Source organism: Ylistrum balloti, unplaced genomic scaffold, assembly GCF_031769215.1.
Source record: "Ylistrum balloti isolate Yb309-2 unplaced genomic scaffold, AGI_CSIRO_Ybal_v1 Utg369814, whole genome shotgun sequence".
Lineage (NCBI taxonomy): Eukaryota > Metazoa > Mollusca > Bivalvia > Pectinida > Pectinidae > Ylistrum > Ylistrum balloti.
The window spans coordinates 98,580-170,668 of NW_026781985.1; the positions used below are offsets into that span (position 1 = coordinate 98,580).

General features: G+C 35.8%; 2 protein-coding genes across 5 annotated transcripts; one reads left to right on the plus strand and one right to left on the minus strand.

The window, feature by feature from the left end:
• Positions 1-11,039: 11,039 nt before the first annotated feature.
• On the plus strand, positions 11,040-45,792 carry LOC132544898 (rhotekin-like). Of its 2 annotated transcripts, none has more exons than XM_060208551.1 (13): positions 11,040-11,355; positions 28,032-28,225; positions 30,495-30,544; positions 31,592-31,645; positions 32,129-32,249; positions 35,879-36,038; positions 36,675-36,706; positions 37,062-37,168; positions 37,418-37,521; positions 38,004-38,129; positions 38,864-39,029; positions 40,068-40,178; positions 41,171-45,792. In XM_060208551.1, exons 1-13 carry the CDS (start codon positions 11,329-11,331, stop codon positions 41,317-41,319), a joined length of 1,401 nt encoding a protein of 466 aa, XP_060064534.1. In that variant the 5' UTR covers positions 11,040-11,328; the 3' UTR covers positions 41,320-45,792. The 2 variants fall into 2 exon arrangements, with proteins under 2 accessions (XP_060064534.1, XP_060064533.1); XM_060208550.1 differs by lacking the exon at positions 11,040-11,355 and adding an exon at positions 22,055-22,274.
• Positions 45,793-57,847: 12,055 nt separating this feature from the next.
• Positions 57,848-65,953, minus strand: LOC132544904 (uncharacterized). 3 transcript variants are annotated; one of them, XM_060208558.1, is made up of 2 exons: positions 65,908-65,953; positions 57,848-61,643 (listed from the first exon to the last, which is right to left on the minus strand). In XM_060208558.1, the coding sequence occupies exon 2, from the start codon at positions 59,973-59,975 to the stop codon at positions 59,010-59,012; it is 966 nt and encodes a 321-aa protein (XP_060064541.1). In that variant the 5' UTR covers positions 59,976-61,643; positions 65,908-65,953; the 3' UTR covers positions 57,848-59,009. The 3 variants fall into 3 exon arrangements, with proteins under 3 accessions (XP_060064541.1, XP_060064542.1, XP_060064543.1); XM_060208559.1 differs by having other exon boundaries at positions 65,933-65,942; XM_060208560.1 differs by lacking the exon at positions 65,908-65,953 and having other exon boundaries at positions 57,848-60,852; positions 60,907-61,776.
• Positions 65,954-72,089: the final 6,136 nt, after the last annotated feature.

A 72,089-nucleotide genomic window follows, 5' to 3' on the forward strand; every position in this document is an offset into this window, starting at 1 on the left:
AAGAGTTAGATAAGTCTATAGTAGATTTAAGAAACTCATCCAGAATTACTTAATCCTTATTATTACTTGAACAAGAAATGGATTGGGTGCTTTCACTTTCCATAATTTTTCCATTCAAAAGGTCATCAAGTCTTCCATCTTCATGTGCAATTTCCGTGTCATAAATTTCGTTAGAGTTACCTCCCTTGTTTAGCATCTCATTCTGTCCCTTTTTATTACCGTCTATTTTCATTAGGAACATGCCACAATGTTTTTGGCTCTGACCTTGAGACATTCCTTAATTCTGTTTCTATTTTCTTTTGATGGATTTTATAAGATTTATTTACAGTTTCCGTGTACACTATAATAACCTAATTTTAAAAGTAATTTTGTTATTGTGATTTTTTTATTGACATCATAACTACGTTCAGATTTCTGAAAATCTAGTTGCTTTATATGACATTCTCTTGCAAACCAACGGTTGCTAGTATTACATCGTCTGTTGATTTAATTAATGAAAATATGTTAGTTTATAGCCAAAATTATTTGATCTTTCCCGATACAATTTTCAAATTAGATAGATATATAGATCGACAGAGATAACATGGAAAATTCCTATATATATAAGTTTGTATAAAAACAAGTAATTAAAAAGCTGGTCAATTGAAAACAATCACTCGAGCTTACCGTTGTACATGTTTAAATAGTCTGACATTCATTCAACATTCATACAATTCATCAACAACCACGAAAAATTTATACCTATGGTAAAAAAGTATCCCTTTTTATATTGAACATGTACTTGATGATAAAAGCAAACAACTTGTGAGTAAAATAATAATATAGTTTTGATTGCACCTGTATACGGTGAGAGAGAAAAAAATAGGAGAGTTACCTACTCTTACACTGGTAAGCACTGCGACCTTTTAAAAGCGAGGAACCGTGACGTGTTTCGAAAGACAAACTGTTATCGATGCAATCATTAGCCTGATGCAATAATAACAGTAACGTAACGAAGGGAAATGGGCGATAGAGATTTCGAGCGAAATTATTTTTGTGGCGATAAAGATGGGGAGTTAGTGGGGGAAAGAGTCATGTTGTACGTTCGACACCGATGGGGCGCCACGGTTTCGAGGCGGAACGCCCGTCACCATATCAAAAAGTTCCTGGGTGTTGTAACGTTATAAGTACAGGCTTGGACTATTTTATGAGACAATAAATTCCTTTTATGATATGTAAATGTATTGCAACCATCACGGTGTTGCCAATATATCGACAACGGGTATAAACACGAACCGTGCCTTTACAGCATGAGGGCAGGTCCGGAAAGATTCATGTTGGGACGTTTTCCATCCTTTGGGATCGCAATGTGGTCGGCCGAATCACAGGACGATACAATAACCGTTGTTCTGTGTTTTCTAACCCAAACACAAAGCGCAGTCCCTTAATGACTGCACCTACAAGGCTGCACCTTGCTATTTGACCTACTCATTTGGCCAAATAACTCCCTCGTACCAAAGCCTTAAACAAAATTTTACTACTAATATGAATGTACCTTATATCACAAATAGCTCTGTTCGCACTGAAAAGAACGATGGAGTTAAATGATACTGAAACGAATATAAAATGACACTTCAAATGATAAATTGAATGAAAGAATAGTTTTTGTACATGTTTTCAATTGATTTCCATGTCTAACTGTCACAGTAAATTTTGGAATAAGCTCTTATAACTTACGGAGAAATTCTGATGACGGGCCAATTTGTCAAAAGGTAACCGAACACTGGTAGTAATATGACAACAGGACAGTAGTCTTGGGTTTTTTCTGTTTGTTTTTTTTTTCAATCTTTTATTTTTCAAGATTTTTCAGTTCAGGGCAGTAACCCACACACGCTCGCACATACACATCACATAAGTCATGTGGATGGGGAGGAGTGTAGAGGAGAAGGACTTAGGAAGACTTGAGAACACGTTACAGATGTATTTTGATCTATCCTAACCACAGGGACCTGAGAACTCGTTATAGATGTATTTGATCCTATCCCAACCATAGAGACCTGAGAACGCGTTACATGTGTATTTTTACCTATTTCAACCACAGGGACCTGAGAACTCGTTATAGATGTATTTGAAGCTATCCCAACCATAGGGACCTGAGAACTCGTTATTGATGTACTTGAACCTATCCCAACCATAGGGACCCGAGAACGCGTTACAGGTGTATTTTTACCTATTTCAACCACAGGGACCTGAGAACTCGTTATAGATTTATTTGGACCTGTCCCAACCACAGGGACCTGAGAACACGTTACAGAAGTAGTTGGACCTGTCCCAACCACAGGGACCTGAGAACACGTTACAGAAGTAGTTGGACCTGTCCCAACCACAGGGACCTGAGAACACGTTACAGGTATATTTTTACCTATTTCAACCACAGGGACCTGAGAACTCGTTATAGATTTATTTGGACCTGTCCCAACCATATGGACCCGAGGACGCGTTACCGTGCTTTAGACCTATCTATATTTCTCACAGGCCGTTTGGTAATACATTTTATAGTGGTGCGGATACTAGTGATATCGATATTATCTGTTGCCTTAATTTTCCAGGTGATTTGTTATCATCCCTTGCTTATAGTCGACAATTTAGGATTCAGTTTCTGCAGACATCGCCAGACATGAATTGAGCAATGAATTAGAGATGTGGTCTGTACAGGCAACAAAAACTGACAACATCACCCAGTCCATTACATAGATGTGAGAAATAGACATCACAAGGAAAAAAATGGTTAGGGAATCTTTCTAACGCTATCAATTTATTACTGAATACATAAGTTTCTAATAATCAACGGAATATTTGGAAAATGTTGGGTTTTTTTTCTTTAACTGATAATATCTGCAGAAAATTAGGCTGGTAACCCCCATCCGCATCCCAGTCCACATTCCCATCCTCAACTCCATCCAACACTCTTCCTCCCATTGAAAAGTCCTGTCTTTATCTGTGGCTACCATTTAGACACAACGATGTATACTATTTTTTCCTTACCTGCTGAAAGGCCGAAAAGCCCTAGTAGTGGATATAAAACCTAGTAAATAAATAGGTATTACACTAGAAATCACCTCGTGACTACATAAAGAGCATATCAACAAACAAGCTAGTCTTTCACGATAATGGCTAACACCTGTCCTCTAACAGTATTAAGTCGTTTTTCTAAAGGTTGGTTTTCCCTGACTCTTTGGTGTTGACTGTGTGTATATTTATATATATGTTGTCATGGAGAATGCACCATGATAGTTTTGTAAACTTTTGCCAGATCCCGGGTTGTTCTTTGAGTAACAACAGATGGACTCTTATGGTCAACGAAAACGTTCTACTAACATCTTGTTCTTTCTTCGAAAAATAGCAATAATTATCATTATTTAGTTTTCGAGATATTAGTATGCAAAGTAGATGTCATTGATTATACTAGCAGGACGATTAAAAAAAAAAGAAGGATTTATGAAACACTATGTCTCCGGTTGCAACAAAATTCTGAAATGGGACATTTAAACTGTACTGTGTTAGCATGTGCTAATATCACGTACACTTATGTCTTCATTGTGGTAATGATTTGAAAGTTTTAGTTCAAGAGTTATGGCCAATGATAATATTTTTCAAATATGATTCAAAGGTCACGGTCAAGGTTACATGTTTTTTTGTTTTTTTTTTTTTTTTTAAAGTGGTACCATTAGAAAGGTCTTGTCACAAGAAACGCAGGTGCCATATATGAAAACCCTACCTCTTACGGGGCAGTAGTTGTGGGCAGTGTTAAAGTTGATAGCCGACAAACAAACTAACAGACGGCACAAAGACCATATGCCCCCGATCTTTCGTCGGCATACAAATATTTATATGTAATGTAAATCAGTCATATTAGACCAGCTAATATCCTTCACTTATAAGATTTGTTTTACAGTGAGTTTTTTAACTGTAAGCTAAAATATAGACTAGTATTTCGTGAAGTGTAAAATCAGAATTTAGCGATGAGTTGTTCATATTTTTACAAAAAAACCCGTTGTTTTGTATCCGGTACCGGTAGTCATGAGCTACATCAAATCTGGATCAACCGCAGATTTGTAAACTAAATTATTCATTGATATCAGCATATACCCTGTCAAGATAAGTTTTATCGCGAACAGCTCAGTTAAACTAGACTAAGCTAAACTAAACTAAACTAAACCTAAAGTAAACTAAGGATGCTCTTCACGTAAGAAATAAAGTATTCTCTATGTGCTCCATTTTAACTATTCATAAATTAACGGATAAACTTATTCAATTTACAGACAATTACATACTATTCAATTATATCGTTGAAAAAGTAATAAAGTAATTATAAATCATTCGAATAATTAAGATCATTGGAATGTATACAATATCATTCGTCCTTAATATCAACTTTCACCCAAGTTTTTTTTTTTTAAATCGCGTTGTCCTCAGAGTCGGATATCGTGGTATCATTAATTCAGGGACCTATATGTGTGTAAAAAAAAAAAAACACCCAAGAATGACCAGCCCAATGGCGACTTGTCATAAAATATACACATTTTCGCAGTTAATTGTAGTGAAACCGGTTATTGGTAAACAAATCGGTGCTACCTATGTGTCAACGTGTCTTTGTGTACGTGTCATTGTAATGAATAGTGTAGTGCGCCCTCGAGGTTTACTGTGTTCGCTAGAGGGCGCTTTTGTTGAGAAATGAGGTCACAAACCAAAACAAGCTCGACCAACGAGAAAAATGGCTACACCGTTACGGAAAAGAAAGCGGGAGATTCAAGATGTTGAAGTGATGGAAACGCGGTTTTGTATGGAAACTCCTTTTAAAACGAAACTATCCAAAAGACGTAGAAAAACCATGCACCCGCCACTCCAAACGGTAAGTAGCATATGTTCAAAATCACTTCGAAGCTTTCATTCATCAACAACAGGTGCTTGTTCTAAACGTGAGCTACAAACTGACATACGTAGGCTATCAACATTTGTAAAAAAAGAATCGTTCTTATTTAAATTTGCACAGATGACCGTGATGACGATACACAATCTTATATGTGGTGCATTCAGATTCAGGAACACACGACAATGTGACAGGCGCCTACAGCTTGTCAGGGTCAAAATGCTCATGTTTATTTTTCATTTAATTGACATGTTCAACACTGAGGCTGTTCTGTTGTGATTCGAATGAGGGTTGGGGTCCAGAACACTGAAGCTCGTTGGTATTGACCATTAAACAGTAATATTTCAGTCCAGCATCATGGATCAATCGAACAAATCATCGTTAGTTAGTACTTTTTATAGGATTTTTTTCTGGTAAGTCCAGAGCACAACTTGCCAAAAGTTTGATTAGTCCACTACTGCACAAGAGATATAGTAGCTAGGTTAACAAAATCTGAAGGAGTCCCACAGGAAAAGAATGAGTCCCAGACTCAAATATTTATTTGAGTCCAAAATGCACACACATATATATATAAATGATCTTCTCTCTCTATACTGTATATATAGTTTTAGTCTAGTGAAATCATTAGTCCTCTTACCATCTTTCCTTTACTGCTGAAGAGATGAAAGTATGGACAACAGGGAAATATACTGTACTGTTGAGTGCCTGGACCAGGAATCGAACCAGGGCCTCTGGCATGGTGATCAATACTGATAGATCTTTCAGCATCTTTATCACTCATTCTGTGTTTCTCAATTTGTAGTCATATAGAAATAGGATAGGATAGAAATCATGACTTTCTTGACTGGACTCTCTCAATCTTATTGAAAGAATGGATCCCAAATAATGTCACTACTCACTTTACAATCATACAATCTCCATTAACTAATATTATTAGTACTATCCCAATTGATAGGACAAAATGGTGACACTTTACCTATAAATTGTTATAAGCTAGGTATAACTTAAGAGTTGTTTGGTGTTCCTTGGAGAAAGGTTTTATCTAGCTAGAAAATCATGACTTTGACTTCATACACAGTGCATTATGCTGTCATTAAATTTCATAACCCAGTGTTTGATTGATGCGAAATATACTGTGTTCTCCACTTCCTCCTGTAACTGAGTTATCTGAAATCCCAGGATATTGGTAAAATTTTGCTCATACCCCCAATTTTCAAGCACTCTATCAGAGTTTTCAACAAGAGTCGGATTTGACCTTCTGTAATTTGATTTGAAAGGTCATTTTTGCTTAAGTTAGTAAATTTTTTCTTTCTGACAAGAAAACTTTCTCTGCTTGGCCATCATCTTGGGAGATTTAACACATTCATATCAATCATACTATTAACCCAGTAAACGGGTGTAACAAGACATCAAAATGGCAACAAATCATAGACATATATGCATGTGATTGACATTGCCTGCCTGCATATGAAGTGTGCTGGTACCTCTCCTGGAATTACATGTTTCTTAATTTTCAAAGAGACGAAAAGCTGAAAAATGTTTCAACCAAACTGCTTGGACAGTGATAAAACAAAATGGCACAGGTTTACGCTTACAGAAGTTAGTAGTTAGTTAAAATTCACAATTAATTTATTTTTTAAACTGAACAAGTTTAAAACTTCATTAAATATGAAATGATTAATCAATTAAATGTTTATTTTTTATGTTTTGCCTTCCAAATGACTAATTAAAATCACTGATCCAACAAGAGCATGACCTTTGACCCCAGTCAGAATCTGAAGGTTTTATTTTAAATTAAGTAACTTTTTAAATTTACATGTCTGACTTTTGTGAGTAGTGTACCTTCTACCCATTATCTTAATTTTTATATTTAGCCCATGCCAAATTTAACTTCAGACATTAGGGTGTTGCCTTTGTATGATCCAGTTTTTTTCGGGGGGACTCATATATTTGACTCCTAACTGGACTCATTCTTTTCCAGTGTGTGGGACTCGTTCAAATTTTGTTATCCAACTATATCTCTTTGTATCAGAACTCATCAATATTTTGGGATCAGTGTTCTGGACTCGACTTAGAAATCTTACAAAAAATACTGTGAGTATAGGACTTAGGTATAGATATATAAGTCTGTGATTATAACTATGATGTTGATATATGTTAATATTTCAGTTTGATTCTTTCTAACCCTGAAAGTTATCTGCTAAATACTATCTTTTTTAAATTCAAATTAAGCATAGAATATGAGAAGTTAAGCTACAATTCGAATGTAATACAGACTTGAACTTTGAGTGAATGTAATTTCATTTGAAAGTTTGTATTTAAACTTTACTAAAAATCACCAGAAATTTTTCTTTGATGATTTGCATTAAAACCTTGAATTTTATTTCATCACTGACAGCAAAAATGAATATTTGTAGTCTGAATAGTAACAAGGATGTCTCTCTGTTATAATGTGGAAAGACTTTTATTGAAAGGGAGGAAACTCTGTCAGTCATAGCCTATTTCTTGTACCCCCTCCCCCCACCCTCCCAATACCCTATATACACAGTATATGTGAAAATAATATCATTGCAGCATTTGTTTTGTTTATTTACTGTAAGCAAGTCTCATGATCATGATTACTCATCTATATGATGTGTATGTAGTGGTAATTTTACAAAAAACTTGGCCCAATTAAGCTACATGTCACTTTTTAATTGAAATCTCATGAAACAAATTATGTAAATTTCTCTTCTTTTTACTTCCATAGCTATATCCTCATTATTCAAACTCATATCATTTTAATAATGATTCCCTTCCTTTTTTGTGTCATTTACAATCATGGTAAAATAAATCGCCATGCATGCCACTGAAGTTGAATTTCAGAATACAAAAACTGTAAATTGATTTGTTTAGGAACTGCTTGATAAAGAGAATCTTCGACTTGGTGCAGAGTCCCAGGGTCATGATTTCACTCCTTGGAAGCCACCGTCGGGTTTGAACAAGCCAGACTTTACCCCTCAGCCACTCAAGCGTAATGCCACACTCCGCGGTACACTTCGTCGACGAGTGTCAATGAGTGTAATGAAAAAGAAGATGAGAAAGTTCCAGGATTATTCTTTGATGGACTCTAACTTCCAGTATCTGGACAGTTTAGGCAGGGGAGATAACCAAATCTGTCGGACTACTTCAACAACAGACTTCAAGGTAAGATATATATTTATGTTTAATGTTTGGTTAACTTCACTGAAAAAATAACACACTAATATTAGTTTTTCTAGACAGTAATTTTGAGAGGTACAGATTATATCACTTTTTAATCATATTTTGTTAGGTTTGACAGAAATTATTTAATTATATATATATCAGAAGTAGGATGTTAACACAAAGTATACCAGCTTAAAAATTTAGATGGTCAATAAATTTTATTATTGTCGATCACAACGGTTTTGCCCATATTGGGCTCATCAGAGCAGTGCAACATGCAATTCACTGCTCTAAAGTACATAAAGAGTGGTTCAAAGTATGATGTGAACTTAATTCCAAACTTCAGAGTCTGTTTTTGGAGTGGACACCTTGCATACCCTTGTGGTATTCATACACCAGTGAAAAAAGCACTAATTTGATACTCAATATCAGTACCATCGTTGGCGTAATCTTTGATTTTTTTAATTATATATTTGTGTGTGCATGATCTACAATGTGGTATTTTTATATAAATTATGTATCAATCTAACACACATTATAAACAAGTTATAAGTAATTATACAGTATACATATTTTATGTGGTATTTTGGTGGTTTGTTTAAGCAAAAATCTCATCTTCTTTGAGTCCTAGGGGCTAAGATTTTGAAAGATGGCGGACGTTTGTTGCAGAAAGTTAATTTAGATATATATTCACCATTTCTCAATTTTCTAAATTTCAGGAATATAAGAAATGAGCCGTTTTTTTAATGTTTGTTTTAACATACTAGTTTTGGTAAAGTTTAGGATTTGCACAGAAAGTGATAATGCTGGAATTTTGGGTAAATGCTGGAAAAGTGCTGGAATTTGCTCACAAATGTATGTAAAGTGCTGTAACTCATACATTCTTGCTGTAAACATAAAGTTCCTCTTCAGCGAGAAGACAATGAACAGAGAACTTGTCTCCATAGCAAAACACTTTAAAAAAAGTGAAGCTCTATACCAGTATTAACTCCTTATTTCATGTTTTTTCTATTATTTGATTCACATAGAGTAAAAAAGAATATATTACATTCCCATTCCCTGCAAGTTAGGATAACAAAATGCATCTGGAAAATCAGAAAAAGTGCTGGAAATGTGCTTGAATCTTGGTAAGAAAATTCAATACATGAAAGTTTATTTAAGACAATTTTGTTGTATTGACAGTATATATAACAAGACGGGTTTATAAATCACTATGCCCCATGATTGCAACAAAATTCTAAGGTGTAACATTTAAACTGTCTGTGTAAGGCATATGCTAATTGCATGTACACTTTGTGAAATACTAATGTCTTCATTGTGATAAGAATGGTCAAGATCACATTGTCAAACATTTTGGTACCACAAGAAAGGTCTTGTCACAAGGAACACAAGTGCTAAATACCAAAACCATACTTCTTATGATGCAATCATTATGGCCAATGTGATTTTTTTTTCAGATGTAGGTCAAAGGTCATAATCAAGGTCACATGGTCAAACATTTTTGTACCACCAGAAAGGTTTTGCACATGCAAAATTTGAAAGCCATACCTCTTATGATGCAATAGGTATGGCCAATGTTAACATTTTTCAAATGTTCGTCAAAGGTCAAGGTCACATGGTCAACAATTTCGGTACCACTCAAAAGGTTTTGTCAGAAGGAACACACTTGCCAAATATGAAAGCACTAATTCTTCCGTTGTAGTAGTTATGGGCCAGATTAAAGTTGACAACAGACAGCAAAAAAACCAACATGGCCATGATCTTATGATGCGGGGACATAAAAAGGCCACCCAAGGAGACAGGGGAAAAAGGTTGTTATAGACAGGTGGCCTTTTTATAGGGGTTCAATCACTATGAATTTTAGTTGTATTCCACTAGGAGCAGATTTAAAACAGTGACTTTAATTCTGGATTGGTGCTAGCATAGGTTTGACTGTATTCTTTACTCTTAGATATAGAAAACGAGAACAATAAGTTTAATGCACTAAATGTACCTAAGTTAATGGTAATTTTATCACAAAAGGGTTAAGTATTAGGTTAAGTACCTGTTCTCTGATATCATAAAGAGGAGGCCACAAGATACCAAGAACTTATGTACTTCATATATTTTGGGTCAAGGAATTTGAACTTCAGCAACCTAAAGCTTTGCCACATCAAGCTTCTTGATAAATTTCAAACACAATTTTTTTTCTTTCTATTATTTTCTTCTTAAAAGGTACACATTTTATGAAATAGAAATGTTAATAATTAAAGAAAATCTTCCAATTTTTTCTAAATGTGAACAATAATATTTGGTCTGAGTAAAACATAGTTAACAGATTTTAGAAAATTGTATGAAGAATTTTTATCTTATAATATCAAAAAGATAAGTTAAGCTGAACAGGCAAGTGAAAATCCAATGATGCAGTTCCTTATTACTGTAATAAGTTATAAGGCTCATATTGCCTCCCCTTAATATAGACGGGGACATGTGCATCGCCAGTACCAATTACACAATGGGTAAACCATTAATGTATAAAGAGTATCTTTTCACATGGCTCAGTACTGTCCAGGTCACTTCCTTTTGAAATTTTTTTTTCTTCTCCATCAAAGAAATAAAATTGGCACAAACTTTAGAATTAAAAGGGAAAAAAATGAATATGATGAATTACCCTGTTGGGTGCCTCTTAAATGTATGGTTGGCTGCTGCAACAGGAAACTATAGTAAATTCGGGGCTAACTCAAAAACGTTTCTCAGTTGTTGAAAATCTCTTCAACTTTTTCAGACCAGCCCTTTCCTATAGCTGCCACTGATTGTGTGAAGAGGAATTATTTTTGTGAAGTTTGTTTATTTACCGAGTTTCAATTATTCTAGAAAATCTAAATTGTTATCAAGTTTTGTACAAAAAAAAAAAAAAAACTTTTGATATCATCCCTTTTCTGTTAGAAAATAGTGTGGGAAAACGGAAAAGTTCAGGAAGGCCTATTTTGTTTGTATTTACGAGGGAGGATGACATCTCATTTTTATGACTGATTTTGTCGGGGAAACATCTTGTGTCAAGTTTCTAAAGTTTTTCATGTCAGGACTATAATACAGCTAGCTGTTGGTCAGTGTTAAAGTTTAAAAGCTACTGCCTGCAAGTTACAGGCTACAGCACCATGTGATCAGCTAAACATAATTACACCATGTGGAGCTAGCTGGGGAGTGTAATTTCCAAGTACTCTACAATATATAAATATATCATTTTCATTAGGATGGAAGACTCTTCTGTTTTCATCACTGTAAGTATAGACAAGATTTTCTTTCAAAATATATCTTAAAGCTTATTGTTATCTTAAAACAAATGACAGTTCAGTGTGAATTGTGAATATACATATACTGCTGTTGTTTTGGTTTGTATATAGATGTAATGTGGGTCTGAAAAACCTTTTTTTTTGGGACATTTTATAGACTTGCTGTGATGTTGCACATTACTTGTGTTGATTACATACTGTACTTGTAGTTACACTATGATATGATATTCTGGTAGCTGTAGAGCTACAATACTCCAATAGACTTAAAAGTATATACGCATCATTTCCATGATACATGATAATGAGGATTTATCAACTAATTGATTGTTAGAATGTGTTGGTACTATATATATCCTGATATACAGTACCATCTATTAAGCTTAAGTTTTAAAACCTGTGACATTCATATATATATATATATATGGCATGACTTAATTTTCTGCTATAAGATATTAACTTCCAAATGTCTCTCCATTTTGCTGCATGTGATATACAGCTAAGTACTGCATGCTGTCGAATTAAAAAATTCCAAATTTACTGACACAGTTGATGAAAGGTACTTTTAATAAACAAAATTAAAACTTAAATTAACATTTCCATTGTATTTCTGTACTGTGTGATACAATTTGTATGAAGATTTGACACAGTGATGAAAGTTTGTATTCTGGACGATTTTGAAAAAAAAAATTTCAATTTTTTCTTAAGAAATATGTATATATTGTGACCTAATTGTTGAGTAAATGTCAGCAACGAAAACAGCTGTTGCTTGTTGATGACAATATGTGGAGCTGAAGGGTATCAGTCATGCACAGGATTGTTCCCCAACGTAACTAGAGGGGGCAATTAACGTGTGCAGTATATACTCACTAAAACATGCCATACATCATTAAGTGTAAAAATATAGGAGTTTTGACTGCTGGAAAAACAGAAATATGCATCGTTAGCAATATTCTATGGAATGATATTGTTGGATGTGATTAGCAACACTGCCTTTGAAAGAACAAGTAAATGACATAATTTGTGTTTCTTGTTTCAAAATGAATTAGAAATTTAGGATTGGTTCAACAGATACATATATGACAACATCTCAGTATTTAGAATGTAGAAGTTTTCTTGTGATCTCCATTTTAGGGCTACCATAAATGAAAAGCTTCTATTTGTAAATAGAATTAACAGTACTTTGTGTTGATTGGCTGAGATGCTTAATATTTGTGCATGCATTTTGAAAATTGACTCTATTCTTTACCAAACCAATTGGCTTTGATACTATATATACTGGTATTTGTTTGACTTTTAAAATATTGATTTTTGTGTTTTTGGATTCACCACAGCCAAGGCCATAATGTTAACTAATACTGCTTCTGGTAAAGGACATTATAGTGCTGTCTCATTGAACTGTCATTACCTGGGCACTGTAAGATGATAACTGAGTGGATATAATTTAAAAAGATAATGGGCTAATCAGTAACAGTATCACACATTGAAAACTGACCTAGAAGTTCCTTGCTTAGATTATGTACATACTTTCCAAACTTAAAATCATTTCTAAAATGTGGCTGTTAGAACAAAGAAAGAGAAAAAAAGCACCTGGTCCAAATTCATTTTGACATAGCTGAATGTTTTGGTTACAGATGTCATTGTCATTAAATATTGGGAACAAAGGTATATCTAAGTTTCAGGTGGGGGGGGGGGAACAATTTTTCATCATTTTGCTCAGACTTTTACTACCCAATGCAGGTATATGTGTAGCCTGTGTGGTATTTTCTTGATCCTCGAACTGAAGGGAAGAGGAAAAAAGGAGTTTGAATGAAATGGACAATAGATGTATATTTTAACAAACTAGTAGAAGTACCATTATGTAATGTTGTCACAACATTGAATAGCAAGGCATCTGTGGATTCATTGTGAACAAAAGTTCTTGTAGTGTTGATTATCCAGACCCTTTTTTCTTTGAGGAAAAAGTTATTGTAACGTATGAGAGAAATACAATTCTTTTTTTTAATTTCTTCTTCTTTGTCTTTTGAGAAGTTTATAAATAATATTATGGAAATTTCATTGCCATTTAAAAAATTTGTATGTAGTAAATGCTGATGTAAACAGCTTTGAATACTGTCTTCTTTTTTTCGGAAAATAGGAAAACAAAAAAAAAAGACAAAAAACATTAAATATCAAATGAGTTGAAAGGGCTTTTGTATGCTGAGGAGATTAATTGATGGAAGGGGGGTAACTCCTGCTGTCTTTCTTTGTTCCCTTTGTCAGATTTGAAAGGGTATTGATTTTTGAGCTCAACCGTCTCTGTATCTGACTCTATCTGTTCAGCAGCCATTGTCAAAGACTGCCAGCCCCAGCAATTAACATGACGATCAGGCTAACCAGACACGAGGCTGCAAACAGACAGCAACAAATCTGTATTCTCATGGCAAAATGTGCCATCTGCAACACTGGCTAAAAAGGAACATGATGAAATGTACAACAGTCAACAGTTAATGTTTACTTGGCAGTGATAATTGACTACACAGATTGTTAAAAATTCTTCATTATTGCTGTGGAAATATGTTGAAATTGTGCTTACTGGGATAAAATGTTAATGTGATCAAATTTTATGTAAACAACCAAGATTGACTGGTAAAAATTGACAACACAGGTGTTTAAGCGGAATCTGTGATAATATAATTAGTGCTGCTGATACTGGGGATATTTTAAGGCATGGCCTTACTGTACTTTTGACCAGTGGTCAACAATGACAGATATTGAGGGAATACCTAGCCCAATTCCTGACCTGCTCCTTGGAGGAGCTGCCAGAACAAAGGTATAGTGGTTTTTTTTCATTGTTATACAGGAAGATATGTGTGTGATGGGCAGTAAGGAAAATAGTTGTCCATTGTTGTAAAATATAACTTATCATTTAGCTTATCACAAAAATTAGTTGAACCTGAAGACTTTAAACATGCTGAATACTTATGTATGATTATAAATGCTAAATATATATATTACTTATATATAAGTATCATTTAAGACAGCAAGTTTACACATTTTTTCACCATTTTTCTTCATTAACAGGAAATCTTCCTGACCTGAATACAGTTGATAGAATATCATGTACATCTGTATTTTTCTTGATCTGTGTATCTGGTACAATGTATATATTATATTACATTGTTTTGTAAAATTAACAGTCTCTGTAACCATTGATCTATAAAGAAGATTTTCTGTGCCATCTTTAAAAGTCCCAGTGTAACAGTCGTATAATTAAAGTAGAATTTTTTTCTATCCCCTTTGCTGATTCATCGACATAATGAATTAGAATTCTGCCCACCATTGATTTACGACATGTACATGTACTGGGCCAGTCCCAATTGTAATTTGAGAATTACAGAGAAACATTTTAATAACAAACAAATTCAGGATGATATTGGAAAGGTTTATTTGAAAAATTTCCTGAGTATTGGACAAGCAGAACATAAATGTTTATCCCGGAATCAGAAGAAAATGAAATTACATGACCTTCACCTTTGATTGCCAAACAACAAATTAATTTCTTCCAGCTGTAGTGCACCTGAGGGAACTGTGAAACAGCAAAGACTGATAGCATGGGGAGGAAAAAAACATGAAGTAAATGAAAAACAGGTTGTAAGATACAGGTTATCTTACTGATAAAAGATAACTTAAAAGTTTGGTTGGGGGTGGAGGAAATCTAATGCGAGACAACATCATAGGATGAGCTATTTTGTTGATATATGGAGACCAAGGTTACATTTTTCATCTGACTTCAGACTTAGTGTAAACTTATGTGGTCCAGGTGCATGTGGCACTTGTGTGTCTGTATGTCTTGGGTATGTGCAAGTGGCTTTTTATGTTTGTGAGGTTAGGGCGTATCAGAGATACTGGTTTATATTTGCTCGAATTACCATCACAAATCTCTTTTTTATTATAGTGTTATTGATTTTACGGCTGGAATGACTGTGGCAGAGAGATGCAAATTTTATCAATAGAGCGTAAAATCTGCTGTCCAGGTTAACACTGACTCTTCAGTGCCTGTTCCTTCTGAAATGATTATACACTGTTTGTATTTACTTGCCCAGTAATTATTAAATGATTGAACTTAATTTCCTATGTATTATCACTGCTTATTAAGGACTACTTCTATACATTTTGGTAGGAAGAAGATGTTAACACCCCCAATTGAGTTAGGTTTCAGAAGTTGCAGCTGTGTAATAAATGACTGTCAAACTTAACTGGGAAATTTTGACCTGGCATAATTGACACTCATATGTACAAGGTTACCCTGTTCAAGTTAGGGGTCAAGATAGCTCCGTTGATAAGTAGCCTTACCGACTGGTCTCTGCTGATACGGTTTACTGTCTTTGAGCAAGAAACTTTACCCTAATTGATGTAGATATGTGACAGACCTCCCATATGTTGTTCAGTGAGGTTAAGCTATAGCTACCTGAGCTACTATAAAGAATTTTTCTCTCTTCAAAATAACCTTGACTTTTCATGGGGCAATAAACATAACAAATAACAAAATTGTTCAAGTCTGTGTGTGGCAGCTTTTATTTACCAAAATTACATGGTTGGATGGCCGTAGTTGATAAATGGTGATTATCCCACCGTTTATCTCTCCATTTAATTTTCTGAAAGTTCATGTTTTTAAAAACCTTCCTGAACTTTTAACCCTAAAGTTTACTGAGCCATCTCAGGTATAAAAAAATGTAATCTATTTAATAAATAATTAGTTTTTATTGAAATCAATTAAACACAATGTTACAATACAAATATTTTGAATAGTTACAAACCTTTGGTTTGTATGTACAGTAGAACCTTGTTAGTCTGGACACTTTGGTTTGTGTATACAGTAGAAACTTGTTAGTCTGGACACCTAGGTTGGTGTGTGGAAACTATATCATGGCTAATTAATGAAAAGAAATACCTGCAGTTGCTCTTTTACATGTATCTATAAAGTTTGACATCTGGAAAGCTTTCTTTTTTCCGTACTGTCATTTTCAGCTGTTGATTTGGTATCCCGGGAAGTACATGAGAGTTCCACTATGACAGCCAGCTTTATGGTGTGCTTCCACTTTCCCCGACATAATATCATTTTGAAATTAATTTTTCAGGACAGTTTTGATATATACCATAATTGTATTGATCTGATATCTATACATCATAAACTCATAAATTTTCGAGAGGATTTTAATTTTTTGAATTAATGGTTTAACACTTAATCCGCAAATCCATATTTGTCATCAAATTATTACAGATAAAACAATTGACCTGAATCTTAGAACATGTGTGTGATAAATATCTATTAAATTTAGTGCCAAAGAAAATAATATTATAGTGAAACCACAAAATTTGAGCCCCACAAAAATATAGGAATTTTCGGTATACGGCAATACAATTAATCATGTCATTATGATACAAAAGTAAAGGATATTTGAGTAATCAGACTTATTATACCTCTATTTAATTATACTTATCAATGGAAAAAAGTCAACACCCTTACATTAGTGCATGTTTGGTGTGTACATGATACTCTTGGCTTGGATACCAACCGATTTGAAGGGCGATTGAGGAGTAGGGACAAACTTAGAAGGATATCAATCGCAACAAGTTCAGAGTAAGTTGGTTCTATAGAAGCTAGGTCATGGAAGGTCACAGACGTAATTTCCATTACAACTTCGCAAATAAACTTGCCCATATTTTTTGTACTTGAGGGGAAAATTTTCTTGTGATGTCTTGATGAAGTCCACAAAGTCCTGGGCGAAACCGGTCGACAATACGATTTAAATAAGAACCGACTTACTCTGAACTTACTTCGATCGATATCCTGCATAGTCAGCCTTATATAATAATATACCTTTATGGGGTCGCTGACTGATCATGATTAGCCCCCCCCTCAGGCCTTCAGGCTGTCACAATACAGTGTCTGTAATCATGTTTTATTGATGGACACACATAATTAAGAGATACACCTATCCCCTTTGTTTTAATTTAATTCCATATTCATGTTGAATAATTATTGTTAAATCTTTCTGGATTTGCGTACAACAGACAGACTACCTATCTAGATCACATTATGAATTATCTGTCTGTTTCTTGTTATGAGATTAAAATATTTCCAACAGATTTGAAAAAATTAAAATGATACATGTTTGCTGATACACACTGCAGTACCAGGAACCATACATAGTAAAACAGTTTTTGGTTGTGTGCAAATTTAGCAATTTGGCATCAAATCTGGAAAATATTTCAAACAGACTCTTAAAAAGATAGATAATACTTTTCCTGTAAAATGTATTATAGTCCACCATTTCCTGCAATCTTAGGCTATAAAGCTGAAATTAGATGTAAAGAAAATTAAAATGCTATCATGCTTCTGAGCTGTATCAAGATTTTCTGCAAAGTAAGGATTTGAAACATCGAAACAGCTTCAGAGCTTGTCAGTTAATTGGGTAGTAAGGATAAGATGAAATAAAAAGGTAATTAATTGCATGTGGTCTATGTGCAGGTGTGTTGTAACTCGGATCTTATAACTTGATAATACTGAAATAGAAATTGATTTTTATAAATAAAAGTTTTTCTTCATTATATTGATAATCATTGGGTCACCTGTAATTAAAGCAAATTTCTATGAGGAGTTATTTTTGTTAACAGATCTTTTGATACTGGTTAGACACAGGAAGGATAGTATACCTGTTAATTGTCAGAAAATTAACGTCACTTAATACATTTCAACTATATATTTGACATGATAATGGGCCCTGTTCATTGAGTCATTCACTCGAAAACTTCATTTGACAGCTCTTTTGAACCCACAGGTAAAATCTGACATTGCTTAAGGGCTTGTTACAAATTTGGATTGAGCTGGAAAGAAAAGGTGAGAAAATTTAGAAACAGTGACCAAGTGTGAAGTCGTTATACAGCTAATATTGTTTGCCTGGAAGCAACAAATGGAAAAATTAAAATATGACACTTTAACACGTTTAATTTCAAAATTGAAATTCTTTTGCTTGCATATCTGAATTGGTAATGCAAACCGATCATTGTGGGCAAGGAATATATCGGAAAGATATATTGTATGAAAGTTTGTCCTTTGGGTGTGTAGTGAAAGTTATATCTGTGGTGTATACCTGATGTAAATTTCATCCAGGTGTAATAATATTATAGAGATATCTTACAGACACAAGGGCGCTGTGTTTAGCTAGCTAGCTACTACTGCACACACATACCTGAATGGGTTTATAGGCTTATTCAGAGAGCACCACACCGTTCATTCAAAAGCTGGACAGCTTATCTTTTGTGGACTTTTTATGGGTCACAGGCTCAGGTAAACATTTGGTACAAGGTGGTGTGGGTGTGGAAAGTCCAGAAGAGGTTAAAAGGAGTCAGGACATCTGTAAAGTTATAAAATGTGTACAGGGTCGTCCAACAACCTTAATATTATCTCACATCCTGTCTACCTGGCTAATGATAAGTGGATAAACCATGGTGATGTCAGAATTTCATCCCAAAGAAAGTCATTGAAATTGAATACATACTAATATCAGTCCTGTCGCCAGCTCTGGACTATCACTGTTTGTATGAGGGGTCCATTCAGACAGATGTTACCTACTGTTGGCGTGGATCAAAGGCGGACAAGTTAGATGTTACAACTGGTGTTGATGTGAATGTATGTAGGAAATCTTAGTCTCGTACTGATGACAAGAGGTTGTGGAAACTATCTTGTCATTTCAAGTTGGAGGAATGTGTTAAACTGTGTCCAAACCTTTGCCAACTTACATGTGGAAGATATTTTCTTATCTCAGACAGATGTTAACAGGTTTTATAGAGAAGATGAAAGACTGAGAGAAGCAGATTGTGTGATGACACACACACACGGAGTTAAGTGTACGTTAATGAAAGTTTTCTCTGGCCTTGAGCTTAACTGAATATTACAGTACTTTATTGAACATAGACTCAAAGCTATATCACAGATCTGGAGGCTGATGGGCAGGAATCAGAAGAAGGAATGAAGTAAAGAACAAGTAGGAGCTTTGGAGACCCATATACTCTGTTCAGAAGGGACTGCTATAAAATATCAGGCCTGCTTTGATTCAGTGGCTGTGTTATTGGCTATTATACAACAGGCTGGACCTCTGCAGCCAGTTAGTTATATATGCACAGAAGGTCTACAATGTTTCCAAAATATTTCCACCTGAGTACTGGTTTAGCAAGTGTAATTAGACAATTGCCTGGGTGGTAGAGTTAAAGAGCTATACAATTGACCCTAAGTGGAAACAGTGTTATCTCGGAACAATTAACACACAGTGGGATATCAGGGGCACAGAGTACATGTGTGAGAGATTAAAGCTGGAGCCCATGAGACCTGTGTTGTACCTTTATACCTAGGTTAACACACATTCTAGTGATAACATACCCGTTTTACCTACGTGTGCCAGATCCTTGTCAACTGTTTTTGCTTGCAACAAAGATGGACAATTGTCAGGGACTTTAAAGCTGTTATTACCTACGTATGTATATAATACATCTGATTCACAGATAAGCGGTAAATCTATCAAAAAATGTTTTTACTTAGAATCTATTTAGTAAGTATTTATTTACTTATATCAAATCTGAAGGAGATTTCAGTAGAGTTATTTATAGAAACAAGTGTTTGGTGAACATGTGGTTAATCAATTCCTTATCTTGACGTTTTTGAGAAATAGAAAATTTCTGAATTTATAAAAGATGGAATTGAAGATTATAGTTTAAAATAATTTAGTTTCTCTGATGAAAAGGTGATCAATAGTTTGATTTCCACCAGATAAAAATGTTCTATTTGTGATATTTACACAAGGTTTTATCGACTGCAGCCATTGTGTAAAGGTTTTCGATGTAAATAGGAGATTTATTATTGCTATAATGCTGATCCGGCTATTGAATGGATCGTTTATTGATGTTAGGAGTGTCACTGAGGTCAAAGGTCAAAATCTTGTGTACACATTATTACAACTGGTCAACAGTGTCCTTTCTGTGTAAGTTTTAATGAGGTTTATCTGAGGGTCCCATGTAGTTAATTAGGTTGTAAAACTATGGATTGTTGTTATGGGGAGTGATATCTGTCATTAGAAATATTTATTAATTAGCTTAATTAAGTCCAGAGATCCGGAATATCATTTAAATATATATTACAGTTATAGGGGATCGGTTGTTGATGTCCTTTACTGTTGTGAAAGATGATTTTATAATATTTTAATTTTATCATGTGGTCTTAAGCAATATATCTTGGACAAGAGATGAACAAACACAATAATTCACTGATGCCTGAGTAACATTTCTCTGTGGTTTCATATTTAACCTAACAGGATATATGTCTTGTTGACTGTGTGTTAGTCAGACTTCCGATGGTTCATGCTGATGTCAATAGTTGATAGGGGGAGGAAGAGAAAACTTCATATCTTCATTGAATCATCTGAATTATAGCTATTATACGCCTTGTCACCGAATCCAATAAATCTCACAATTGTCAAGTATATCTATATCTAACGACACTATCTACTACCTGCACCATTATAAAATAATGTCAGTTGGGATTTTGCCCATACAAAGTCTGATCACGATCACAACGTTTATTTTAAAAACTGTCTGGGATATGTAGGTATGTTGAGTTTTCCGACATCAGGGCACTATTAGTGCTGCAGGTTCTTTTTCCTTTTTTTTTTGGTAACTTGCCCAATGAGAAAAAAATTTTTGGTATATTATCTAATACATTAATTGTCATAATTATTCTAGATATAGAACTAGAAGACTTCTTTTTTTAGATAAAGTTAGAACTGATAAATTGTTTTATAATTGATGTCTTGACCCTGTTTAGCAGGATCATATATGATAGACAGATTAAAACCAGAAATATGATTGTGTAACGATTTCATTAGGGAACATTTTTTGCTGTAGGGCAGCTGTGATAACATATTGCTGAAGGGTGTTTATACTGTTTGTCTTTTGTTGCTGGCAGTTGGAGGTTATTGCCTAGTATATATCTCAAATGGTGATCAGAGATTTGAAAATGGGTGCGTAGAGAGATAGGTGATGCAGGAAACCTATTTCAGTTTTTATCTTTTGACTTATTTTGAGAAATTTTTGCTGAAGTTTTAGGTAGTGGCATTTATCTAGGTGAGAGGGAAGGTAGAATCTGTTAAGTTGGAAGAAGTCTAGTTTGGCACAGACTTTTGTGAAGTAATTGATCTGGACTTTAGGGGTTCTTGCCTATACTACTCTAGATATGTTGATCGTTTGGGCTGCCTCCAATGTTGTAGAAATTCCAGACGGTTCCGTATTGGTGAACAGAACATAGTGTTTCACAAAGAATGTGTACTGTTTGTGTGTTTACAATATAGAAAGTGGTTAGGTATGATGGGACAGGAGATTGATGAAAACTTTCTGTTTTAGCAATCAATACGAAGGTAGTGTGACCAGGATAATTCTACCTGACGTGCATCTGCTACAAGATTTGGAGGTTACAAACTATTCTCTTTTTTTTTCACTGAAGATTTCCTCATGATAAGACGGAAGCATTGTGTGTTCTGTCAACATTGAAATGGTTACATAACAATCCACCACCAGAAGCTGCGTTTTCAGACATGTAGTGTTTGCTGCCTCGATATCAACACTATATTTTCGGGGTTTCAGATAATAGGTTTAACTTTGGATATTTACACTGAGTCATGGAAGTCACTAGATGATATCAACTTTTCGGTGAATCTGTTTGTAAAACTTCTGTAATTATGGATAAATGCCTGCCTATTGGAGCCTTGGCACATTCGTCCCATTCCTCAAAATCTAGCGCCGAGGAGGAAGTTACCTCCCCTATCATCCTAGAGGACCTCAGCCTTTTCTACCTCCGCCAATTAGTGGCAAGTCTAAAGGTAAGATAATTCCACAAGTCCAAAGGTCACAGATTTTAAGACCAAGTAAATCACATACATGTAGAATGGTTGTTTATAATACTTAACAGTACTATGACCTGCACAAAGTGGATAGACGTATTATGTTCTTCAGATAACGACTGTCTTGAATTGTACTTATATTAACTTGTGCAATTCTAGTATAGATAAATCAGATGGATGAAGAAACATTAAAGTATTCACATTCATTTTGGAATGTTGGAGATGTGGTGCATAAATGATAACATTTTGCAATATTAAGCCAAGATAATTTTATGATAATATATAGATGGGCTTACTCCCAGACATGGGCTTATTGCCAGAAAAAAAAATTTAACAAAATTTTAATTTAGAAAAGCTCTAGATAAAGAAAGAATCTAAAAGAAAACTACATGAAAAATGTTTATGAATACTTTTACCCCAGTTCTAACCCTTATTTCATTCTCTAAACAGCTTACAAAACTAGAAGAAAAAAGGGGGTCCCACGTCCAACCATGTGGGTTTTCCCCAAGGTATTGCTGTTTCATCCAACTTTAAGGTCTTTCCCCTGCTTTCATTTGGGCCAACAAGAGGAATTAGTATAAGTTGGAATTACTTGTTTTTTAATTGTTGTCAGATAGATAAAGTTTTTAAGAAATGTATTGATGGGCTTAATCATCTAATTAGCAATGATAGAGAATCTCTTTCACTTAATGTAAGTGAATCTGGTGTGTGTTAGGATGCAAGGTGATAGCAATGGAGTATACATTAGATGGTTGCCTTCGGCCAGGTGTACATGTAGACATGTCTGAACTGAAGAACACTAACGAGGAGGCAGTCTGTTTAGCCCAGTGTGAAACTTTTGTCTAGTTTACCTGGAGCTTTTTCTTGTAAAACCAATTTTCATGATGTGATACTTACCATAACTTCAGTATGCATATCTTCCACTAATTCCCATTCAATTGTATATAATATAATCAATCAGAGTGCCCAATAAACCCCCTGTAGGGAGCCCCTCTTACCTGCCCGTCTTACCTCCACACGACCTGAAATACATCCTTCTTTTTGGTGCTGAGCTGGCTGGTTATATTAATTATTATAAAAACTTCCAATGTAACACAAGACTAAATGAGTCTGTTACGTAACAGTTCCTCTACTACAGGCTAGAGGGTTTTGATAGCTCAGTTGGAATCACATTGAGGCTATTCAATAATCATTGATGGCAGGTGATGATTGGAGGTGTGGGAGTTAGATCTCTACTTGAGATTGTTCATTTTCACCAGGAAGTTAAGACCACAACTGTGCTTTATTATATGCATGTTGTGGATGTGTTTCATAGCAAGACACAAACTCATTCACTCTTGAGAACGTGATGGGCCTCTTGCATGTTGTTCTCTGAGATGGTCAACATCTTCTAGAAGGTGTCTTCCACACTTAAACTGATTCTGATTGTTGCAAAGTGCATTTGTACGGTTGGTTGGTGAAATTCTATTTATTTACGACACAAACTGCGTTTTTTTAATGTATTTTGTGTACAATTACTGTCATATGTATGATACTGGTGCACTGAGAATATGTACACCAGTCTAAAATATCTTATGTTACTCAGTTGACTGCTCTTGTGTTTAATTTCAGGCAGTGTCCCTAATGTCAAATCATAAATAAAGGGTCCTATGTGTTTAAGTTTGTGGACAGGAACCGTTCAGTACCAGCTATGTAATGAATCAGACTGTTACTGTACTGACACTGTCTGCAACACTCTGGAATATTTATGTGCTACAAACAACACAACGACAGCTCTGTGACAACTTAAATGCCTGTTGGTAATTGGCTAGATTAACTTCAAATTGTCACAGGCTGAATTGTCCTCTGGGACATTTCGGTGCGTAGATATGACGGTTCTGTTATAATCGGTCTTCAGACTTAACTCCTCACTTCAGTGACCTTGACTGTTCAGTAATCAAACTGACCTGACTGAACAGTTAAACTGTGTAAGATATCTATCTGTTCATTCTGTTCCCTCTCTGAAGGAAGACTGATAGAATTTGTGAGGTGGTGGGGGTGGGGGTGGCGGTGGTGGGGGTGGTGGGGGTGGGGGTGGGGGTGGGGGTGGGGGTTCAGGCTAAGATACTAACATATTCAGCAGGAAAGATTTAAACATCAACAAGATCATTGAAGAAAATGGGACATGCACAGTACAAGTGTTTCATGGATTAAAACATTGTCAGATAAACTTATTAGCTTAATTAAAGCACAAAACCATTCAGAAAGAATTTCCAATCTCAAGTTTCTAACATAACATTGTACATATATTTAAGTTTGAAAACATTATGAAAGTTTTGTTTAAAATCAAAATTATAGCAAAATATTCCAGAAATCTTTGATTGTTACATTTACCAAAGGTTATCATGATAAATTAGTACCTGTTGTGAGTGACGTGAAAAACTTTCACAGTGGTTGGTATTGTGTATATAAACATCAGAACGGAGATGAATTCACATTTTCCTTGTGTTTTGGTAAAACTTGAATAATTCTTATAAATCAAGAGTATTGAAGAAACAAACAGAAGTTATACACGAGTATTGTATGAGAGTACAATGTAATGAAAATTTGTGATACAAAGGGACTTAACACACAACAGCTTCAGGCAAAACTACGCATGAAGAAAAGCATTTAGCACCAAAGGAGCTTATATGCTGTGTGGTGTGGATGACTGTTTCTATAATGAACCCACATGCACTTAAATGGAAAAAACTCTCACAAAAAAGTCTTTGCAATTGAGCATATGCCAGTTACTGGTGTTAAAAAGTTTTTTTTCAAACTGAAATTTAAATGTTCTGTTTTCATGATTGGTTGGTTTTTATTTTTACTCACATAGTCAGAAGGAGAGGTGGTTTATGCTGTTCATCATTTCTTTGATAAAAAATCCTACTTGTCATGAATTACCAAACAGATTTTGACCAAATTTAGTCTGAAGCATCCTTGTGGGCAGGCAATGTGCAGGGTACCAGTCTTAAGGCCTGCTATTTCTGAATTACAGTTATTGCCTTTTGTTAAAATTTTGTTAAAAATTATTCTGTCTGCATCTAAGATAATTTATACATCAGTCATACAAAAACACAGTGCTTTTTAGCAAAGTCAGGACCCTTGACCCCTCAGTACAGAGTTATTGCCCTTTGTTAAAACTTTGTCATGAGCACAGCTTTGCTTGCATTAAAACTTAAATTCAGGGTCCTTTAATTACAAAATTATTACCCTTTGTTAAAATTTTGTATCCATCAAAGTCATTATTGGGGGAGAATTCATCTTTGTCACGGACACTCTTGTAAACAATGTTCATAAGATATTGATATCACAGATTTTAAGTTGTGAACTGTTAGGATTATGACCTCTTGAAGAAATTTTACCGTAGGCTTCAGCTTGTCTTTAAAATCCAACATTATACCTCATGAAGAGTTACTACATCCATAAGCTTAGGGCAAATGCTGTGTCTAGACATCACATTAAAAGCCAAGCATGCAGATAAACAGATTGGCAATGAGTAAATAAATATTTAATATCTTTTAAATTTCATGGTACATGCACATATGGTGTATTAAAAAAAAACACAGATTCCCATCTATTAGTTCATGTTTTTATATAAATCTGTATTTTCTGTAGAAGCTTATATTTGTTGTCACGGGTTAAGAATTGTGAATGTTGGATAAGTAAAGGAGGTAGTGAAGTTTATATGGAGCAGATTTTTCTGCCAGAATTCATCGGTCTAGACTGGCCTATATACTACACTAAGTAACCCCTCTGTTCTTCCTTCAGTGGAGTATAGACTAGACTCTGATCTCAATGTTTACAGAAAATCAGCAGCAACTGGAGTCTATAGCAACCTTCACATCATGTCAAAATTCTGACCTTTTATCAACTGGTTGTATCTATAGGGTTGACTCTAAGTAATTTTTGTCAGCACATGAGGTTTTTTCCCTGTGTTGGATTACATTTGGTAGTTTATAGAGAGTCCTAATGATTTCTTTTTGAGAAGTTGATGTGCTGGATTAAATGTCAAAAATTAAGAAAAAACAATTTGGCTTTTTATTCTTTCATTAGTATATTGTTAATGTCAGCTTTTTATCGGTGGGATATTTAATATTTCGTTGACAAAGTTGTCAATTCTGATTATCCGTTGGCCTGTTTATTCATAATTTTTCAATCACTTAATCCATTCCAGTGTAGTTTTCAAGACTTGGCAGCCATTTTGAAAAATGATTACCAATGCTATAAGTGACATGAGCTGCACTTAATTAATGCACATGATCAGTTGTTTGACCAACATGACATTTTCAGATGAAATCTAAGGACCCATAGTTATCACATCATAAAAGATGGCTCCCGAAGGAACAGTCTTCAAAAATGACATTTTGAGTCTCAGATTAATTCAGCTAGGAGTTGTTTGGTTTACTGAAATTTTGACTCCTTGAATTAATACAGCCACCAGATTCATTACAAATCTTTAATAACTTGTAAAGAAGTCCTGACATCAGAAGAGCTGTTATGAACCAGATGATTGTATTGATACCAATTTTCTTGGTGCTATAGGGATCAGGCTTAAGGCCCAGTATTATTGTGACTGACCTATGGCAGGAGCCATGATATTCCTTGTATTTGTGAATGGAGTTCGTAACAGTGTAATCTGTCTGCAAGGCCACTGAAGGGAAACAAGAACAGTGGTCTTCATAGACAGGTGGCTTTTATATAGAGGTTCTTTCTAATGAATTATATTGCATCAATAACAATGGAAGTGACCTTTATAGACAGGTGGTTTTTACTGCAGGTTTAAGTTGTAGTTAGCGAAGTAAGTGATGACACCCACCCCACGCCCCCATCCCCCTCTATATTGATAAATGTCATTATGGTGTGGAACTCAATTATCTAATTAGTGTAACCTGTGACCTATGAAACCTGTGCCCATCGTTCCTTGATTATACGGACTAATAACGAGGAGCTCCAGGCAGCTGATCTCAACGCAATAAATGGACAGATGGTTTGGTTCCAAGTGTTTCATTGCAATTTGATGGCGACTAATAGGAAAATGTATTGAGACAAAAGTAAAAGATGTTAGAAACAGATATTGGTGTTCAGTGGAGCGGGGAACTCGTCCATATGTCTCTGTATATCAGGCTCTGTAGTATCAGCATGGGTGTGGACAAGACGAGCAGTACTGACTGGGTAACTATATTGATGGGGATCTTTGTCACTGTAAATGTGGTACAATTCATTTAAAAACATTTTGGATAAACAGTTATATAAGTCTACTTGTCTATATATTTACAAATTTACATACCGTTATACCAAAAGGTCATGTACGTATGCATCTGGGTTCTATCTTTCTGTCTGCGTTGTGAATTACTTGACTCAGCATGTGACATATTTATTTTATTCATTTAACAACGATGTTTTGCATTAGTCTCCGGGATATTACACATACAGTGTATTATGACACGAAAGTGAATGACAGAATGACTTTGCTTTCTCTTATGAAGGTTAAATGATCTTGTAAGTTAAATCAAAGTTATTCCTACATGTGAAATTAAACAGGAAACTATCATTTTCAAAAATAAAAAGATGACTTCGACTAATCCACAGGGTGACATGGCTTTTTTGGCACGGATTTAATTGCCGTATGTGGTTTTGTTGTTTCAATATTTTGCATCATTTAAGCCACACAAGCATGTTTGACCACACTGTATCATAAAATTGTAATTTTTTTAGGACACAGACCTACAACAAAAGATTGACCATGAAGTTAAGATGCGAGAGGGAACAGCCAAGCTGTTGGCTGCAACCAAACACCCTGCTCAGATGTTGGAAGCCGCCCGAAATCTCCTTACGTCCAATACTCGAATCATTGCCTATATGACAGAACTCCAGAAACGAAAGACAGCTGAAGTTCTTGGCAAAAATATGTATGTATCAAAGATTTTGATAGAGACCTTTTTTTTATCAAAATGAATCTCTAAAAAAAACAAAAAAAATCCAAACAAAAATTATTTACATTCACATTAATACTGGAATACATTGATACTGAATTTTTTATATTGAAAACTCTGACCAGTGGATTGTATGTTTTCATATCACACTTTTCAAAAAAGCAGGATGGTGAGGTTGGGATAAAAAGGAGGGATACTTGGACCAAATTTTTATTTTGGAAAAGGTAGACAAGTGCTTGTAGATGGCTGGCACTTATTTAGCAAATACAGGTACATTATATAATATCAGTGGTCACTAATAGAAGAGGCCTTTTCATCAAATGCATTAATAAGTTTTTATAAAATTAATTAATTTTGGTAATATTAATTGCTGTTTTGGATTAAATTAGAAAAAAAATTTAATGGAAGCTCAAAATAGTAAAAAGAAAAATATGTAGATATATTATTCAAAAAAGAGAAAGTATCGATTACAAAGACAGTCAAAGGTAATCACAATACATAAATAATTATGCTGAAGTTTGAAACTGTTCTTTCTAGGTTTGTGTTACTGTCAAAATGTTCCGATAGTCCATTATTTCTTCTTCTAAATTGATATGAGTTTTCAAGCAAATGGACAAATCGAAGAAGATTTACAACATTTGTAACATTTACGTCTGAAATTGCTTACTGACGTCAGTCATAGGGAGATTGGTTATTGAGAATTGGAAAACTGAACTGATATCTGCCGGGTATAACAATGTTTTACAAATTTGGATAGATCAATAAATAGGATTGTAACCAGAAAATGAAGAGGTCCATGCTGGATCTTCAAGATAAAATGACAGGCTTGGAATGGTGTGTAGGATTCGCCTCTTAATTTACTGTATTTAACATATATTTGACCACACTTGAACAAAATAACCCAATTTGTTAATAAATTAATACATTTACAGTTTTTTTTAAAAATTCATTTAGCTAGCAAACTATGTGAGAATTTTTGTTTCAAATGGAAGAACCCATTGAATTTTGTCGACTTACTAAAGATGGATGTATTGGAAGTGATCACTTCAGCGAGTAAAGCTGTGATGGAGCTTAGTGAGTAAGGCTGTCGTGGAGCATAGTGAGTAAGGCTGTGGTGGAGCTTAGTGAGTAAGGCTGTAGTGGAGCTTAGTGAGTAAGGCTGTGGTGGAGCTTAGTGAGTAAAGCTGTGTTGAAGCTTAGTGAGTAAGGCTGTGGTGAAGCTTAGTGAATAAAGCTGTGTTGAAGCTTAGTAAGTAAGGCTGTGTTTGAGCTTAGTGAGTAAGGCTTTGGTAGAGCTTAGTGAGTAAAGCTGTGTTGGAGCTTAGTGAGTAAAGTTGTATTTGAGCATAGAGAGTAAAGCTGTATTTGAGCTTAGTGGAAAGGCTGTGTTTGAGCTGAGTGAGTAATGCTGTGGTGGAGCTTAGTGAGTAAGGCTGTGGTGGAGCTTAGTGAGTAAGGCTGTGGTGGAGCTTAGTGAAATAGGCTGTGTTGAAGCTTAGTGAGTAAGGCTGTGTTGGAGCTTAGTTAATAAAGCTGTATTTGAGCATAGTGAGTAAAGCTGTAGTCGAGCTAAGTGAGCAAGGTTGTGTTGAAGCTTAGTGAGTAAAGCTTTGTTGGAGCTTAGTGAGTAAGGCTGTGGTGGAGCTTAGTGAGTAAGGCTGTGTTGAAACTTAGTGAGTAAAGCTGTGTTGAAGCTTAGTGAGTAAGGCTGTGGCGGAGCTTAGTGAATAAAGCTGTGTTGAAGCTTAGTAAGTAAGGCTGTGTTTGAGCTTATTGAGTAAGGCTGTGGTGGAGGTTAGTGAGTAAAGCTGTGTTGGAGCTTAGTGAGTAAAGCTGTATTTGAGCATAGTGAGTAAAGCTATATTTGAGCTTAGTTAGTAAGACTGTGTTGAAGCTTAGTGAGTAAGGCTGTGGTGGAGCTTAGTGGGTAAAGCTGTATTTGAGCTTAGTGGAAAGACTGTGTTTGAGCTTAGTGAGTAAGGCTGTGGTGGAGCTTAGTGAGTAAAGCTGTATTTGAGCTTAGTGGAAAGGCTGTGTTTGAGCTTAGTGAGTAAGACTGTTGGAGCTTAGTGAATTAGGCTGTGTTGAAGCTTAGTGAGTAAGGCTGTGGTGGAGCTTAGTGAGTAAAGCTGTGTTGAAGCTTAGTGAGTAAGGCTGTGGTGGAGCTTAATGTTTTGTAATAGCAAGCTTCTGAAGCTAAGTTTGTTGATGATTTGCCGTTATTCATTGAACTCTTTATTTCTAGGTCTATGGATGGTAACCAAGTCCCCTGTAAGTCAAGTCTTTGTGTGTCAGGTTAGTATCTGTTCTCTATACTAAAACCTTACTTTAATTTTTCTTCAATTTCCTTAGTAAAACCTCAAAATGACATATAATATATCTAGAATGAGTGATGAGTTATTGATTTCTTCTCATGATATGGCACTGGTCATATTTATTTCAACATCAGGAAAGTCTATAAGTCACAGTGGTGTTCTAATACATACAGATACATGCAATCATTGTTTTGTGATTAGAAAAGAAGTAAATGGAGAAAACAAAAGCCACACTGTCAGAGAAAAAATCCAACTTTTTAAACACAGAGAAAACTAGTGTAATATATAGGTATCATGCCACTGTCTTGCTGATCGATGCAGGAGAGTTTGTGACTTTATTCAACAGCGTAAATCCTACTGCTAATAAACTCAGCTTGACTGCTGGCTTTTCACTGAAATATTCAAACCACTTTCAGATGTATATTGGCCATGAGATATCCTGATATGTTCCATATCAACTCAAGTGCTTATCAAAAAAACAAAAAAAGGATTCAGTTTTTACATGCCTGCAGTGTTAGTATGACTGGGATGTATTTAAATGCCAATAAATATTTCCTGTTCCGGGTTCTGGCCAGACTTATAGTTTAAAGGATAGATCAGATAATTACCCTGATCAGATTTTATTTCGGAGTTTTCACCACTATAGAGGAGAGGTTGGCATTACCCGGTCAGAATGTGACTAGGAGGAGCTGTTGGCATCTACATCAGGGTTTTTGACTCCATAACAGCCAGCATAGGATAATTGTGTAATAAAATAGTAGTAATCAAATAGTGTTCAGCTGCTGGGCTTGGCACTGTGATGAAACCAAGTACATTTTCTTGTTTCTGTTCAACTGTTGTATATTGGGGCATAATGAAGAATATAAATTAAGGAAAGTCTTGTTCCTGGCATGACTGATGTGGTGGTTGGTAAGTTGATGTGATCGGATTAAACTGTGCCCCCAGCTCCCTCCTGCAGAAAACAGAATGCGGCATTATCTCATGAAAATGTTACGGTGATGAATATCATAAATATTTTTGTTTACAGATATCCGAATCCCTTTGATGTGGAAAGATACAGATCATTTTAAGAACAAGGGAGGTAAGTCTAAGAAAAATCTGGTTTTATCTCAATCAATATAATCCTTTGATATGCCTGTTATCAGTTTGTTATATAAAGGACAAAAAATTGATTTTCATCGAAGCAAATGTACAAAACAGTCAAATGCATTTATGGATCAACGCATTAGTGGGAAATGTATTTTCCAGTTTTCTTTTTTTTTTTTTTAGACTTTCTATTGGCTTTAGGGATTTTCACTCCTATGTTTCAGAAAGTGTATCTATCTGGAGATTCTATTTCACAATTTCACAGAGTATCACCTGTGTTATCTGACAACTGTTAAGACTGAACTAAACCATGTTCGTATGTATATTTATGTATATTTGCACAATCATGTTCCTTCCAACATTTCACTTCCACATGTGTGACTATTTCAGAAAAAAGGTGGGCTTTTTTTAAGACTCAGACATGAATTATTGTATGTGTGAAATTTATATAAAGAACAAAATGATGATTTCCTTGCAGATTATCGCCGCTTTGCAGTATTTTGTTTAGTGCGGATTGGGACAGACCTATACGATACATCTCTCATTAGTAATGTCGACAGGAGTATGACTGACCTCTCTTTTGATGATGTCATCAGTTTGTGAGTACTTTATGATGTCACAAATTCTTGCAGTCTTCTATTGATGGGTTTTTTCAGCTAGCTTGATGTAGATATATTCAGCACATGGTTCACTTGTCATAATTAGTTACTGATTGATGAAATCAATCTGCTTATCATCGAGGTAACCATAGATGAGGCATTTGATATATGTAGGGATATCATCTTCTGTAAATGGTGAGGGATCACTTCTTCAGAAAACCAGTAAAACATAAAATGCCAGTGAAGGGAGGTACGGCTTCTGGATTATAAATGGCACCTTTTTCCTCATGAGGCAGCTGGGCAGCTGGTATACCATTGCGGCGAATATATGGACAAAAATCAGCAGGATGAAAAAACAAACACAAAAAAAAGGGCGGGTACCAGGATGAGATGATAATGTTTATTTTTATTTTAAGTTTGCGAAATAGAAATGACATCATAAATGAATGGTTGAAGTTTCATTAAATAATCATATGATTTTGAAGATTTTTAGTTTTCTATAAAGTTGAATCTTATTAAGCTATTCAATTTTCATTTTATTGTACCTGGTAAAACTGATATTTAAGTCCATATCATTTTTGTGATTTTTCATTACACAACAAAAATTACTACCGATTCAGCAGTATAGTTCGGTGACAGGATCCACTGAGGGACATGATCTTAATGTTGAAAAGCCTTTGTCAATGGAGGGCGGTCAGGATTAAGCAGATTTACATTTCATGTTGAAATTGACACAGGAAATGGATTGATTGAATGTAAAAATAAATTCCAATATCCTCTCATTTTAGAAATATTCACATCATTTTAAACTTCCAATATGTTGTAATAGAAAATAGGGTTAAAAATTTACATGTATGGCCCAATCCTGGTACTGTTGAGAAGCAAAAGTGAATGTTAAACTATTGAAATGCTGTCTATATATGTAGGATTTACTGTTGGGAACCTCCTTATTTCTGACAGAAAATCATGACTACAAATCTTAATTATTATGGGTTTTTTTTCACATGATTTATAATTTTGAAAACACTTAAGATATGTTTTTTTTTAATCAAGACCTTGTACAAATACTTATGTGATCTCTCCTGTGAAAACTAAAAATAAATTTGGCTGATATGTAAACATAAAAAAAATTACAAAATATATAAAACTTCCCATGTGTTAAGTCACTAGAGATTTGAAATCACTCCACATATCAGTAAAATTTCAAACAAAAAACACCTTTTTTTAGGCTCAGATACAACATTGATAGAAGTGCTGTACATACTGAATTACATTCAGAACTACATGTGACAAGATTTAGCGGGAAGTTTTGTTTAAGAATTGACAGTTTATCTACATAAAGTCATACTTGCCTGTAGTATTGATTCCAGCAAACTCTTATCTTTATCGTGTTAAGTCACATGATTTATGTAAGATTAAATGCAAGGTTATTTGGCTTTTGTTTAAACTGGAAGTGTTAAAGTCTATTTTGAGCAGGAAATAGAAAAACAGAATTTCAAATAGGCTGAAATAAATGCCAGCTATATTTTCTTGTGTATGACTTTATTTGAATTTTAGAGCCCAGTCTAAGAACCGTGATGTCAACTTTGAAAGCTTACAGTAATTACTGGAACGGGGTTGCATTTATTATGAAACTGATGTTCATTATGTTAGTTTGGCACTAGCTTTACTGTGTTATGTATCAAATATCATTATCTACATCAAGAATAAAGCTACTTACCTAGAGCTCTTATTTTGGTGATTTTTTTTTTTTTTTTTTATGTATACCTTGCAAAATAACTTCAAAAATGAAAAAAAAAAAGTAGTCTCGCTCATGAACACATCCTTCTGCTACAAGCTTTTGGTATGTGTGAAAATTTAACTTACTGAAAAAACTCATCTACAGCACTTAATGGTTCATTTTTACAAAAATATAAGAATTTCTTCACAGACTTAAAAACTCTGTGAAGAAGTATTTGTAATCTGGGAGTATTTTGATCACTTCTTTTTTGCTGAACAAGTTGTATTTTGCCTGTTTTATAAACAGTTATTGTTATATTCTAAAATCATATATTTTCATCGGAGTCAATTGTCATGTTTTTTATCTAAATACTTTTTCCTGTACACTTAATCTTCTGAATGATTATAGCTCAATAAATCTACTTGTACTAATGTTAACAGTTTGTGGATGTATGAATTTATGTATTAAGAGTATCACGAAATCACCAAAATAAAAACTCCAGGAAAAATAGTTATTTCATAATATATAGCAGGTAAAGTGATGTTTGAGTCCTTCACTTGGCTACAAATTGTTGTCTTGGATTGGAATCCCTTCTAAAATATGTACATACAGTATACCGTATATCGCCTTGTGACATTTGCCCCTTCCTAGTTAAGCACACAAGTTTTAAGGAAGTTCTCACAGTTCTACTCCGCTATTTCTGACAGGTTACCAGATGTTTGGTTGGAAACCATGTTCTGACAGCCAGCAATGTGTGAAGGACTTCATTACATCTGGCTCTCATTATTGTGAGGTTTAAAATGCAGGAAAAGAACCTGCCATGATTAATTTGAATGCATGGGTCTAAAATTTAATGTTTCTGACCTTTTTTTCTTGACTTAATTGGTTGGAGATAATTGAATGTATTTCTAGTAGTTTAGATGCATAGTATCTGTTAGATTTGTAATGGGAAATAACTCTTGGGAGGAATTTGGAGGGGGAAAGGTTGTTTTAGTCTAACCCATAGATGTAACATTTGAATGTGATGGTGTATTCTATCAAAATTAAGTACTGACTGCCCCTCTTTAAATGAATAGTGGGGTTTTTTTTCATTTATATTAATCCCTGTTTTATACACTGACTGATTTTGTCTCAGTATGTACATCAGGATCAATGATATAGATTTCTGACTACTACTGTATATGAAGTTTGTTGCATTGCACCATTGAGTGTGCTGTAGTTGTGCCATTGTACTAAAATAAGTGCAGTGGGGTTAGAAAATTATACCTCCGATTCTATGTCTGAGAGCTGGCTTATTACAGGAGATAGCATATTGGTAGCACTAATACTGTCCATAGCAGCAGAAATGGATGGGTTTTTTACCAGACAAGGGTTTATTACCAGACGTGGACTTACTACCAGATATGGGCTTATTACCAGGGACATGCTAATTACCAGATATGGGCTTATTACTAGACATTGGCTTATTATCAAACTTTGGCTTATTACCATACATAGACTTACTACCAGATATGGGCTTATTACCAGACATAGGCTTACTACCAGACATAGGCTTACTACCAGACATAGGCTTACTACCAGACATGGGCTTACTACCAGACATAGGCTTACTACCAGACATAGACTAATTACCAGACATAGGCTTACTACCAGACATAGACTAATTACAAAACATAGACTAATTACCAGACATAGACTAATTACTGGAGATGTTTACTGACTGAAGTAGTATTGTGAGATGTTTTTTTTCGAAAATTTGATCTCCTTGTTGAGTTCTGCTTTAAATTGACAAGAATATCATTTTATATTTTAGCTCCATCTCACATCAACTCATGGTATAGTTTTATACCCTATGTCCAGTAGGATAAATTTCCTGAAAAATTTAATGATATTTTCTATCTGCTTTCAGTGATAATGTTCCTCACAACTTTGAGTGTAAGTTAGAAGTGTATTGTCACAAACTTCATGAAGATCTCACAATTGCTAGCACACCAAAGAAACTCCGGAAGAAAATCAACGATATTTCGGGTTCTGTCGGGCGAAGTGTTGGCAAACGACTATCCGGATTGGTATGTTGGTCAATATGTTACATAACCTTGAGATGTGTGCTGATGTATGAAGCAAGATTTAGGACATAATAAAGTTTGTTAACTAAATTTACAAGTGTTCTATTGCTGTAAAATTCATTAAAATTTACTGAGCTTGCTGCACAATTTTGATTTTTCATTTTCTTTTTCTTTTTTCTTTTTTTTTTATTTCACGGAACAAGATACAAAAGTGCAATTTGCCGACATGAAAAAGATAATAATCTGCTCATTTATAGAATTATGTGAAATATTCATGATTATATCAGGGATTTGTTTATAATGCTTTTCATTTCTTTTCCCCTTAAAGCATTCTTTTTTTGTAAATTTATCATGTCCATAATCAGTTTTTGCCTTTCGATTTACCATTTGAGATACGAGACAATTCACAAGTACATTAATATTACTCTATGTAAACACTTTTGGATCGTAGATTGGTAGCATACTGCAGTGTATGTAAACATTTTCAAAATACAAAAAGTATAGATATAACTTAGAATGACTTGAGAAAATTTATATTTGTCCTTGGGTATTTTTTTAAATTTTGTTTTTGATTTTTTTCTTTAAAATTTTAAATCTTGTCTATATTGTATAAATCTTGATAAAACCTTTATTTTCCAGAACGACGCAGACATTATAGGAAACATGGTGTTGTAAGTACCTAATACTGTTATCTATCAGATAGATGTTAAATTAAAAATTCACTGATCTCCATCAGTCTATAAACTTTAATTTCAGATTAAATTTTGTTCAGAATGTAACACAAAAGCTTTAAGATATATCAACATGAAACTTCTAGTGTTTATTTGGGGAGCATCCATCGGTCCTATTGATGCTCTTGTCAGCACTTACATACTGCCATCAATTTTAGTTGTTACTACCATGTGCTGTTGCAATAAAAAATGTGTGATAATGGATTGAATTCCCAATAGCTACTTTCTGGCCAATATGAAATGTAAATTCACATGTTGTGTCCACTTTTAAAAGTCTGTGTTGAATCTATAACAGGGGACCAAGATTTGAGCTAGTAGCTGAAGGAACTATGGAGCTGAAAGATGTTGATGATTCCGTTAGGACCTTTGACCTCCAGCTTGTATCAACCAATCAAGCTGCAGGTAATTATGAAATATGTAGTAATATAAGTAATGGAAGGGACATAACTCTTTAATTTTGAAGTTGGAAATCAATATGAATTAATAGGATTTCTTTAATGTTTGATGTAAATGAAACTCTTGGGGAAAAAATTGCTAGTATATAAAAAGAGAAATATAAATGTGTTGTGACAGTAAACTGATAATTAAAAAACACAAACTTAAAAAAAAAAAAAATAAGAGCGATTATCTATATACTATTAAATGTTTCAGAGTCTGGATGTGAGATTCCACTGTTTGGACACTACTGTTGTCGACTGGCAGCTCAGCCCGATTGTTTAGTGTCACCAGAGGTCACAGGCTATCTCAATATACAGGTATGATCTCGATATCCCTATGGTTGGTATGCAGGTAGCCCACCTGTTGTCAAACAGAAAATCTGTGGAAAATTCCCTTACTCTGTGTTTTCTTTTGCCCAGTAATCACTTGTGTACACTCACCCTGTAAAATTTTAATTTTAACACGGAATGAATAATGTATTCACCAAGTGTTTTTAATTTTACCCTTTATTTAAAAAAAAAATTCCTATGTAAGGTTAAATTTGGAACTGAAAATTGTTTTCATAGTGAATACCCTAATTAAGGGTTTCAGCAGATCAGCTGGAACATACAATATCCCTAATATCCTTGGATACACCAGAAAGATATTTTCCCCACAAATTCTTTGATTTGATCTTTCTTATATTGAAATTTTTACCTCCCAGAAAAATATTTAATTTATGGCCTTGAAGATGGAGGAACACCTGCTTAGATAGAGAAACATTCTCTGTGATATTCAATTCTTGGTTGATTTTTTTCAGGAGGACGATGATTTAGCCAAGTGGAGACGGTACTGGTGTATGCTCAAAAACCTACAGTTGTCCTGCTGGTTGTCACCTAGCGACACAGAGGTTACAGATCCACAGGTCACAGTACCTGTCACAAAGGTAGGTCAAGGTCACAGTACTGGTCACAAACACAGTTCTGGATCACATGCATGTCACAAAGGTAGATCAAGGCAAAGTGAAAATCACAATGGTATGTCAAGGTCACAAACTTGTGGAAGTCACAATACCTTTCACAAAGGTATGTCAAGGTCACAGTACTGGTCACAAACACAGTTCTGGATCACATGCATGTCACAAAGGTAGATCAAGGCAAAGTGAAAATCACAATGGTATGTCAAGGTCACAAACTTGTGGAAGTCACAATACCTTTCACAAAGGTATGTCAAGGTCACAGTGCTTATCAAAATGGTAGGATAACAGGGCTCTTGATCTGCCAGATTTGGGGCCGAATTCCCAATGCAAAATAGTATCTTTTTTTCCCAAGTTAGACCCCAAGTTTTCCCAATTCTAAGGAAAACGCCGTTATTTTTCCCAATTCTAAGGGCCCCGGGCCCCAGTCCCAAAATGGGATGTGAGAGCCCTGGACAAGATCACAGGTGGTGGTCTATGATGATTATTATAACCATACACAGACTATGCCCTCAGTATTCTGTAATTCACATCAGAAAACACCTAAAAAGTATGTTCTTAAAGTCTTAGGAAAATTAAGTTGCTTCACATTTTTCATCTGTTAACCAGATAACGTACAATAAATATAGGACGTGTATTCTTGGACCGAACAATACCCCATCATAGAGACACAATAAATGATTCTGACCTTTATTATATTGTAGAACACTCAGATAAGTGATGCTGACCCACGGACAAGTGAGCGGTCACACACATTCCACATAAAGACTGTCCAGCGTCGTGGCACATTTCAACATACACTTGCAGCTGACTCAGCTGAAGACTTGAGTAAATGGTGGGACGGACTACAGCAGCATCTTCTCGATCAAGGTAGGTTACTCTGGCATCCTTTGTTTTCTTGCTATGGAATGACGTAGAGTAGAGTGTGTAGAGCTGACTTCGAGTAGGCTGTGTAGTTCTGACTTTGAGTAGGCTGTGTAGTTCTGACTTTGAGTAGGCTGTGTAGTTCTGACTTTGAGTAGGCTGTGTAGTTCTGACTTAGTTAGAGTAGGTTGTGTAGTGCTGATTAGAGTAGGTTGTGTAGAGCTGACTTAAAGAAGTTTGTGTAGTGCTGACTTAGAGTAGGTTGTGTAAAGCTGACTTAGAGTAGGCTGTGTAGTGCTGACTTAGAGTAGGTTGTGTAGAGCTGACTTAGAGTAGGTTGTGTAGAGCTGACTTAAAGTAGTTTGTGTAGTGCTGACTTAGAGTAGGTTGTGTAGTGCTGACTTAGAGTAGGTTGTGTAGTGCTGACTTAGAGTAGGTTGTGTAGAGCTGACTTAGAGTAGGTTGTGTAGTGCTGACTTAGAGTAGGTTGTGTAGAGCTGACTTAGAGTAGGTTGTGTAGTTCTGACTTAGAGTAGGCTGTGTAGTGCTGACTTAGAGTAGGTTGTGTAGAGCTGACTTAGAGTAGGTTGTGTAGAGCTGACTTAGAGTAGGTAGTGTAGAGCTGACTTAGAGTAGGCTGTGTAGTGCTGACTTAGAGTAGGTTGTGTAGTGCTGACTTAGAGTAGGCTGTGTATGAAGTAAGGTAGAGCTAAAGAAGAAAGGATGGTGATGGCTTTACAAGCATGTATAGGTACCAACCAGGACTTGCAACTAAATATAACTTGTTTAAGTTAGATAAGGCTTATTATTGTATCATAATAGTCCTTTATATTTGAACCAAGGGACATAACTACACTTCATGTGGCCTTGGTAAATAGGATGGTCAGCAACAATGTTGTGTTGTCTGATGTTGTCCAAATGATGGAGTTTTTGATCTGATCTGTCCAAGACACATTTATCATTGATATACAAATACAAAACCTTGTGTGTACTATTTTAATAATATGTGTAATTTTAGTAATCCATAACATATATCATTTGTAGCATTCTGGAAGCATGCCTGTGAACATGTAATGCCACTAAAGAAAGCTTCCCCAAGGAAGAAACCTGCCTTCTTAAGGAAAGGGTCACTTTACGAGGATACACCTATAGAAGGTAAGCAGGATGTGGCCAAAATAAGGATTAAAACCCCTATCCCCAACCTCCATCCTGAAAACCCCACCCTCAAACCCCCACCCTTAAACCCCACCCTCAAACCTCTACCCTGAAAACTCAACCCCAAAAACCCACCCCTCCCCACCTTCCTAATCCTTTCCTCAAAACTATCATCTGTGAAATAAGAAGTGAAAAATATTTAAACCATCAATAATATAACTGACAGTACTACGTATCTTTGTCATTTTATCAATCACTACAGATATTGTGAGGCAAAATGGGGTCCTCTACAGCGATCTTTATTTTCATAGTCCTCAGTGATAGATCAGAACAAACCATTGTGTATTAGATATGTTACAACTGCTACAACAGATCAGGAATCAAACAAGTCCAGTGATACGTGTTAAAGCTGTATAATATCTCTTAGTAATAAACTTACATTCAGAAGGTACAGATTGTGTTTGAATGTTTCAGACAAACTCAGGCTTTAAGAGTTTGTTTTCTCAGAAATAATTATCAGAATATTTATGCCCCCAGATCGAAAGATTGGAGGCATATTGTCTTGTTTGTTGTCAACTTTAACCTTACCCAAACCTATTGCAACATTGGTAGGGCTTTCATATTTGGCATGTGTGTTTCATGTGACAAGAGCTTTCCTATGGTATCAAAAGTTTTGACTGTGTGACCTTGACCATGACTTTTGACATACAATTGAAAATTTTAAAAAATCATTACCAAAATGAAGACATATGTGTGAATGCAATTAGCACATACCTTATACAGTACAGTTTTAATATCCCACTTCAGAATTTTCAGGGCATATTGTTTCATCAGCACATCTTGTTTACTAGTAAAACAATTGTTTAATCCATACTACAATTAACAGTCATATATTAATAAAATTCAATTAATTAACAATGATTTGATTAATACAACAATTACCATTTTATAATGCCTTAATATAGTGTCCATTATTTTTTTGGATTCAACAGAAACTGCACCAGCAAAATCAACTCATGTCATCCGGGATTTGGGGATGGAAGATGATCAGCTCAGTAAGATGTTACACACACTCATGGGGGAAGCCAAACAGATAAGGGGAGACGACTCTCGAAAATCATCATCAGCCAGTGTGAGCTAGTTGTGGCTGAAACTCACCTTCATCACAACATTTCAAAAGTGCTAGAACTCCTGTGATGTGTGATTCCAGAATTCTGATTCTGGTTTATAGTGATTGTTTAATCACGCCACTGGAAACATGAAGCCTTGGGCAATATACAACTATCACAGAAGTTTTGCATCAGAAAATCTCAATCAGAGGTTTTCAGCAGCGGGCTTGATAATATTTATATGGAAAAACCTGTGAGATTCTGAAAATCTCTGAAACATAGCATCGACATATACTTGTTTTGCTCACAAGAGAACAGAGAACAGGTGGACCTGTTCATGTAATGTACATTTAACATATAAACCTTCCCATCCCTGCTGGAAAAAGACAACACTATATATATATATAGACATCTTGCCCCGTGTTGTGTCACATTGTATCATTGTTAGATAGGCAACCCACGTGAGACGCTGTATTACCATGTTATCAGATAAAAAGTGTCATTCATCTTCCATAAAGCAGCATTGTAAGTGTCTTAAAAACATAGTTTTACAACTTATAATGATTTTACAGATAACCAATCATTTTATTATTTATAACAATTTTTTTTAAGTGTTTGCGTATTCATTTTTTTATTCCATCAATTTTTGTTAAAGGCACTGGGTTTATTGTTCAAAATCATGTGCTCCTCTGATAGATGTAATTGGAATAAAGCCATGATCCTGTTTATTACTTTTAAGAAGGAAGTTTTGGGGCAGAAATAATGGCCTATCGAAATTGTCAGATAAAATCAGTGCAATAGTGGAACTTTTCTCATTATGTCATATTGTTGGCAAGCATGTGGTTGATCTTTATTATTTGTGAAATTTGTGATCCTTGGCTAAAAAACTTCATTTAATGTTAAAGTATTTGAGCTGCTTTGACAGCTGGTCCCCTCATCCTAATATTTCTTTGTGACAGAGAAAAGTTGATATTCATTTACAATTCTACAGTATTTGTTATTTGTGTTACACATGTGAAAAATTCCCCTTGTGTGACTAAATGCCGATTCTGTTTTTTTTTTTTTTTCATTCAGTATAATGTTTTGAATAAAGATTGAGCTGAATAACTCCCTTTGTATTGTCATTGTTTTAATCATGGCAAACCGTTCAAAATTGCTATAATTTGACAAAATTTTTAAAAAATATACCCTCATCTATTCTCTAACATAAAATCAGGCTTAAATTAAAACTAGATATATTAAATGAAAATAAAATGATAATGAAAAAAAAATGACAAAAATATTGTACCATTGTGTTGTAAAATATACTCGTATGTGACAATTAAGTATCTAGTGCTGACAGAGAGGGATATATATATTTATTTACTTTTAAGAAATTTTATGTTTATTGTTTTGTGTTTTGCCTTTGATATTCGGTAAAGAGAGTGTGATGTGTTTTGAACACAAATTTTCATCTCGTGTTTATTTTGCTCTTACAGCTCAAACTCAAAACAGAAAATGGAAAAGTTTTATTATTTGATAAGTCAGTATTTCAATCATTTGAACCAAAAAACTGCTCAGGTTGGAGCAAATCTTTTGTCCTAGAAAGAAGAAATAGTTGTGGAAAAAACAATACCCAGTCATAAAAAGTATGATTACAATAGATGGGAGAATTATTGGAAGATGGTTTCAGGTAATACCTGGTATTATATAAGTTTGTCATTTTAGTTGATATTCAGAGTTAACTTTCTTTTTGAAACTGAACCGGGGATGACAGGTAAACATTTGTTTTTGTTCCCCCACCCCCTACCCCCAACCCACCTTTTTGTGTTCAAAAACCAAAATTCATGAAATGATATAAAAATGACTGAATTCCCAACTGCAGGAAGAAACGGATCAAATACAATCAAAGTACAGCAACATTATTCATTGTACTTCATTTTTAGTATATATTTTCATTCCCCACCACACCCTGCCCTGCCTTCTGCCACGCCCCGCCCCGTCCCGTCCCACCCTGCCCCCTGAGTGGTAGTTACTGTCTGTTAACAATAGCATCTGTTGAATGCTAAAATTGCTTGCATACATGCCTTGTTGATGTACAAGATGAAGATATTTTCTGTTTGTACTGTGAGTTATTGTTCCATACACAGTTGAGAGTTTAGTTAGGTGAGAGGAGGTGATGTCGATACACATTGTTTTATAAACTCCTAGTGTAACATTGAACTAAGTTTACACTCTTTTGAACTCAAACATTCAGAGCTTCACGGTGAAAATCAGTCACACAAACTAACTGGAAAATATAGACAATGTTGTATAACACTGTTTACGTAGATTTCATTTTTTATTTTTCTGAAACAACCTACATTTATACTAAATTAATGCCAAATATTATTTTATTCTAATTGAACTTTTTCAATTAAATTTGTCTTCAATTTAATTAATTTTTTTAATCACATTTTTTCCCTCTTGGTTGCCAGATAATATTAATTTTGTCATTTTACCTAAAATCAGTTTTACCTCGTTTTATTTTATACATTTGATTTACAAAGCATTATGGGACCACTGTGTGTTTGATGTAAAAAATGTCAAGAAAAGTTGTTCTCAAAGTTACACAGTTGTGATAGAGTTATCTACCAATTAACTACTGTATGCAGTTAAGAGTTGTCTTCATTTCAAATCTGTTAAAGCTAGGTCTAGAACTCTTTTAAGTTGGAGGTAAAAAAACCAGAGGTGTTACTCTCTACCTTAACATGATAAAATGATGAATGCACCACCTACAAATACCCATCTTGTGTAACAATATCAAGTGATCTGCAACATGTCCATTCATATTATATAATGTTTTTGGTTTTTAAATGATATCAGTAGAATGGCATTACTGCAACGTTAAAACACTAAAATAGGTGTGTATATTTGTAGGAATGACATGTGAAGCGTAATGTTTGTGTCTGAATGTATATGATTGTGTGCCAGAATATTAGAAATTGTTAATGAAATATACATCCTTTTACACACTGTCTCATAATTTCATACCTGGTGGGTTTTTTTTTTTTTTCTTCTGATAAAAATTCTTCATTGTGTAACCAAGATTTACATACTATTGTAACCACTACATCAGAAAAAGTCATTGATATAAATTAATAACTTTAACAAACCCATTAAACATTTAATTAGGCAATTAGAATACAGATATTACCATACTTTACTATAGATCTTGATGCAAAATCATAGCACCGAGTCTCAGAGCTCAAAATTTCTTCATGGAGTGAACCAACCTTACTCATTCTGATTTATTTGCACTTCAAACGAAGTACTCAATTGAACCAGATACCAAACATGTATGAAGTATGATTTAAGAAGTGTCTCTTTTTTATTTTCATACAGCAAGTTTCATGAAATTGTAATTAAATTAAATAATGGAAGTTTAATGATCTTTTAATGACATCATTAAGTTGTAATATGTCTGGGTGTATAATGACAGTTTAGAATGATAGAAGGACAGATAAAACTGTTCTTATATCATAATCTGTGAGTTATACAAAAGATCTACAGCAAGTTTAAAATCACAAGTTTTCCATTTATAAATCGCAATACTTGAAGCAATATATGTGTACACTGTACTTACGTTCATTTCTGTACTGAAGCTGATGGTATTGAACACCATGTTCATTTCTGTACTGAAGTTGAGAGTGTTGAACACCATGTTCATTTCTGTACTGAAGTTGATGGTATTGAACACCATGTTCATTTCTGTACTGAAGTTGATTCTGTTGAACAACATGTTCATTTCTTTACTGATGTTGATGGTGTTGAACACCATGATCATTTCTGTACTGAAGTTGATGGTATTGAACACCATGCTCATTTCTGTACTGAAGTTGGTGTTGAACACCATGTTCATTTCTGTACTGAAGTTGATGGTGTTGAACACCATGTTCATTTCTGTACTGAAGTTGGTGTTGAACACCATGTTCATTTCTGTACTAAAGTTGACGGTGTTGAACACCATGTTCATTTCTGTACTGAAGTTAATTCTGTTGAACATTGTGTTCATTTCTGTACTGAAATTTAATTGTGTTGAACACCTTGTGTATTTCTCTGCAGAAATTTATTCTGTTTAACCAATATCGATCTTGGAATGCTTGTACAGGTTGTATAACAAACAGAAGATAAAAATCAATCTTCCTGAATAATTTTTTATTGATTATGAAATAAATACAATATATTGATATGATTTCTTGTGGCCAGTAGTTAGGTAATTTGGTGTTATAGCTGATATGTTTGTCATGAATGCCGGTTGCGATATTAATTATCAAACCTTGATATTTTTTGTTCAATTTTCCAATTGATATTTTGATCTCCTTTTAAAATAAGTTGTTAGCTCTAAAACAGAATACCTGCTTTACTTTGACGCTTTAAACTGTTATATGACTATAAAGAACTAACTCCATGTTCTGGTGATTATTATAATACACCTTGATAAATATGTCATCTTCATACTCACTCACTTGTCACAAAAACATTAAAACAACAAATTGTAAAACTGTCTCTGTGTTGTTATTCAGTTTGGACTTCCTCAGCAGTTCTTAGCCTGCGATCATCAGATGATAGGTTGTACAGATTGCTCATCATCATCAGAAGATAGGCTGTACAGATCGCTCATCATCATCATCATCAGATGATGATGATGATGATAGGTTGTACAGATTGCTCATCATCATCATCAGACCATAAGCTGTACAGATCGATCATCATCATCATCAGACGATAGGCTGTACAGATCGATCATCATCATCATCAGATGATAGGTTGTACAGATCGATCATAATCATCAGACAATAGGCTGTACAGATCGCTCATCATCATCATCAGACTATAGGCTGTACAGATCGCTCATTATCATCATCAGACGATAGGTTGTACAGATCGCTCATCATCATCATCAGACGATCTTCATCATCATCATCAGACGATAGGCTGTACAGATCGCTCATCATCACCATCAGACGATAGGCTGTACAGATTGCTCATCATCATCATCAGACGATAGGCTGTACAGATTGCTCATCATCATCAGACAATAGGTTGTACAGATCACTCATCATCATCATCAGACGATAGGTTGTACAGATCGCTCATCATCATCATCAGACGATAGGCTGTACAGATTGCTCATCTTCATCATCATCATCAGACGATAGGCTGTACAGATTGCTCATCATCATCAGACGATAGGCTGTACAGATTGCTCATCATCATCAGACGATAGGCTGTACAGATCGCTCATCATCATCAGACGATAGGTTGTACAGATTGCTCATCATCAGACGATAGGCTGTACAGATCGCTCATCATCATCATCAGACGATAGGCTGTACAGATTGCTCATCATCATCAGACAATAGGTTGTACAGATCACTCATCATCATCATCAGACGATAGGCTGTACAGATCGATCATCATCATCATCAGATGATAGGCTGTACAGATTGCTCATCATCATCATCAGACGATAGGTTGTACAGATCGCTCATCATCGTACAGATCGCTCCTCATCATCATCAGACGATAGGCTGTACAGATCGCTCATCATCATCAGACGATAGGCTGTACAGATTGCTCATCATCATCAGACAATAGGCTGTACAGATTGCTCACCATCAGACGATAGGTTGTACAGATTGCTCATCATCAGACGATAGGCTGTACAGATTGCTCATCTTCATCAGAAGATAGGCTGTACAGATCGCTCATCATCATCAGACGATAGGTTGTACAGATTGCTCATCATCATCAGAAGATAGGCTGTACAGATCACTCATCTTCATCAGAAGATAGGCTGTACAGATCGCTCATCATCATCAGACGATAGGCTGTACAGATTGCTCATCATCAGACGATAGGCTGTACAGATTGCTCATCTTCATCAGAAGATAGGCTGTACAGATTGCTCATCATCATCAGACGATAGGCTGTACAGATCGCTCATCATCATCAGACGATAGGCTGTACAGATTGCTCATCATCATCAGACAATAGGTTGTACAGATCACTCATCATCATCAGACAATAGGCTGTACAGATTGCTCATCATCATCAGACGATAGGTTGTACAGATTGCTCATCTTCATCATCATCATCATCATCAGACGATAGGCTGTACAGATTGCTCATCATCATCAGACGATACGTTGTACAGATTGCTCATCTTCATCATCATCATCATCATCAGACGATAGGCTGTACAGATCGCTCATCATCATCAGACAATAGGTTGAACAGATCGCTCATCATCAGACGATAGGTTGTGCGGATTGCTCATCATCATCATCAGACGATAGGTTGTACAGATTGCTCATCATCATCAGAAGATAGGCTGTACAGATCGCTCATCATCATCATCCGATAGGCTGTACAGATTGCTCATCATCATCATCAGACGATAGGTTGTACAGATCGCTCATCATCATCATCAGACGATAGGCTGTACAGATCGCTCATCATCACCATCAGACGATAGGCTGTACAGATTGCTCATCATCATCATCAGACGATAGGCTGTACAGATTGCTCATCATCATCATCAGACGATAGGCTGTACAGATTGCTCATCATCATCAGACAATAGGTTGTACAGATTGCTCATCATCATCATCAGACGATAGGCTGTACAGATCGCTCATCATCACCATCAGACGATAGGCTGTACAGATTGCTCATCATCATCATCAGACGATAGGCTGTACAGATTGCTCATCATCATCAGACAATAGGTTGTACAGATCTCTCATCATCATCATCAGACGATAGGCTGTACAGATCGCTCATCATCACCATCAGACGATAGGCTGTACAGATTGCTCATCATCATCATCAGACGATAGGCTGTACAGATTGCTCATCATCATCAGACAATAGGTTGTACAGATCACTCATCATCATCAGACAATAGGCTGTACAGATTGCTCATCATCATCAGACGATAGGTTGTACAGATTGCTCATCTTCATCATCATCATCATCATCAGACGATAGGCTGTACAGATTGCTCATCATCAGACGATAGGTTGTACAGATTGCTCATCATCAGAAGATAGGCTGTACAGATCGCTCATCATCATCAGACGATAGGCTGTACAGATCGCTCATCATCATCAGACGATAGGCTGTACAGATTGCTCATCATCAGACGATAGGTTGTACAGATTGCTCATCATCATCAGACGATAGGTTGTACAGATTGCTCATCATCATCATCATCATCATCATCAGACGATAGGCTGTACAGATTGCTCATCATCATCAGACGATAGGCTGTACAGATCGCTCATCATCAGACGATAGGTTGTACGGATTGCTCATCTTCATCATCATCATCATCAGACGATAGGCTGTACAGATCGCTCATCATCACCATCAGACGATAGGTTGTACAGATCGATCATCGTCGTCGTCGTCGTCGTCGTCATCAGACGATTGGTTGTACAGGACGCTCTTTCATTTACAATCAGTTGGTTTATATATATATATTGGATTTCAATAATTCCTATGTGTGTCTGTTCAATTTTGAGACTGATCTGCTGCTCTAAAAATCAAAATGTCTGACAGAGCCATCACGGACTTTGACTGGTATGGATGATTACTACTGTTTTTTGGGAGGTATGGGATGGATCATTTTCATTATGTAGCTATGTTCACTTTTTTTCGAGTTGTACATGATTGATGTGGGGAATTGTTGAAAGACAAGATGGCCAACAGACTACCATGTTGGATTGAAACCGTTGAAATTTGTTACCACTATTTCTGGAAGAGGATGTGAAGAATCTCTGAAATATCATTTGATGGTTCCTCATAGTACTTCTTTGCTTATCTAATGCAAAGACTTACCCAAAAAAGTAAGTAAAATGGCCGACAGGTGGCCATTTTGAAAGAGTTTAATTTTTGCTAGTTCTTGAGAAGTGCTTGGTAGATCCTTGGTCCATTTTTGTTCCTGTTTGAACCCGAGATTGAACAGAAATACAAAATGGCCGACAAGCCATCATCATTGTGGTTTTACATCTAAAGGCTGCTGCTGCTTATTCTAAGGAGGCTCTGTGTGCGCCACTTTCTGATGTAAGTTTCAGTTGAACAACACATTTCCAAAATTATTCATATGTCAAAGAGTTTCATAGTAACATAGAAGGAAACATCAGTCCGTGCCTGTCTAACATTAGAATGACTGATCCCTGACTTACCTATGGAAGTTTTATTTTGTTTGTTTTGTTTTTTATTTTTTTTTTAATATGAATATTTCCCAAATGCAAAACTTAGTAATATACCATTATCAGATACATCAAATAGATTCCTTACTTTTTAAAGGCAAAACTTCAGATTTGCTCGAGACCAAATATCTGTAGGTCAGTAGGGTTAGATCAGTACGATAAAAAATATACTGAGAACTCATTTGTATATGGCAAAGTTCTCTATCTTCACATCACATAAACCCTGTTACATGTAACACTATATTTTGACACGTAAATCCTGTTTAGTGATCTATATTAATTGATTTGATTTGGACGATAATCCGAATTTTAGTGACTGTGGTGTATTATGGTTGGTTTCCGATCCATCAGATTCGAACGTATCGGATTGAGTATTCAACAGATTGATCAAACTGGGGAAAATGAAAAAAAATGTTTATACATTTACAAAAAAAGAGCACAGAAAGTGATATCTATACATGTGTGTATATATATTTACACGTATATTTCAGTATCCAGTCTAAAAAATAAATATCTGAAAAAATAAACAAATGAAAAAAGAGTGTTGAAGCTGACGAAACATGATATATGAATTACCTCAATGGAAGAATATATCGGCAATGTTACCACAGGCTGTAAATGTTTTTTTTTTAAATGAAGAATGTGTTCATAATTTTTTTTAAATACATATTCATATATATTTGTCATTATCCCAGTCTAAAAATATAAATATTGTAAAAAAAAAATAGATAAAAGAGTGCGTTGAAGCTGATGACACATGATATATGGTATCTGTGCTTCGTGATTAATATTGATACTGTTACCACAGGCTGCAAACGTTTTAATTATTAACGGGCGTTTAAATGCATGTTACCAGATAGTAAATCAGACAATTCAAAAAGATTTTCACGACAGTAATACAACACCATTGACCTCCCGGGACCAGACGTGGAGTTGCTATTGACAATAGGTCATTACCGATACCATCTCTCTCGAGTCTCCAGGTACAAACAAAGGACCAGACTGTGACTTTCTAGTAATTACAGGTGTTTGGATCGAATGGAGAAATTGAAATACTAGAAAGGATAGTTAATATTCAGAAATAACTTGCTATAAAATTGTCTATACTCCTCAGCAGAAAGTAATCCGAGACTATTATGTCAAAAAATACCAACATGTCAACATAATCATAATCCGAACTCAAATTCAATGACACAAGAGCAAAATATGAACAAAAGAAAGATCTACACTGAGACTTTTGAAAAAGTACAAGGAGATTAAGACTGTGTTCAGGGAGAGCTAGCGTCTTCTGCTTCATCGACGGCAACCGCAATTTAAATATTAAATCCAAGTTAGTAATGTCACGTTCTCAAATGAGAACAAGGTATACGACAACAGTTAAACTGACGAGCATCAAACAAGTCCTGCTTCTTATCGCACAAAGAAATAGAATATGTTTAGATAGATTATCACGACGACAGTAAAACTGTTGTTTTCCTAAATCTTCAAGAATGTTGCTATCCAGAAATGGAAAATTCACTATAGGGAAATTGAAGTCATCACGTTTATCTTACAGTTAGATGGAAAGCTGTCTTTGTTTGTTTCGTTGAAGGATAAAGATAAACGGCTGATATAGAAGAGTCTGTTGTGTCGTGATTTTTAATTATATCTATACGATGAACGTAACCCATAATTTTCTTGTTATTTAAAGACGAGACGTCATCAGTATATCTCGAGGTGAAATTAAACGACTTTGCCGTGTATTTGTTACTTGTATTGATAAACTTTCGATGAATTCAGACACGTATGAAAACAAAAACAAGTCAGCCATCAAAGTTCTCATAGGTATGCCAATAGTCTTTTGGAAGATCTTACCTCCAAACTCGACGGAGATATCAAAATATACTGCATTTCGACCCAGATCGCTACAATATTTATCAGCAAATTCGCCGATGGAATGTTTTTGCATATATAACTACATCAGTGTAATATACCTTGGAGTGTTTCATTGGCTTCGCCAGTCAGAAATCGGTTGTGATGTCAAAACTGTATCTGGACGTCACGTTTCGGATTGAAAATGACGCAAAGTTTTATATATTAACATTTTTCTATCCTTTTGATATGTAACTTACAAGTTCTGATTCTCGGCTTTCGCCAAAATGAAATGTTCGCGAATATTAGCTGACTCACGGTATATTGATCCAAATGTTTCGGTGAATGTATTGGGTTCACGAATCTGTGTCTTTAATGTCTGTCATTTAACCTGGATTTCAGATGGCAATGCTTTCTGTCTTTTCTGTTCAATAAGATGTATACTAAAGATTTGTTATCAATGACCGCCAATCATTCCTTTTCAGAGATATTGCCGTGATGAGCAAATGAACAATACAGACCACTCTCATCACATATCATACTCGTTATGAATCAGTATTGAAATGAAGATTTCTAAAGGGATTTAAATTCAGTCGTTGATGGGTTTTAAAGTCATTCAAATAATGTTGATTGATTTTACCCCTCAAGAAGCTTGTTATGATGAAATATAAGTATACCTCGTTATTTTTTAATAATCGATTCTTTAACAGTTTACGAAGTACATTTTTCTTTTTTAGCTCAATCACATGTTGGGTTTACAGCCAGAATTATCTTGAGCGGTCTTTCCCTATAGTAGCTAGTGACTACCTCAATGAACAACATACGGAAGGCCCGACGCATGCCATCTAGAGCAGTTAGGGTTTTAGTGTCCTGCCCATGGTCAAAACAACCCCAGCACAGACCTGTCCGTTTCAAGCTTTCATAAGAAACACTGACCGGAGCGTCGAATAAAATTTTAATATCCCATATTATCATGTGAAAGTGACTAAAGAGATTGTTTTTTTGTGGGGGTGAAGGGTGACAGATTTACTTTAGTATTGATGTGTATCTATATGGAGTATCGCACCAGATCCCTCATTTTAAATTTCAGGATTACTATTTATGTAAATTTCGTACCTCCTAAATCTCGCCAAGCCTGATCAACACGAAATACGATGTAAACCAAGGTATGTCTATGTCAATAACAGATAAGGAATTTTAAATCATCGGCAAGCTAATGTACGAGTTCTGTAAAATAAACAATCCCCTTTTCACAGGTCGTGTTCCTCAACTACCCTTACAACGTATTAATGTTAGGAATGAGTAATAGAACTCTACTGACAGGGCTGTGTACGTGTCCTTTTCGAATACATAAACAAGTGTATATGTGTTTACTTAATCAAAGGTAAACATTGACAGTTAAGGGGACAAGAAAGAGTGTTCAACATGTAATTTATTTGGCGTTTTTCGCTATACTAGTACACACCCCCTGCATGGTATTCAGGATACTAGGACAGACTTAACATGCTAAAAGTGCCAAGATATCAACATCGCTATTGACATGAAAACAAGTAGGAGGGATATAATTATAATTCATTACGGGTATCAATGGAAGTCCAAAGAACGGAGAGAACCTCACAGAGCTGACGACAGTGGATAATATTTACTATTGACGGTGTACAATGACCGACAAATGAGGACATATAAACAAAATCCACGGACTCAATGTAAACAGATTACTGAACAAAACACCAGCCTATTGCACAAGAAAGATGTTTTATGAAAGGCTACTTCAAACATGAGTAAAACTATAACTAGATAAATAACAAAAAAAACTAGGGATATCAATTCAAGAAGATAAACAATCAATTTGAACAACAAAGTTGATAGAGACCAGTTATCTCAGGTCACCGTTACACTACTAACGGAGATGTAGTAACTTATCATTGACTGCCAGCTATAGACAACTAGACGACGAAGTAGTAAAATCGAATGTAAGACAGGTTACTGTGAAGTGGTAACGTTGATACGAGGTATATATAGTGCTGATCAATAAAAATGTGTTGATATAACACCAAACATTGCCAGCTTGTCAACCTGATTTTGGAACCCCCATGGCGGCCTCACAAAAATAAAAAAAAAAAAAACATGTAATTTATTTATTGTGTTTTCTAAAGTCAATATGACAACGAATTGATGGCTATTAATACAAATGTATACGGCATGTAGAATCGTCTGATATATGGTAACACCGGGTAGACTGAATGTGTTGACCGAGTTGTGATATCTTCCATCCATTGGCACACTCGCCAGGCCGATCATTATTAATATGATAAGAACCAGGTATTCATCAATATCACGGCAACCTCGTATCGGGTCAGTTACAATCACCTGGTCTGTACAAATATATCCCCAACACCCAGGATATGGTCACATATCAACTTGGCAAAAACACCAGACCTGTTCTTAGGAGATAAATATGGTAGGTCGGTACCCAGAAACCATCTTTTTACCAGTCTGATCAACAAGTCATTATCGCGTTTCGTAAAATTCACGTTTATTTGATCATATCGGAAAAGAAGATTATCAACGACTTCAAAACTCGCTTGGATATTCATGGCAAGATTGTATTCCATAATTCTTACCCTATAGAACCAAAAAGTGCCACCGACTTTCCGTTTTTGTTTGTTTGTTTTTCCAATATAAATCTAGTGCCTATTCTATTACATTATAAGTTTGATTCTGCTGATCCTATCTCTATCCCATACAACGCTAGGACTAGATCATTAAAGTTTCCGTACGTAAGTTTGTCAATAATCAGCATTTTCAACCCATTACTTTAGACCAAGTGGCAAAATATTTGTATCAGCTTTGTGATATATGGCACGCTTCCATACGGGATATTTTACCCAACTACAAACAAAATCGGTTGATATTTTTCTAATTCTGATAGATATTAATACAAGGATATGTAATTCTTTAAATTTCAAGATAAAAAAAAAGAAAATAAAAAGGTTTTTCGAATAGATAAACCATCTATTTAACAAAACGAGGATAGATGAAAGAATTAGTATTTTGTGTCCGACGCGAAAGTTTTCTTCGTTGTCATATGTACTTTACCTTCCTAATACAATTCGGTGATGAATGAATTGGGAAATCAATATTATGTACAATCCTGCCACGATTCAATCGATTTGCTGATATTGGAATAAAAGAACGTTTCTGCTTGTGAATTATCTGACCCATTCCTCAACTCATATGTTTAAATTGTACGTAGTTTTAATCAAACAAAGTCTTTTTAGAAACAATATTGAACAATGTTTTTCCTGTTAAATTTCAGTGAACATCATTGATAACATATAATGATATATCCATATAAATTTGCATGAGATTGTATAAGGCAGTTTATTTCCTTGCTTTGGCAAAATCATCACACACGATACCGAAAGTTAACCTCGACACCCCAGGGGTTACGATCGGTTTCGCTCTCTCCACCTCTGGAATATGTCATGTCAAATTTCCGTGTACGACACATTGTGGACAAGACGAAAAGATTAGTTTGGTCCTTTGATGTACATCAAACGAATCTCGAGGTCGTTATGGCGTTGAAATTGGGTGTCACACCTTTGTAATATTTAAAAGGAACCTATCAGGACGTGATTTTTCAAGGTTTTTTATGCTGGAACTAATCAAATTACTTCACTTGTGCCTTCAATTTTGCCATGACATGTTACAGGGGTACAGAGAGACATGTTACAGAGAAACATGTTACAGAGAAACATGTTACAGGGGTACAGAGAGACATGATACAGGGATACAGAGAGACATGTTACAGGGGTACAGAGAGACATGTTACAGAGAGACATGTTACAGAGAAACATGTTACAGAGAAACATGTTACAGGGGTACAGAGAGACATGATACAGGGATACAGAGAGACATGTTACAGGGGTACAGAGAGACATGTTACAGGGGTACAGAGAGACATGTTACAGAGAGACATGATACAGGGGTACAGAGAGACATGTTACAGAGAGACATGTTACAGGGATACAGAGAGACATGTTACAGAGACATGTTACAGGGGTACAGAGAGACATGTTACAGGGGTACAGAGAGACATGTTACAGGGGTACAGAGAGACATGTTACAGGGGTACAGAGAGACATGTTACAGAGAGACATGTTACAGGGATACAGAGAGACATGTTACAGGGATACAGAGAGACATGTTACAGGGGTACAGAGAGACATGATACAGGGATACAGAGAGACATGTTACAGGGGTACAGAGAGACATGATACAGGGATACAGAGAGACATGTTACAGGGGTACAGAGAGACATGTTACAGAGAGACATGTTACAGGGGTACAGAGAGACATGTTACAGGGGTACAGAGAGACATGTTACAGAGAGACATGTTACAGGGGTACAGAGAGACATGTTACAGGGGTACAGAGAGACATGTTACAGGGGTACAGAGAGACATGTTACAGAGAGACATGTTACAGAGAGACATGTTACAGAGAGTACAGAGAGACAGACATACAGAGAGACATGTTACAGGGGTACAGAGAGAGACATGGTACAGAGAGACATGTTACAGAGAGACAGGGGTACAGAGAGACATGAGAGACAGACATGTTACAGAGTTACAGGGGTACAGAGAGAGAGACATGTTACAGGGGTACAGAGAGACATGTTACAGGGGTACAGAGAGACATGTTACAGGGGTACAGAGAGACATGATACAGGGTTACAGAGAGACATGTTACAGGGGTACAGAGATGTTACAGAGAGACATGTTACAGAGAGACATGTTACAGGGGTACAGAAAGACATGTTACAGGGGTACAGAGAGACATGTTACAGGGGTACAGAGAGACATGTTACAGGGGTACAGAGAGACATGTTACAGAGAGACATGTTACAGGGGTACAGAGAGACATGTTACAGGGGTACAGAGAGACATGTTACAGAGAGACATGTTACAGGGGTACAGAGAGACATGTTACAGAGAGACATGTTACAGGGGTACAGAGAGACATGTTACAGGGGTACAGAGAGACATGTTACAGAGAGACATGTTACAGGGGTACAGAGAGACATGTTACAGGGGTACAGAGAGACATGTTACAGGGGTACAGAGAGACATGTTACAGAGAGACATGTTACAGGGGTACAGAGAGACATGTTACAGTGATACAGAGAGACATGTTACAGTGATACAGAGAGACATGTTACAGGGGTACAGAGACATGTTACAGGGGTACAGAGAGACATGTTACAGAGAGACATGTTACAGGGGTACAGAGAGACATGTTACAGGGGTACAGAGAGACATGTTACAGGGGTACAGAGAGACATGTTACAGAGAGACATGTTACAGGGGTACAGAGAGACATGTTACAGAGACATGTTACAGGGGTACAGAGAGACATGTTACAGAGAGACATGTTACAGGGGTACAGAGAGACATGTTACAGGGGTACAGAGAGACATGTTACAGAGAGACATGTTACAGGGGTACAGAGAGACATGTTACAGGGGTACAGAGAGACATGTTACAGGGGTACAGAGAGACATGTTGTTACAGAGAGACATGTTACAGGGGTACAGAGAGACATGTTACAGAGAGACATGTACAGAGAGACATGTTACAGGGGTACAGAGAGACATGTTACAGGAGGTACAGAGAGACATGTTACAGAGAGACATGTTACAGGGGTACAGAGAGACATGTTACAGAGAGACATGTTACAGGGGTACAGAGAGACATGTTACAGGGGTACAGAGAGACATGTTACAGAGAGACATGTTACAGGGGTACAGAGAGACATGTTACAGAGAGACATGATACAGGGATACAGAGAGACATGTTACAGGGGTACAGAGAGACATGTTACAGGGGTACAGAGAGACATGTTACAGGGGTACAGAGAGACATGTTACAGGGGTACAGATAGACATGTTACAGAGAGACATGTTACAGGGGTACAGAGAGACATGTTACAGGATACAGAGAGACATGTTACAGGGGTACAGAGAGACATGTTACAGGGGTACAGAGAGACATGTTACAGGGGCACAGAGAGACATGTTACAGAGGTACAAAGAGACATGTTACAGGGGTACAGAGAGACATGTTACAGAGAGACATGTTACAGGGGTACAGAGAGACATGTTACAGGGGCACAGAGAGACATGTTACAGAGGTACAAAGAGACATGTTACAGGGGTACAGAGAGACATGTTACAGGGGTACAGAGAGCGGCATTGATTTTAATCTCTGGATTATCGCAGATGATAGGAAGTACGAAATCGATTAGGCTTGATCAGATAACAGCGGAAAAACTGCCTGTCTTACTTTTCTTAACGGAATGACGAATCTCGCACAAAAATAAAGGAATTAAACTCGGGAAGAAAAAATATTGTCAACAGATTGGTGAGAACAAAAGAGTCAAAACGTCACGTGACTTTTTACTCTGTTTTATCAATTTTAATTTTTGTAAATAATTTCCGTGGAAAATAAAATATACAGCGAATACAATGTCATTGTTCATATATTATATAAATTTAACATAGATATATAGAAAGCAGTCTCATATATTTTCAGGCAACACTCGGTGTTGGGAACAAGGTGACGAACTGTTTCCATCTTAACAGTTCATCGAGTTTGCATCAACACCGAAGTTAAATAGTTTTTACTCAAGACTGGACTTAAGATATGAAAAAACTGTTTTGTTTCCAGCATAATCCAAAATAATCAGATATAGGCCATTTGCGCTGAGAAATTAACATACCTGTCTGTCTAGACGTAAGAACTACCGAGTCATTTAGATGCTTCATCAAAATCTTATGAACGCTTTGGCGCGTTCGGATGTTCTTCGTCAGCTGTACAGCTTGTTAAAATTTATAGTAATTTGCTTAGAAATTGCTTTATTTACATGGACAAAGAGATTGAGGTGACAGTTTTAAGTGACATATGTTGAGATATTCCATGATGTTTAAAGTCTTATCCTGAACATGTGCTAGAACCACAATTGCTAATTTACAATTCGTTTCCTTTAATGCGTAGTCACGTTATTAACACTCCGACTCTAGTTTGTCTTACCCTGCATCTTTTGCTGGTGTCAGATTGCCTTGTTTCATCCTTGGTTTTAAATGGGGAATTCCCCGGTCATGACAATGGTATGACGTCACAGTAACAATTAACTGACGTCACGTCAACGATGCGAAGCCGACTGGAAAACCAAGATATATCACATACCATTTCCTAATAAGGTCAGCAGGGTAAGAGAAAAATAATCATTCACCCCTTTGTTGGTGAGATGGGAGACCTCACCCCTGGGAAAAGATTAGTAAGTGGCACAATGTATGTAAACCTCGTTTTTGCTAACTTAATCATCTTTCACCTCAGGTTGAGATGCACCTATTTCACCTCCAAGGGAGTGGAGGATTCTATGATATCGTCATAGCGTGTCAAATATTGGGTCTAACCAGTCAAAACTACATCCCATATAAACACGCGTGGTCCATTCGAACCTGCCGATGTCTCGTACACGTGTTCACACCGGACGGTAAATCATATACATGTGGTTCAATCTACCAGGTGAAGAATAACTCCTGCACATATTCAATTATATAAGTCCTAAGTGGTTGTATAAATCCATTCCTTTTCTTTAGGTGAATGTTCAGAAGATTCGGTAATATTATCATCTATCTCTGAATACGCAGCTCGGTAGTCCAGAGGAAGAGTTTTTACCCACTGCTCTGTGCGTAACTTAGATGACAATCGTAATTTATTCAACTTTTCTATAACGCCGGGAGTAATTGGCCGATATTTCACCGTTTTTGACTTCAAAGGAATAGTCGGTTTCACATCCATGCTTCGTATTAAATGGTAAGGTCCATTACGCCCGTGGACACTATTTGAATCCTCGTCATCCGAGTCCCCCGGAGAGTGGATCCTGGATGAATTATTTATGTCGTTGATAAGTTCCGGCAGACTGATCTGGTGACTACCAGGACGTCCCCCATTTGTATTCAGAGATTTGTGATTTGCGCTGTTTTTACCCGCAGGTGACTGTACAACCCCGTTCCGTTTTTCTACATTTTTATCTGCCTGCCATTGTTTTGCGTTTCGTATATAAACAGTCCGTCCTGGTTTTGTATATTTTTCGGAATTAAAACTAATAGCGGAATGTTTTTCTCTCCTGTGAAGCTGTGGGAGTAACGTTTCCGTCGAAGGACGTTCACCGGCAACAAACGAGTAACTCCGTTTTAACACGGGTTGACGTGTGTATAAATGGCCCATCAAATTGCGTCTCGCAGTATCTCTTCGCGAAACAAAATCATACACCATCTTTTCGCCCATTACAACTGTCAATTTCCTCTCACATTCTCCTTCTGATACCATTTTATGGTTTAAAGGCAATGAGTGATGACTTTTCACACAACTAGTCCCATTTACATTTGACAACTCAGTTAGAACATTGCCCTTCTCGGCTTTTAAATGTCTTCGCAAATCATTTGCTACTTCCGGTCCGGATTTATCCGTGGAAATGTTCTCGAATGAATGTTTACCTATCGATACTCCCTGGTGATTGTTAAACATCTGAAGAGCAGGTTAATGATATACCCATTATTCAAATCACCAATACCACTTTCAATTAAGTTTATTTCCGTCAAGTTTTGTCTGTTGAACTTATCATCCTACTTACGTTTGTCGTGAAACAGGTCGCCACGTTCTAATGTTTGAACATCCTCTTCACCTCGCAACTGATCAATCGCATTTTCAATTACGTCTTTATTCCTTCGTACTATATTTGGAATCGGCCCAGCACAAGGCATTCGAGTCAATATGTTTATGTATATCGAGTGAAACTCCCTTCACTTGTCAGTACTCGAGGGTTTACACACACAAATCGCCTTATCTAGTGTTTCCTTTTGCCGTATCACTTCCTTGGATCTGTGTGGCTTCTCCTACCTACACCTGTGAGGTTTAACCTCCTCACACCTATGTAGTTTAACCTCCACACACCTGTATTTTCACCTCTTTACAGCTGTGTGGTTTCACCTCCTCATACCTGTATTTTCACCTCTTTACAGCTATGTGGTTTCACCTCCTCACACCCGTATTTTCACCTCTTTACAGCTATGTGGTTTCACCTCCACACACCTGTATTTTCACCTCTTCACAGCTGGTAGTTCCACTATCCCAAGCCTTTACAGTTTCACCTACCCACAACTGTGTAGTTTCACCTCCACACACCTGTATTTTCACCTACTCACACCTGTGTAGTTTCACCTCCTCACACCTGTATTTTCACCTTTTTACAGCTGTGTAGTTTCACCTCCATACACATGTATTTTCACCTCCTCACACCTGTGTAGTATCACCTCCTCACACCTGTATTTTGACATCCTCACACCTGTGTAGTTTCACCTCCTCACACCTGTATTTTCACCTCTTTACAGCTGTGTAGTTTCACCTCCATACACTTGTATTTTCACCTCTTTACAGCTGTGTGGTTTCACCTCCTCACACCTGTATTTTCACCTCTTCACAGCTGGTAGTTCCACTATCCCAAACCTTTATAGTTTCACCTCCCCACACACGTGTTGTTTCACCTCCACACACCTGTGTTGTTTCACCTCCTCATACTTGCACGGCTTCCACACCTGTATAACTAGGTGCTGTAACGGCAGCCAGTCACTATCGACAGTGGTACGTCAATGACACATCTATGTCCCAGCTAAATATGTAAATATTTCTCAGATATTGAGCGAGTACTACGATCGATTATCACAGACGCCCTCCAATAGGTCTTGTATCTCTCCGTGTTAGCACTGACCATAGTCCTAACACTAGTCAGTTCCTTAAACTCCAGCCTACAGACTAACAAGTCTGTGTACACAAGAGAGAGTCACTTAGATATATATATAAGATATGTCCGTTTAAACACGAAAGTCAGCGCACACAAACCTTCTATTAAAGAACTCCGAAATTAAACATTTTCAATAAGTATCGTGTATGGCTCCACTGTACCGTTCATCGCGATTTTGTATATTGGTTTGATATCGTGTCCAGCAGCGAAGATACAAGGAGCCGAGAACCGTCGTGACACCAGAAGATACATTTCATTGTGTATATTTAAAATACCTTTACACACACCAGAATGTATAATACTCGAGCCTTGAACACGACTTTAAATACCCATGTTCCTTCCCTATGTCGTCTGGTCTAAGCCGGTTATGCAGGCCTCTCTCATACCCTTTAAACCTGAAAAATATCACAAGGTATAAAAGGATTAAATCCAACACGAAAGAATCACAGAATACACAAGTCCCAAACAATCAACACATTGATTTGGTTTCTGAATTGAATTTGGTTGAAGATTTCAAGCATTTCCATAGTTATATTGTTCTCGTTCTTACGAAGAGAAAATCTTGTCGGGACGAATTCTGTGTATGGGTATAATGATAGGCACCGATCTTAACATATATTTATATATATTTAAACTGTCGGCTCGAATTAATATAATACACACACACAATTACTGATCAATTTTCAATATCACCAAACGTCAACGGACCGTTATACAATACAAAACATTATTCAAATCAGACCTCGATATGGACTTGTCAACACATTAGCGGAAAACATTTAAATTTATCATTTATGTTTAGAAAGTATTGAAAGGGTATTCTAAGTTTTCCACAAGTCTTTTACCAGGGCTTAACATCGGAACAGAAAAACTTTGATTTAAGATAGTCTTAAGATTTATCGATCGTTTCAAATCGATGCAAAATCTTATTTCGGCAAAGTGTGCTTGAAAAAAAATCATTCAAGGGAATAGGTGAATGCCTTTTTATATGAAATTAAAATGTACTTAGAACGACGAATCAGAAATGAAACTACTTCATATACAGTGTTGGTGTTGTGACCTTCGAAGAAGACAGTAATTTGACGCTACGGTTAGTGTTGAAGTGCGGTGTGTTTCTATTAGAGTAGCAAAAATTAAGGCCATAACATCAACACTATCAAACAGAAATCAAATTAGTTGGATATACTACAGGATAAAATATCTAATATTCTCACGACGAGGAAGTTTAATAAAAGTAAGCATAGGTGCGTTCATACTACTTACTCCATGTAACGAGGGCCTTTATAAACAATCTCGTTTACCCATCTTAAAACGAACACATTTAGATTTGCAACAAATGTTGGAAAAAAACTTTAAATTACAGTTTTATGTTTTCGTAAGCCCAAGTACTAGTAGTTTTGGTATTCATCACAGGGTGTCTTGGCAGCAAAGTACAACCGCTTTGAAAATAAGTGACAGCGTAGGCAATGAAATCGCGTATTTGACTGTTATTGTAAGTGGACTTTCAATACCCATTTCACGTAAATACTTACTAACCCGAAAAAAAACTGTTTCATAGCATTAATATATTGTTTACTAAAATATTTACTATGACAAGAACGCACAAAGAACACAAGTGAACAGCAACAAAATGAGATTTGGAGAGCTGATTAATGATGGCTACACCATACAACTAATTGGTCCTTCTAGGACTTGAAAGTGTTTTTAATGTCAGAAGCCGTTTTAAAAAAATAAAGAAAATACTAACATGGCAACATAATCATAATCGAAGCTCAATTTTTTACAAAACTTCGACAAAAATATGAACAAAAAGATTTACACGGAGACTCCTGAAGAAAAGTACAAGGATAACAAGACCAGGTGTTCCGGAAGAGTAAGCATCTATACTGCCTTATCGACCACACCCGCCATGTCAAACTTGGTCAATCCGAGTAAGTAATGTCACCTTCTCAAATGAGAATAATGTATACAACCAGGAAATAACCAGGGACTATTTCTGTCAGAGTAATTTACTCAAAAACACATTTCATTGCCAATATCAATTTGGGCAAGGGATGGGGTCACAAGCTATTATAACTTATGAAACCTTCTCCCATTATAAAATAACATTTACATGGTATCACTGAAATAGACATCAGATTAAGTAGAAATACATTTATATGTGAAAACTATACAGATACAGGATCACAGCATTAAAACATTTCTCAAATTTTATAGCTGCATTTGGTAGATACTCACACATGTCTAAACACAGGGGAGGTTAGGTCTACAAAAAGATTTAAACTACCAAACAAAACAAGGTCGAAGATTAACTCTGTGCCTAAGCCATACAGATTTTGATGCGCATTTCAGTGTTGAAAAATTGACACGAAAAGTAATAACGCTTTTCATTAGGATGTCCACAGTTACAAACTAAATCTTCGAAAAAGGTCATATTTGATGGTACCTCATTTGTGACTCCGTTAAGTGCGCATAGTATTCAACTTTTGTTCTCCAGAACTGGAGTAGATAGGCGAATATGGTTGTAAGAGAAATTTAGAATTTACTTAAGGCAACGATCTAATGAGTTCCAGCAACGAAGAGTAAAATGTATAAAGGAGAGATTTGTTAAAAGTCGAAATGGAGGTATTTAATAACTACTGTTATCCAAATGTAGTTTAACCATCCCATGATAAACAAGCATATTCTTAAACTGTGGAAAAATGTATGATTTATAATGTTGTTTTAGCAACAGTAGGTGACGGGAGACCATTCATATAAACCGAAGTTAACTGGTTGTGCATTTTACATAAAAGTTGTCGTTTTCTACGTTTTCGGTGATTTGAACGATTATCTAAACCTGATTAAACCTCTGTATCTCCTACACGGGTATGAGAAGAAGGCATGTTACAAAACAAGCAGCGCCTTTGGGGATTTTCTCTAACCTGTCTGATTGAAATCTAGTACAACCATAACCCGTAATGCACACGCATATTCTTAAACTTACGAAATGAATCGTTTAGGAAATTTTTAAGAGGCTATTTTTTTCACTATGCATGGCATAAATGCTTCACACCAACCTAACTGAAGGTAAAACTGTCTGTGAAATAAATTGTTTTCTTACCAGATATATCATTCAGCACAGAAAGCCGTCTCCATCGAACCTTTATGCCAAACCCGATCAAACGCCATTGAAATGTCACAGAATACCTTAAATACATGTTTTTCCCTCTTCAAGAGCAGTATAGATATTGTGATCAATTTCAATTAGTTGATGTTTATGAAAAGTGAGTTTTCAACGAAATAATAATGTAGGTGCTTGAAAGCAACACGTTCAAAAACTTTCCCATCTGTAGATAAAAGAGAATTTGGCCTATAATTAGGAGAATGCCTATCGCATTTTCAAACAGTTGCATGACTTTGGCTATTTTCCAACTAGCTGAAAAATATATTGATATATAATAGAATATCAAAAATGATTTGAAGAGGAGAACAAACAGTCTGTGTGGTAATTCTTAACATATGGTGACTGGTTCCTTTCATAAGTACAAAGACTGATGATTGTAATACAGAATAGTGTGGTGGTTGTAATACTGAAGCGACCAATTCAAAGATATAGTGGGAAACTGAAATAGACTTTTAAAAAGTGTCGTAACAGCTGGGTGGTCGTAATTTTGAGGTTTCACTGTACAACTATCATGCAAAAACAAAACAAAAAACGAAATAACGAAAAAAAAAACAATAAAGTTACTAAAAAACGCCTTTAAGACTTTATGAACGATCGAATTCGCCAAAAGAACGAAAAAGAAAAAGAGCGAATTGTCAAAATTACCAAAAGCGAATTAACGAAATAAAGATAAAACGAAATAACGAAAATACGACAGCTGTCCCTTTTGTAGTTCAAAAAGAGTCCTTGTTTAAAGCTTTTACTGAGAGAACATCCAATCGATATGGTCTCTTTGTATTTGTATAATAAAACAATCCAGTGATGAATGATTTAATTAAGATCATATCATTTCACATCGTACTTGATGTACCTTACCACAGATACGAAATGGAATCTGAGAGCTGATCGCAACTAGGTTGAAATAAAAGATGGCGTGATTTTTTTTGTTCTTTTTGTGATGAAGTTCAAGAGCCAGACCCACTACATTATAGATATTTATCCATATCTTATTGATTGGAAATGTTGTTGTATATTATTACATAATATATAATTAAAGACTTGTATAAAGTTTCGAACTTGAAATTGAAAGGGTACCGGAGATATCGGTGCCGGAATTAGTCTCATTAATCAACACAAGGATATGAATATTGATGATGAAAAGTCACGTGATACGTTCAGACGTGGTCAGAACCAAAACAAAAATGGAGGAAGAGCTGAGTAGTACGTCCATGTCACAACGCTTGTAAAGAGATTTTACCGATAAATACAATCAATACTCTATATATCCTGTATGGAAATCATCTAACGTTTGTATTGATCACATCTTTCAATGCTTACATATGACACAAAAACGTGCAGATTACGTGAAAATCTACGATTAATTGGAAAGAGGCCCTCAAATGGGGGCTACGATAAGGGTAACGAACAGATAGAACATCGCGAAATGGATCTATCTAAAGCGAATATTGGATGATAAGAGTATTTATGAATATGATTTTAGAGTGATACTACACGAGAGAGCCAAACAGAGAGCGATACAGAGTATGAACCAGCCATCTTCCTTCTTTTTGCCTCCGAGTCCGTCAAAACCCGCTTCCCTCGCACGCTTTCTGCCATGTTGGAAGACCGCAGATTTATTTACAGTTCCTTTCGCATGCGTCAGAGGGCAGAACTTCCCGCATAATTAAAAATTAGCACGGAGTCGTTTCGAAATCTTTTTAAAACTATTTCTTACGTTAGATTGGTAGCGATTTACTTTAAAATTGCGGTATTACAGGGTTAGTCAGAACTTTTGCTATCCGAGAAAAATAAAAAAAAAAATATCGGTCGAGGAGTGGGTCTGGCTCTTTAAACAGCAAGTTTGTCAAAATAGGGAAAATGTATAAACAGTAACTGAAAAAGCTATCGGTCCTAATCTTCACAATCACTGTATTTCCACGAAAGTTTCAAGAGCTTGATTTTTCCGGAATCATTATGTACTCCAGTTCAGACAGTGTACTAGAGACTAAGGCGTACTTGTCAACCATAACACCGATTTACACGGCAGGTTTAACCCGTGTGAACTAAAACAGGATTACCCAGACATCTCCAGTGACAGTTTGCCATTGACAAGCACCTCTGCAGGTGGTATGTTACCACGGAAGGGGTCCGCGTGGCGCTGTGTTGTGACGATACCGAGGAATGGAAAATCGGCCCGATACCTTAGACCCTATTGTTACATAATCCCCATCACTTAACGATGGGAAACTTAAGAAAATATCCGTTGTATGTATTTCAGAGAAGTTCTTCTCTGTGATTTTCGAGGACGGAACAAAATCGTGAAAAATCGATACAATGAAAAGAAAATCAAAATAAACTTGTTTCCGTGCTATTTTGCGGACAGACATCATCGCGACTTACCTGGGATTTTTTATTTGTTTTTTTTTTTTTAAATTTCTTTTTTTTTATTCTGCCTTGATTCTAACTTTGTATCGCTAGTATTTCTGTATGTTAAGATGTACTGTTTTACTAAAGATTAGAAATTCTAAAAAAAAAAATAACTTTACTGTCTCCATGAATTAATTTTCTTCATATAGATTGATAAAAACATTAAAATGTCTATTTTTAGATGATTTAACCCCAGTTAAGATTGTTCGTGACATCGATCTTTTTACAATTGTTTTGATTAAGATGTTTTGTAAATACTCCCTAATTGATATTTACACACTGTATAATCACTGGGCACAAAGATAATGACAAGAAAACAACAAACCTCGTGCTGATATTTTCAAACTAGATTTCGTCTGTTCCTCTTACACCTCGCCCCGTTTATATATACTTACTTTAATAATCCGGTATTATAACCAGAAGGAAAACAGCGGAGTGAAGTAAAAAAATGATGGCTTTGAAATAGTTTAAACCAATAGATATAACCGTGTACCTGATCTAAGTTTTTGATTTGAAATTTTCGACGTTCTATAAAACAGTTTTTCTCTTTTCACCTTGTTCGAGGCATGTGAATTTGGAATCCTGAAAGGTGTCAACATTAAGCTAACCATTATGTTTGGTTTAGGAGAATTGGTGTTGAAATGGCTAGTTGGTTTACCACAAGCCTATCATTTTAAACCCTATTCATCCCACGCTAAGGATCAGAAGTATACGTTATAAGTAGGCTTTGTACAAACACAGCAGATTTAAAATAAAAATCTGTCGCATTCAGATCACATCTACCCACGTCGTGACCTCTCTGATTTTACACTGTTCGGGAGCAAAATCTATATGGATATTATTTTCTTTCTCTATTCATAAATAAATAAATAAATAGAATATATGTTGTCTGTATGCCATATTTTACTTCGTCTATAGCCTTTGTAATATTTTAATTCCACACATAATAAAACAAATCTGTATTTGTAAAATCGTACAAGATGATAACTAGACTTAAAGAAATAGCATCGCAATTCCAGTCAAAACCGGATCAACGTCCCTTTCCGTTTACGGAAAGTGCCGAGTGTTTCCGATTGCGGAGACGCCTCCACGTAAAATACATTGCCGTGGAAAGACGAAATGCCGATGTTGTCATGGACAATATTAATCACAATAGCATATCATGATCGATTATGTTAGTTGACAGTTTATATCTGTAAATATTTGTAAAGTTTGATATTGTCAGGACAGGGTGGTATTTGGTGAGGAGAGAAAGGGCACTATTGCTGATAAGGTAAAGATAATCCATAGTCAACCTCTGAGTGACATCCCCTAACACGTTTTCTTGTGATATCAAACAACAAATAAAACGGGGAAAAATCTTAAATCGATAATTATAAAAACAACACGAGAACGTCAACAGGTACACAATCTATAGCTCTATCTCCAAATTGATAGCAAGGAGTCGGGTGGGGGGCGGGGTGATAATTTTCAGGGGTACCAGAAATGCCACTGTCTTCTTCTTTCTAGGTAAATCAAGGTGATGTCAACTTCTCAAAGTCAGAATTCGGGTCTTATGAACGTAGCAATCAAGCATATTAACTAGTATTGAATTACTGAACCACAATGACGTAGAGTATTTCCTCAATAAAAAATGCTGACAACAGTAACACTGTTTGTATTATTCTTCTCTTTCCATCACTAGAAACAGTCCGATATTGGGAATAATCCTTCGGAAACAGAATCAATTGCGTTCAGTTTACAAATACCCTTTTAAAGGGTGAAACAGGCACTTTACTACAAAGAAATGGGCGCATAGTAAAGGTATTGAGCGGCTGGTACATGTCGTACCTGGGTGGGATAATAAAAAAAATGGTTGTTTTAGACCACTTTACAAGGAAATCGCTTTATACATCAAAGCGTATTCTATCTTATACATATGTGTAAAGAAGACCAAACTACCAGTATTTACATTTGAAAAAAGGCAAATCGAAGCTATTACGTTCCCACTTAGTTAAAACAGGTGACAGAGACAAGAAGTAGAAGGGCCCGTCTTTCAGATAGAAACTTAGACACATTTAATTTAGTTCAAGAACTGCTTCTTATATTAATATCAATCAATCAATCATTAAGAGTTCTTAAGACTGAGTGAAGAACAGAAGACAATTCACGCGCTTTCTCGATTGACATCCAGTTGCATAGTATTCAATTAATCAAAGTACATCAAACACCATATTTCTACTCAATATCTAGGTTCAATGCATGTTCAATTTACACTTAATCTACTCAAGTCATCGAAATCTTTGGAATTACCTAATTTAAAAGGTAACAGAATTATAATTAAAGAGTGAATTTTGGGCTATATATCTAATCGTTGCAAAGATAATTACATAGAAATTGTACATATTTCAATCAGGACCTTTAATTAGCTATCACGTGTGACTTCACCTGTTTTTAATTACGGCAGGCAGTGCTGTACAGAAACGTTAAATTATATCTTTCATATACATTTAGTCAATTATACCATGAATTACATAAGGCAGACAATATGACTTTATATATATAGTATCACGTGATACAGTTACACGTGTAATTGCACTCCGTATTTGTTTACAATGAGTATCAAGTTCATTGTGTCGGTAGGCCTTCACCGGAGACGGGAGACATGTAACCTGGCGACACGTTATGAAATTAGACTATCTTATAATTATGTGTTATACATAGGGCCAAATATCAACAGTTCCACTCCACGTGACAGAATTACAAATATGCAAATCATGTGCCATGCGAAGCAAATCTCATAACAACGAATTGACATAATTATGAGGTGCAGTATCCAAATTGTCACGAGACAAAGTTACATGTGTTTTTTAACTTGGATGTGTAATTATTCAAATGCCAATGTTTCACTCTTAGAACTGGCTTGTGATTTGTTTATGAAATTATCATTTATTTGGATTGACCAAGATTTACATGGAGGGAGTCGTCCATGAAGCAGAAGACACTTGCTCTTCCGGAGCAAGTGGTCATTTTTTTCAAGATATCTCTGTGTAAAACTTATGTTCCGACTTTGCTATAATGTCATTGATTTCGTGTTAACATATTGTTAATGTTCTTTTGATGTGTTTTTATAAGCTGTGTTTACATAACTACACAGAACTTCGATTCCTGGGTGGACAGGTTCATTAGATACCATCTATACATGTATTAAGTAGTTTAATTTTTTTTATCACATATCTATAAATGTCATTCATGTATTTACGACCGCTTTTTTAATGAATATATCTAAATGAATACGACACGAGATTAAATATAAAACAGCTAAATTAGAGTGCACTTAATACGTTCATATGTAGAAAGTTTGGATATTTAAACCCCATTTTGTTCCACATTGTCCCTGAACCCGCCGTTGTCTGGTAAAATTTGTTCAATTAGCGCGAGTGTTATATACACTAAGATACACATGTTGAGTAGTTGTCTATCGAATATGACACCAGATTAAATTTCAGTTTAAAAAGAATTAGATTTCAATCACTTTAAAAGCCAGCGTTCCCTCCTTTGAGTGACATAAAAAGCCATTGATTCTACTTTAGCGATAACCGAAAAAAAAATCTTCCAAACTTTTCATTAGTTGATCAAATTCATGTGAAAGCTTGAGACGATGATAAAATTCAGCTGTTTCTGAACAACCCATATCAGGAATGAAATGTTCCGTTACCGTGTTTCAATTTTGGCGTTTAGAATACAAAGACAAAGCTATAAAGAAGGTTTATTTTCAATACCGAGGATGCCGTTTTATCTCTACGTAACTTATGTCAGTGAAAGAGACGTTATTGGATAATTAATGATATCGGTAATTGGAAATGTATATTGATGAATTGATTTTTTCCCCTAAAAATAAAAATATGAACAGAATGCTCGATCTCGGAAGTGACACAACAGCATGTTATAACAGAATACTCGACCTGGAGAGTGACACAACAGCACGTTATGACAGAATACCCGATCTCGGGAGTGACACAACATCACGTTATAACAGAATATTCGATCTCGGGAACAACATCACGTTATAACACAATACTCGATCTCGGGAGTGACACAACATTACGTTATAACAGTATACTCGATCTCGGGAGTGACACAACATCACGTTATAACAGTATACTCGATCTCGGGACGGGACACAACAGCACGTTATAACAGAATACTCGATCTCGGGACACTACAGCACGTTATAACAGTATACTCGATCTCGGGAGTGACACAACATCACGTTATAACAGAATACTCGATCTCGGGAGTGACACAACATCACGTTATAACAGTATACTCGATCTCGGGAGTGACACAACATCACGTTATAACAGTATACTCGATCTCGGGAGTGACACAACATCACGTTATAACAGAATACTCGATCTCGGGAGTGACACAACATCACGTTATAACAGTATACTCGATCTCGGGAGTGACACAACATCACGTTATAACAGTATACTCGATCTCGGGACGGGACACAACAGCACGTTATAACAGAATACTCGATCTCGGGACACTACAGCACGTTATAACAGTATACTCGATCTCGGGAGTGACACAACATCGCGCTGTAACAGAATACACGATCTCGGGAGTGACACAACATCATGTTATAACAGAATACTCGATCTCGGGACACAACATCACGTTATAACAGAATACTCGATCTCGGGAGTGACACAACAACACGTTATAACAGAATAATCGATCTCGGGACACAACAGCACGTTATAACAGAATACCCGATATCGGGAGTGACACAACAGCACGTTATAACAGAATACACGATCTCGGGAGTGACACAACAGCACGTTATAACAGAATATCTACCATAACGATGCTGTGCTGTATTGAAAGATTAGTCACGCGTCGAAATAGATTGTAAGATTGATGTCATACAGAAATTATCCGCTCAACTTATTTCAAACACGTGTACCTATAAATACTGGAACTAGAGCCATAGATCTGTTTATCTAGGTATCACACCGAGTACATCTATGATAGAGATGACACACCATGTCAACGCCATTATCGCCTTTTGCTGTTTCCCGTTGAAATAGTCTGATCTAGTTTAAATGGCAGAACAATGATTTTTTCTCCAATGTAATAATGACTGAATGGCACGCGAGTTAATTATGTTTACTTTGACTTGTTGTGTTCCCTGTATTTTGAATTTCTACATTTATTTAACTTAGAGGTGTGTGTCTAATGTACTCCGTATCTATTTCTGAAAGTTGATCAATAACATTTC

What these genes read in the sequence shown, in the direction of transcription:
- LOC132544898 (XM_060208550.1), top strand. Translation starts at nt 22,134, where the DNA reads ATGGATAAATGCCTGCCTATTGGAGCCTTGGCACATTCGTCCCATTCC. An exon ending in GTCAAGTCTTTGTGTGTCAG is followed by an intron (nt 30,545 to 31,591) that starts GTTAGTATCTGT and finishes TTTTGTTTACAG; the next exon opens with ATATCCGAATCCCTTTGATG. An exon ending in TTTGATGATGTCATCAGTTT is followed by an intron (nt 32,250 to 35,878) that starts GTGAGTACTTTA and finishes ATCTGCTTTCAG; the next exon opens with TGATAATGTTCCTCACAACT.
- LOC132544904 (XM_060208558.1), bottom strand. Translation starts at nt 59,975, where the DNA reads ATGTTTAACAATCACCAGGGAGTATCGATAGGTAAACATTCATTCGAG.